The 70779-nt window shown below is 37.0% G+C and overlaps 7 protein-coding genes across 13 annotated transcripts; 3 read left to right on the forward strand and 4 right to left on the reverse strand.

Annotated features, from left to right (window-relative positions):
- Nucleotides 1-8273: 8273 nt before the first annotated feature.
- LOC121787448 lies at nt 8274-10760 on the reverse strand. 4 transcript variants are annotated; one of them, XM_042186174.1, is made up of 3 exons: nt 10438-10578; nt 10205-10321; nt 8274-10106 (listed from the first exon to the last, which is right to left on the reverse strand). In XM_042186174.1, the coding sequence occupies exon 3, from the start codon at nt 9830-9832 to the stop codon at nt 8549-8551; it is 1284 nt and encodes a 427-aa protein (XP_042042108.1). In that variant the 5' UTR covers nt 9833-10106; nt 10205-10321; nt 10438-10578; the 3' UTR covers nt 8274-8548. The 4 variants fall into 4 exon arrangements, with proteins under 4 accessions (XP_042042108.1, XP_042042111.1, XP_042042110.1 ...); XM_042186177.1 differs by having other exon boundaries at nt 9972-10137; nt 10438-10760; XM_042186176.1 differs by having other exon boundaries at nt 9972-10106; nt 10387-10759.
- A 523-nt stretch (nt 10761-11283) lies between these two features.
- Nucleotides 11284-15356, reverse strand: LOC121786145 (subtilisin-like serine-protease S). Of its 2 annotated transcripts, XM_042184689.1 has the most exons (12): nt 15163-15356; nt 14911-14999; nt 14737-14831; nt 14540-14637; nt 14218-14376; nt 13827-13938; nt 13209-13737; nt 13038-13132; nt 12701-12943; nt 12507-12621; nt 12218-12404; nt 11284-12072 (listed from the first exon to the last, which is right to left on the reverse strand). In XM_042184689.1, exons 2-12 carry the CDS (start codon nt 14983-14985, stop codon nt 11513-11515), a joined length of 2268 nt encoding a protein of 755 aa, XP_042040623.1. In that variant the 5' UTR covers nt 14986-14999; nt 15163-15356; the 3' UTR covers nt 11284-11512. The 2 variants fall into 2 exon arrangements, with proteins under 2 accessions (XP_042040623.1, XP_042040622.1); XM_042184688.1 differs by having other exon boundaries at nt 14911-15356.
- Nucleotides 15357-21072: 5716 nt separating this feature from the next.
- Nucleotides 21073-21844, reverse strand: LOC121786166 (rubredoxin-like). Its single transcript, XM_042184726.1, has one exon. It carries the CDS (start codon nt 21759-21761, stop codon nt 21186-21188), a length of 576 nt encoding a protein of 191 aa, XP_042040660.1. The 5' UTR covers nt 21762-21844; the 3' UTR covers nt 21073-21185.
- A 10830-nt stretch (nt 21845-32674) lies between these two features.
- LOC121788107 (diacylglycerol O-acyltransferase 2D-like) lies at nt 32675-36862 on the forward strand. Its single transcript, XM_042186982.1, has 9 exons — nt 32675-33048; nt 33121-33195; nt 33295-33380; nt 33918-34024; nt 34107-34262; nt 34716-34802; nt 35669-35766; nt 36282-36369; nt 36598-36862. Exons 1-9 carry the CDS (start codon nt 32834-32836, stop codon nt 36697-36699), a joined length of 1014 nt encoding a protein of 337 aa, XP_042042916.1. The 5' UTR covers nt 32675-32833; the 3' UTR covers nt 36700-36862.
- A 494-nt stretch (nt 36863-37356) lies between these two features.
- LOC121787619 (serine/threonine-protein phosphatase 7-like) lies at nt 37357-41925 on the reverse strand. The gene is made up of 5 exons (XM_042186407.1): nt 41372-41925; nt 40028-40519; nt 38735-38881; nt 37999-38106; nt 37357-37749 (listed from the first exon to the last, which is right to left on the reverse strand). The coding sequence occupies exons 1-5, from the start codon at nt 41876-41878 to the stop codon at nt 37648-37650; spliced, it is 1356 nt and encodes a 451-aa protein (XP_042042341.1). The 5' UTR covers nt 41879-41925; the 3' UTR covers nt 37357-37647.
- An 11442-nt stretch (nt 41926-53367) lies between these two features.
- On the forward strand, nt 53368-58034 carry LOC121786199 (thioredoxin reductase NTRB-like). Of its 2 annotated transcripts, none has more exons than XM_042184775.1 (3): nt 53368-54483; nt 56577-56633; nt 57248-58034. In XM_042184775.1, the coding sequence occupies exons 1-3, from the start codon at nt 53439-53441 to the stop codon at nt 57274-57276; spliced, it is 1131 nt and encodes a 376-aa protein (XP_042040709.1). In that variant the 5' UTR covers nt 53368-53438; the 3' UTR covers nt 57277-58034. The 2 variants fall into 2 exon arrangements, with proteins under 2 accessions (XP_042040709.1, XP_042040710.1); XM_042184776.1 differs by lacking the exon at nt 57248-58034 and adding an exon at nt 57215-57234.
- Nucleotides 58035-61690: 3656 nt separating this feature from the next.
- LOC121786005 (plant intracellular Ras-group-related LRR protein 4-like) lies at nt 61691-64257 on the forward strand. Of its 2 annotated transcripts, none has more exons than XM_042184508.1 (4): nt 61691-61901; nt 61980-62581; nt 62726-63630; nt 63915-64257. In XM_042184508.1, exons 2-4 carry the CDS (start codon nt 61993-61995, stop codon nt 64059-64061), a joined length of 1641 nt encoding a protein of 546 aa, XP_042040442.1. In that variant the 5' UTR covers nt 61691-61901; nt 61980-61992; the 3' UTR covers nt 64062-64257. The 2 variants fall into 2 exon arrangements, with proteins under 2 accessions (XP_042040442.1, XP_042040444.1); XM_042184510.1 differs by having other exon boundaries at nt 61691-61838.
- Nucleotides 64258-70779: the final 6522 nt, after the last annotated feature.

Below are 70779 nucleotides of genomic sequence, written 5' to 3' on the forward strand. Positions count from 1 at the left end.
TATTTATCAGCGGATGGAAGAAAAGTATATAATAATCGAATGGAGGGAATAGAAAAGATTAGCAATTCAATCTACAAGGACGGCTGAAAGATTTATTAGAATTTTTTTTATAAGAAAATTACCGTATTACTAATTATTTGGTTGTTGTGAAGTTACTATTACGGAGTATTTTTTAATCGCGAATAATTGTGAAAGGTGAAAAGTTGAAAATATCATTTATAGAAGAATAATTTCATAAACAATATTTTCTGAGATACTACGAGTATAAATAAGCAAGCACCGATTTTATTTGATTTCGGATTCCGACATTGCCATCAATAACGCATAATTAAGTTTCTTTACTAACAATGCTTATCTAATTTAGCCAATAGAAACTTTTAAAAAGCTTATCTTTACATCTCAGGACCACCAATGGAATATAAAAAAATTCTTGAAAACTAGTGAAGACTAGGCACAGATACTGATATTATTTATTCTTGCACATGAAATCACAAAAATAATTTATACGTGTACATCATATATTATGTATTATGTAGGGGTTGTTTCGTTTGATGCTTGTCTAAAGACAACGAAAAATCATTGTCTTTAAAAAAAATAGTAAGTTATTTTATCAGTCAATGACTAATTCAATTTTTAAACTGATGATAATACATTCCGTAGTGTAACAGTGTTCAACCACTCTTTTCCTCCTAAATTGAAATCTCAATTATATCTTTTACCTCTTAATCAAACTATTTTACAAGAGGAAGAAGGTAGTAATAAAATATGTTTCATTATTATAAGTAAAAATTTGTTCTTACATTACATACATATTCACCAACATGACATGTCATAATCACCATGTCTATCAAGCATGAAAATAAAGGGAAAAGAAAAGGAAAGTCGAAATATCCACTCATCTAGATGGAAAATCCGAGTCCATATTACTATTCAATTAATTTGTAATTACTAATTAGACTATTCTATTGAAAATATATTGCTCCATTATAATTTCCCAACGCGTTAAAAAATAATCTCTGAGTTGAGACAAAGTGTAGACATGTAATTACGCAACCCTTATTAATAGAGGGGTACTGTTTAAGCGTTGATTTAATCTATGATCGATTAAAAGGTAGAGTAGTACGATTCTTTTACGAAATTAATCTAGCATAAGAATTTTCTCCCTAATTAAGATAAGAGTAAAGGGCTAGTTTTTATTTCTAGACAATTGAATAGAATTATTAAACTATATATATTGGATATATTGATGATATTTACACACCATTCAAACATAATAACATTGGTGAGACTGAGACACATACATATGAACATAACCTTGTGTTAATTTGCCATGATTTTATGCACATTTTAAGAAATATTTTTAAAGTTTTGTAGAAATGTTTCTGGAAGTTTTTAACTTTTTATTAGAAAAAAGTGGCATTTAGGATAAAATCATAAAAGGACAGAGAGTTGGTTTTTTTGTAAGACTAATTGTGTCAATTATGCATTAGAAAAAATGTCACTCATGAAAGTGATATATTCACTCCAACATTAGTGTGTTTGAGATATGCTTGAACCTGAGCATCTAAACTAAACTTCGAAGAGAAGAAAAAGAAAGTATAGTTAGTCTTGAGTATCAGAATTTGCGTGGAATTAATAAACAAAATTTATAGCCACTTAAAATAAATAATCTTGATTATAATATTTTACAAAATTTATGTGGTAAACTTATAAGTACTATTTAATTAAACTATAAAGGAGGAGTATAATGAATGAAATAGAAAGAGAGAAAAAGGCACCAAGGATAACACTTTTCTTTACTCGGTGAATTATTGGAAGCTTTGGTAGTGGATGCTATTATTATTATTATAGATTAGATATTAAATAGTTACTTTTATAAAACATGCAACTTTATTCGATCCAGCCACAAGCCAGTGTTCACATGTCATTTATTATCATTTTTTGCTGCAATTCCTATCTTTTGAATTATTCCTATCTTTTGAATTTGTCTTCTTTTTTTTTTTAAGAGGATCGACGGTGGTTCCCCACCTACCCTCGAAGTGACTCGGACCCCCGGCCTAACGGTCGGAGGTGAAGCGTCTTACCAAGCTGCGCTTCGTTGTCAAGGTGGGACCCAATGGGTCCACCAGCCCCGCAGGAACGAGTCCAGGATTTTTCACCTCCCCCAGCTCCTGGGTCCAGGCATGGGTACAGGCTTAATCACCTCCCGAAGCTCTGGAGTCAGGCCAGTGAATCCACTTGGGAATTTTTTCACCTCCCCCAGCTCCTGGGTCCAGGCACGGGTACAAGCTTAATCACCTCCCGAAGCTCTGGAGTCAGGTCAGTGAATCCACTTGGATTCACAGGGAAATTAATCCCCAAGATGGGCCTCCCAGGGGTCGAACACGCGACCTCTAGGATGAGGCGGTATCCTTGCCTCCCTTCTCAACCAGTTGAGCTAGGAGGCTTGATTTTTGAATTTGTCTTCTTATTGATTGAAAATGACAACTTTAATTTCATTTTATTTAATTTTCTTTCAATAATGTCGGATAAAGCAAGGGTTTGAAAATATATCGCAAATTCGTAGTAACCGAAAATTCAATGGGAAATATTTTCTCTATATGGACAGTTTTGTTTTTATCACTTGATTGTTGGAATTTGATATTAATATATTATTAACGAAATGACTTCTCTTTAATTTCTGTTAGGTTGGCCCCTCGTAAATATAATTGACATTAGATGACATAGGTTAAAGACAAACAATTGATGCTAAAATAGTCCACTTCCCAGTGAAATACAGTATTAATTTAATTGTTCGAAACTAATAGTGAATCCGCCTTATAAATTAAATATTGTAAGGAGTTCTAGCTAGAATGTAATTTGTCTCCGAATTGTGTTAAATATTTATGCATTTTTAGTTTGTGAAAGGTTCCATGCGTATGTTATTATACATAGTAATAGATTTAATGGAGAACGACTCATTTTATTAAAAAGAGCACGAGGATTATAATTTAATACATGCATGCACGATCAAGTTATTAATAACATAAAATTTGTGACACGACACATCTTTAAGTCAATTAATTCAGACGTAAATTATTTTGTGGATTTTGACAATGTTGGTGCATTGTCTCGCGATCCTTCAAAAGTTTAGCTTCGATTAATTGCATTTTATATTTAATTAGTACTCCATACATAATATTATATTCGTCTATACAAATAGTTTTGGTAATCGACGATACGAATTCTAATATTAATTTGTAAAATATGAGAGAGAAATGTTGTTAGTGAAAAATGAGACTGGCCACATTATTAAAAAGAAAAAATTACTATAAATATATATGTATATTTTAGTGGACGATACAAAATTGAAAAACAAAAATATTTTTCATTAACTAGTGTAGTATGTTATAATAATGCGATAATCGTTGAAATAGTATCTATTGGATGAATATATTACTACCTCTGTTTTTAAAAATAGAAACATTTGAAACGACACGGGTTTTAATGCACAATTTGATAAAATAAGAGAGAGAAAAAAAATTGGTAAAGTAAGAGTGATGGAGAAAAAAAAGTGATAAAGTAAGAGAGAGAGAAAAATTAATGTTAGTGGATTATGGGGTCCACTTTATTAGTGGTATAAGTGGTAAATAAATTGAGGTATAGAGGTGAAAAGATTTTCTAAAATAGAAAGTTTGAAAGCTGCTATTTTAAGAAACAGACTAAAATTGAAAGAGTTGTTATTTTTAAAATACAGAGAGTATTAAATTAAAAGGGATTTGGTTGACTAGAGAAGGAATTCTAGAAGGATAGTACTCCCTCCGTTCCATAGTAATGGAGGCGTTTCTTTTCGACATGAAAGATTAAGAAAAATTGTGTTAGGTGAGTTAAGTAAGAGAGAATAAAGTGAAAAATGAAAAAGGTAGAGAGATGAAGAGAGAAAAAAGTAAGAGAAATTAAAGTAAGTGTGGAAAAATGTGTTGACTTTTACTAAAAAGGGAAATGACTCTAGTACTATGGAACGTATCAAAATGACTCTATTATTATGGAACTGAGGGAATAGTATTGAATAATGTGAAGTTGTAAGAAGAGTTGTTAGGGGTCCGATTATAACTAATTATCGTTTGAACTAGTTGATTAAGAAAATTGGTTTTATAATTTTAACCAATCAAGGCAAAATCGACTCGACTAGCTAAAAATAGACTAAACACTGTATTTGTTGTTTGTATGTCATCATTTTCAGAAGAAATTATTTTTTATTCATTCAATTAAATTTTATGGGTAGCAAGAATAAATATCTGGTCTTGAAAGTGAAGTTACTTGACATTAAATGTAGCATCGACAGATCTTTACTTCTAAAGACTTTTGATGTTTGTTTTTTCTTCTTCCCCATAGAGAAATTATTGATATGAAACTAGTACTACTTTTTTGTGCCTTTTGTTAATTAGGTAAACATGTCCACATTCAAATAGTTAAATATTTTGTGTAGTGGAGGACTAAAAAGAACATCTTCACATAAGGCATAAAACATGTGACTCATAAATTAAACGTCACACGCATTTACACTACAATTTTACTTCCCTTAAATAATCATGTAGCTAAGTTAAATCTAGGGAGTACTTCTTTTTCTCGAAAATGTTAGCATAGTGCATGTGGCATTTGAGCGATCTTTGCACAAATTTCATGCAAAATTAAACTGATGCAAATTATCTAAAAATTATTTTTATCACACGGGAGATAAGATTTATAGAGTAATATTAATTCTTCGAGGCATTGTCCAAAATTAAGTACTTAAGTTGAGTTCAACCAATCAAATTAGGGCATCCGCAGTGGTGCGGATGTCCCGGCGGACATCCCAAAAACACCTCCTGCCACGTCATACAGACTTCCCACTGCGGATGCCACGTCATACGGACATCCCACTGCACAGTGACGGACATCCCCAAGAACATCCCGAGGACTTCCCACATTAATAAAAATTCACAAATTCACAAATTAAACAATTTACGGATTTAAACAATTTATGGAATTAAAAATTCGACGCAAATACGAAGATCTTACAACTACTTTATTAAAAAAAAAGATACAAAATTATAAAAAAACATACATAGTAATTAAAAAAAATTACATAGATAAAAAAAATCGTCGGCTCACTCCTCGGATTCCCGGCCCCCAGTACCCTCGTCGTCGCCGCCGCCGCCACCCCCCCTCATCGTCACTCCCCGACATGTCTCCGAACCCCAAATCGCGCCGCATACTGTTGATGAGGGGTTTAAGCGACCGCTTGTAATGGGGGTCGGTCGACGCCATTCAACCATCGCACGTAACAAGGTTTCATGTGCTGCGATGCGGGCGAAGGAGGGGTTCTCAGGATTGTTTTGGGTGGGCGCTGCCGATTGGGCCTCGGCGGATCCGCTGGCGCTTCCCCTCGCAGTCCCCGCCGCCGCCTTTTGCCCAACCGAGCGACGGCAGCGGTTCGACGATATGGGTGTCGAGAATTCTGCCTCGGCGGGGGGAGTTCGTGGGAACCAGCACTGCTACTGTACTCCCCGGAGGCGCTGGTCTTCGTCCGCTTCGGCCAGCCAGATTCAACGCCCGCAGTGAACTTGGGCGAAGACTGCACCACAAGATAGACCTCCCAATATTTGAATTCCCCGAACCCCTTTTCACTGTCGGGGAACTGCTGGTGCGCCAGAAGCTTCACATCCTCGGAAGACATGCCGCTGGTTGCCGAGCGGAGGTTGTTTGTGTAAATGCCGGCAAATCGGCTGAACTGCCTCCTCAGCCGCTCCCACTGTTTCCGGCATTGCTCTCCGCTGTGAGGCTTCCCCCCTCGCGGTTTGAACTGGAGGTAGCTTTGGCTAATGCGCCACCACATCCTGTCGATGTGCTGGTTCGCCCCGACGTAGGGATCCTCCACTACACTGATCCACACCTTCGACAGCGCAATGCACTCCTCCATACTCCAGACGGTCCTCTTCTTCCCGCTGGACCCCTCCCCCGCCTCACCACCGTACATCGGGAAGGGCGAGGTATTGCCCCGTCCCCTGCCCCTCACTCTCCCTGTCCCCCCTCCTCCCTATCGCCATTGGTGCGTCTGTGGGAGAATCCCGGATCGGAGATAGCCCCAACTCCTCCATGGAGAACGTGTCGATGCCAGTGAGCTGAGTCTCGAGAGGAGTACTCAGGGGGGTTGTCCGTCGACAGTAAATCCATATAGGACCGGTAGACGTTGTCCATCGGTGATTGGGGGACCCCCTGCCTACTCCCCCCCTCAGCCGCCGGCGACCCCGGCATCATCATCCCCGACATTCCAGGCATTTCGGGCATCATCCCTGGCATTTGGGGCATTCCGGCACTCGCCCCGGGCATTTGGGGCATCATACTATACCACTGCGGGTACATGTTGTAGTACCCGGGCATCATCCCCGCCGCCATTTGAGGTCGGGGCATCATCCCCGGCATATGGGGCATTGCGGCTTACACCTCCGTACTCCCGCCGCCAGGAAAATAAGGCGAATGTGACTCGCTCGTAGCGGGGGAATCGCTATCGTGATGCTCCATTGTTCTTCGAAAGAAAAGTATTTTAGAGAGAGATACTCGTTAATACAAGTGGTGCGAATGAAATGAAGTACAACGAGACGTATTTATAGAATTAAAAAAAAGAATTTAATGCAATAATCGGGACATCCGTGCTGACGTCCGTGAGAGTCAACGCAATGGCGGACGTTCGCACGGACGTCGCGACGGACGTCAACAGAAGGTCGCGGAACTACGGTGTCCGCAGCGGATGTCCGTATCTGCGTCACATGCACACAATGGCGAACGTCCCGCGCGGACGTTTGGCACGCCAGTCTGACGTCAGCAGGCGGATGGTCTTAATGGGACCTAATTAGTCATATCGAATTCATCAAAACGAACACACCATAATAATACCAATTGAATAATACTACTATTATGAAGTAATATTTAAATACAAAAAATCATCACAATCTTTATATATTATTAAATGTTAATAGAAATTACTAAATCTAAATAAAAGATTACTACTATTACTTACTAAATTCTTTCTTCACTAGTAATCACTTCATTTTTTAAGAGGAAACCCAACAAAAGAAGGTATGGTCAAAGAAAACTGTTGGCCGAATTTCAAAGGCTCCACTCACTCTCACTCATGTCAACTGGCTGCACCATATATCTTCATTTACCCACGAGTTTAATACTTACTACAATTTTTTATATTAAATATAACAAGTAGATTCGCGGAAAATGCGTCGAATTTATATATTCGATTCCACCAAAAACAAAACCATTTCGATGTATCCAAAAGGGAGAGAAAGACTCATAAATCTAAAAAAAATCAAATCCTCAGAATTCCATTAGAATATCTAAAAGAAAAGAAAATGAAAGTGGATTTTTTTAAACAATACTATTAACTAGATATGATTTGATACTTTGCAAGGTTTTTGAGCATGACTCTGCAATTTGTAACCCTAACTAGAATTTGTGCTTGATCAACGCTTATTTAATTGGAAATCTTAGTTTTGTTGCTAGTATAAAGCTGGATCATAATTCATGTTCTTCACAATTTACATCTAAGAATTCATTAGTAAATAAAATTAATCTATAAAAATTGAAGCGTAAGTTAAAGTCAAAACTAGAAAACGAGGATTCAGAGTCAGGAGAGATAAGATGGGACAATGAGTCATAAATTCGTTAAATAATAAATTAGGTAAAAAACCAATCGAATCTATAGGAGATTTCATGTTTTAAAATTTTAATCAGAACATTATTAATCTTTGTGGAGTTGGCTCTACACATAGTAGTAGCTCCTAAATAGTAGGTATAATGCTCAGTATGTTTCTTGGTTCTAATTTTTGGTTGGAGTGGCTATTGTGATTGTAATTTGGTGTTATATTCCTTGTTTCTTGTTTACCTCTTTGTACTTCTACATGACTACATGTTATGGCTTTGTTGATTTAGGATGTAATCTGTTTTTTTTTTAATTTCATTTGCTCTATTTCTGATGTACGTATTTTTTGTTTGTTTTATAATTTGGGATTTATATGTGTCTGGCAATAGTATTTTTTGCTTTTATACTTTCCTCTGGATATGGTAGGAAATTTTGTTTTACTGAAAGTCTTTTTTTTTTAATGAATCAATGAATGGAATATAACGACATAAAGTAAAGTACAAGCAAGACACGGGCATACCCGAGGGATACATGCCTAAAAGCCGAAGCTAAGTAGGCCGATGGGGGGGGGGGGGGGGAAGTAACTCAAGGGAAAAACGTACCCTTAGAGTCGGTAATACAATCCATAAAACGTACAATGAAAATACATGGGTAAGATCAAACAAAGAGACTTCACATCGGTAGAAGTCTTCACGATGGGATCCTCACGACATGCTCCGGTAATTCCCTCAATCAATGTGTGCTTGTACTCGTTGCTACCGTCCACGTTACCCCAAAGGATGTAGGGTAGGGCCTCGTTAAAACCTCCTAAAGATAAAACCCAGTGGGAAAAAATCTCTAGGAGGAAAAAGAGTACCCCCATGGCCGAGAGCAACGCTAAACTCCCAAGTGCTCGGTTACCTGATCATGCGGATACAGGGAGTATAAGACTGCATATGTTACCTTCTTCACTTCAAACACCAGGTGCTTGGGTTCAAAAGCTGATCCGTCGAATATCAAGGCATTCCTGCCTCGCCAAATCAGGCTGACCATTGCAATGAGGGCTAGTCTTCTAGCCTTGCGCATAACAGCTGCTCCACTTCTTTCCTTGAGCATCCACTTGATGGCGCTCGGGATAGTAGTGATGTTCCTCCTCAGTCCCTGCCAGGATTTGATCTCCTTCCAAACTGCCCAAGTCTTGTGGCATTTGAAGAAAAGGTGGTCCGCGGACTCCATATGCGCCATGCACAACGGGCAGCATTGGTCGATGTTCTTGTAGCCCAGTCTGTCCCTCGTTGGGAGTCGTCCTCTAAGGGCTTGCCAAGTAGTGAAGGAGTACTTTGGCGGGACAAAGTCCTTCCAAACGAATCGGTGCCACAGTCGTCGTTCACCTTTTGGTCTAAACCACTCGTACGCCTCGACCGCTCCCTTGCTCCCGTACCACTGTCCCAGCATCCTCTCCACTTCTCTTCTCGGCCGGTCGGTCAGTAACTCGTCTCGGATTTCAAGCAGCCTCTTGAAGAGTGGTGAGTCCCTCGATCTCGCCGTCCATTCCCACAACGTCCGATCCTTGAGAAACTCACTATGGATCCATTTGATCCACAGTGAATCCTTCTTCGCGTGAATGTTCCACAAGTTCCTCGCAAGTAGAGCCTTGTTCCACGCCCCAAGGTCCCAAAAGCCGAGTCCCCCTTCATCCTTCGGTAGGCAGAGATCCTTCCAAGCCACGGGGGGATATTTCGTACCCCACAGGAACTCTCGGCAGATGGAAATGACCCGATCCCTCACATTTGCCGGCAGGGGAAACACTTGTAGCCAGTAGCACTCAACTCCCTGCAAAACAGAGCGCACAAGTTCAGTTTTACCGGCATATGAAAGATTCTTACCTGTCCACTTTTTGGTGAGGGATGCAATCTTGTCAATCAGCGGCGTGTAGTGCATGATGTTGAGCTTGCTCGACGCAAGAGGCACTCCCAAGTACTTCACCGGCAAAGAACCCAACGGGAAGCCGAAAATACTCTTGATCTCCTCCAAGTCCCGTGATGGCAGCTTGCCTCCTGAAAAAAAGGTTAGACTTGTCCTTGTTGATCTCCAAGCCCGAACAGCCCGAGAATTCCTCCATAGCATTCTCCAAGATCTCCATGGACATGTAGTCACCCCTAATAAAAAGCATAAGATCATCTGCAAAAGCCAAGTGAGTAATCTTTTCCTTCGCACATTGTTACTGAAAGTCTTGTTAATGTGTAAGGGGTTCTCTTTTTTTGTTGCTGCAAATTTGAAACATAAAATAAAACCATCAATCTCTACGAATTCGCAAACATATTGTAAAAATGATATATTGTGGTATAAAATGGAATCCAGGCAGAAATGGGGAGTACAATTATAATGGAAAACACAAGTAAGTAATTTCACATAAATCCATCCCTCCGATCTTGTTCCTCCGCCTCTTTATTAGCTGCTTCAACCGATTTGTACCAAAGAAAAGCCTGCATTTGTAATTTGTATCATCGCCCAGTTCTCATAATTTATGTTGAAAATTGAAACCAAAGTTACCGAAGTGGGGATGCCAGTGAATACAAAGAATCCCAGCACAGGCGCATACAATACACTGTCCGAACTCAACACTCCAAACACCGGCTTCTCATTCACGTACTCAAAAATAGATCCAATCTGCAAAATTCACAATTACTACTACTAATTTCTAATCTTGATTCAATTCCACAGAATGTAAGTACCGCAGCGATGGCGGTGATGCTGGATGCGATCAGGTAAGCGTAGAAGGGAACCTCCACGCCCGCTGAGCTCTCTTTCTGGGCTTCTTCTCGGCCCCACGGTGGGGGAATTGAAGGCTCTTCCACACTGCCATTGTCTTTCCCTTTTGAGTTGCCCTCGCTCGCCGCCCTCACTCGAACCCCAACCTTCAATTTCTGTTTCTTTCGATAAGCTTTCGCATTTTTGGATGATAATAAAGGTGATGAGTTCAGTAGCCGAGCTGCTGATAAGTGGAGAGGAGAAGAAGAAGAAGAAGAAGAAGAGGCTAATGCAGCCATTGCGGGGGGGAGCTTTCAGATATTTGAACCTGTGGTGGTGTGAAAAAGCCTATGGATAAATTTGGATATCAGATATAAATACAAAATTATTTCCATTTAATATTATTCCAGTTATGGATTTATTTACTCCTATTTTGGAGATATAATAATATCCTTCTTCACTTCATTATTTTATTCATTTTACGCAATACTCCCCCGTCACCTAATCAGAGTTCTATTTGATTTTAGTACAGATTTTAAGAAATAAATAATAATGTAAAGGAAAATAGATTTTAAAAATTAGGAGAATATGAATTTCACTTATATTAGTATTATAATAAAATATAAGTTATTGAAATGTAAGACTTATTTACCATTTATAGTAAAAATAAAGTATGACTTTTAACGTGGTACATATGAGAATGACAAAATAGGACTTGACTCATAATGAGAGTGAGGGAGTATTTTACTATTTGTTGCTTCCAATAATTTGTTAAGAATATCCTTAGATTATTGAGTTTAATAAACATCTCTAACGGTGAATTACTCTATCCTTTATATTTTAGACTACAGTGACATTTGATTCAAAAGGTAGTGTATCTCTTTTATAACAATAAAAATATCACTTTAATTATAAAATCATGTCAAAGACATAAATAAACATCAACACTTCATACTCACTACTAAAAATGAGATAACTACTTCGACCAGCGTTTGTAATAGTAGAAGAAATGGCTGCAATGAATATCCTACTCTTTTCCTAGTTCTAAACAACTCTATCCACGAATCAAATGTTGCAAACCAAAACTTTAATCTTCAACTCCATTTGGCTCTACATCTGTAAACCCGACCTCGAACTCAGGGCACGGACGACCAACGGCGTGGTCACCCACGACCTCCTGCTCCTCCATGATAACGACCCGAACACATAGTCTCTGGTCGGAGCAGTCGCCTCAAAATTAACGGTGAAGCTGATCTTCTGCCCGTACCTGTAAAACACTAGCCTCTTAGGCACCACGGTGACATTGATGCCGGCTGGGGGATACACCACTGCTTTGTAGACGCTCAGCGGCCTCCCAACATTTGTCACTGTCCGGATCACTGAAAATGAGCTTTTCAAATTTGGGACCGTGATGGATGGATAGTTGAGGGCAGATGTCGATACTTTACTACTACAAGTGCTGTTGTCTCTCGTGATCAGCTGCAGTTTCCTGTCGCTGTATCCGATCGAGCAGAGGAAAGCTTCGTAGTCAGAGGGTGTTGCATCATATACCAGACCAGGATCGAGGACTTGCTTTGGCCTCACAAAGCCCGACCCCAGGTCAAATGGATTCGCCTTCCGGCCATCAGGGCCTGCCCTAATAGGTTTCTGGTGCTTGTTCCATGTCGTAGCTGCACCAAACATTGTAAAGTTACGTTCTTTAATCCAAGAACGTGCTTATAGTGCAGGCACTAAGCGACGCCATACTAAATATCAGCAAAATGCATATACCGATTAGAAACCAACTTTAAAATTTGAAACTCTAGTGTTTTTTACCAGTTGTCATAATAGCAGACTTGATGGCAGACGGGGACCAAGACGGGTGCACGGACTTTATCAAGGCTACGATTCCTGTTACATGAGGGCAAGCCATGGAAGTTCCAGAGAGTATGTTGAAGTTCATATTTGCGGTTGCTGGAGACCAGGCAGCCAGGATATTGAGTCCCGGAGCTAGAACATCAGGCTACAAATTCATCAAATAGGCCAAAAACCCCGTTATGACCAAATACTCGACAAGTAACAAAAAGAGGCAGCCAAAAATGAAGCAAAAAATCCATCATTTCACCTTAAGGATTTCAGGAGTCAACGCGTTCGGACCCTTCGAAGAAAATGGAGCAACTTGAGGTGCAGATCGAGATCCTATAATAGTCTTGGCAGACATAATTATTGATGTAGGCTTCCTGTTACAAAAAATAAGTGAGTTACTACAAAGGCGGTTATAATTAGAGACAGAGAGAGAGAGGGTGAGAGAGAGCAAACCTTGATTTTTTTATGTAAGATAAGATCCTATATCCAACTCTATTACCAACAATGGCTGCCGGGATTGTAAAAGGAATGGCGACATCTTTATCAGCTTCATCAATGAGGATCATTCCGACTCCACCGGCATCTTTCACTACAGTGCCTTTTGCAAGCTTCGACTCTGTGGAGCTCCCAGCATGACGACAAACCAGAACTTTACCTTTCACCTTCGTGATATTCAAGGAACTCTCCAAACAGTAACTGGTATGAACACGAAAGACTAAAGAAACTTGAGAATCTGCATAAAAAATAGATATGCTGAACGTACTCGCAACAAACTACCTTTCTGCTTCACCTGGATTGGTAAGGAGTGAAGTATCCTCCGTAAGCTTCAGCAGCGGATATGATACTAGCTGAGGCGTGCATCTTTGAAATACTTAGACTCTCACCCTGTTAAACAAAAGGACTTGTTTAGGATTGAATGAATTACTTGACAGCACTTGGAATTCAGGAGATTGTGATTTACCGAAAAATGAGCTCCGTTTCCAAGAACAATATCAGATATGAAGTCTCTGTCTGTGGAACTAGCTCCCACAGTGATGATCCAAGGAGCAAGATTCGTTACAGACCCTGGAGTCCCTTCATTTCCGGCTGAAGCAACCACCACCACTCCACGGCTGACAGCATGAAAGGCCCCGATGGAAATGGCATCACTGAAATAATCTCCCTGTGGAGAATCACCGCCCAAAGATAGGGATATGATATTCACCCCATCCCTAATGGCATCATCAAATGCAGCCAACAAGTCGACGTCATAGCAAGCAGACCTCCAACAGGTCTTGTATACAGCAACCCTAGCCATCGGAACTCCCCCTCTGGCCCCACCCGCTGCCAACCCACTGTAGTTCATGTTATCAACAAATCGACCTGCAGCAATTGACGAGGTATGACTCCCGTGTCCAACACTGTCCCTTGCAGATCTATACGATACTATCTTCTCCTGCTCTTCTTCCGCTTGATAGCCGTTCAGGTAGTATCTTGCACCAATCACTTTCCTACAAGGAAGGCATATTATCACATACACTTCAGTACAATGAACAGTGAAAATAAATAATGATTGGTGAAGAAGAATCATGTATTCAACCTGTTGCACGTGGAAGAGTTGAATTCTTCCCCTGGCTGGCAACGTCCCCTCCATCCAGCCGGCACAGGGGGCATGCCAGCATCACTAAAACTAGGGGACTCCGGCCAAATACCTGTAATAAGCCTCTTTACATGAATGCCAAGTTCTATTATTCGAGTGGAAAGGTGGGACAAGGAATCAACAATTCAATCATGTATAGCGCCTCCATTTTCTAAAATGAACTATATATCCAGTTTTTTGGTGCCAACATCAGAAGAAAAGCAAGTAAAGGCCACAATAACATAACCAAAATCAGCAAAATGTAGACATAAAAAATAGTCTTGAAGTGTATAAACATGTGCAAAAGGCCATAAGAAGATAAATTTGTGGATGAAGTGAATGATAATGTTACCTGTATCAATGAAACCAATGATGACATTAACTTGGTTCTTGGTGGAATAACCAGGAACCTCCATAGTTTCTTCACCAAGGAGGCCCATGAAATCCCAAGAATGAGTAGTGTGGAGGCTCCTCCTAGTGTTGGGGAAGACCGACACAACTCCAGGCATTTCTGAGTTTCATTAATTAATCCCAACCACACCAACACTATTAGTAGGACATATGCTTTAAATTTGAGAAAACAGAAAAGAGTACAATTTCAATAAATCAGTCACTCTATTAGGTTGATCTTAATCATGAGTACTACTAGCATTTAAGCAGAATCAAGTACTTGCCTGCAACTTGAGAAGCTTGCTCCTCAGTCAACCTGGCTGCAAAGCCTCTGAAAGCATGCCTATAACTATACACATGAGAATCCTTGGCCTCTTCCACACTGCATTAACACACACACATACAAAGCAATCAATTGATGAGGACAAACACAGTGAGGCACTAAATGCAGAAGTAATGAGAGGGTGAAGCAGTAACCAACCTCCCCCTATGAAGATCATTAAGAATTTGGTGGTGCTGCCTCAAAATCTCATCTGGGTCATCACCACTTCTGCTGCCCATGTACACCACATACAACTAAACAACAAAAGACACCATTTTTATTCATCAAAATCAGAAACAATTCCATAACTACACAAAAAAAAGGTATCATTACCTTGGAAGAAAATGATGGCGCAAGAAAAACACAGAGGGAAAGAAACAAAATCTGGACTTTTGCGAGAGAAGCCATATGAAATCTCGTGGCTGGAAGACAAATGGGTTTTGATTAGAAATAAAAGCAGAAGGGAGTGGAGAGTTGAAGATGGAAGCCCCACTGAGACATGAAACGTGAAGAGTAGATCGATGGATTTTGGGAGTTGCTTTAATCTTAAAGTTAAAACTGAAACAAGCAGAGCCCACGACGCACCCCACTTCACTTTTTCCAACGCAGTAATTCTTTCATATTCGAAATAACTCAATCATGTCATCTGCTTTCCACCAACAACTTAGTCGATGTTTCGTGCATAGTATTTTATTAGTTTTTGGTGCAGAAACATGGCATCGGTTTTGGTGGAATTGCGGCAGAGGAATGTGGGGGTTCTTGTTCTTGTCTTGGGTTTTGATGAGAGGAATGTGGTGGTCGCATTATCATTCTACTAATAAATAAATAAAAATATTTCCCATTAGAATTTTGTTTATTATTTTTTGGAAAACCATTGCAAGTTTGTTCGTGCATTATAAAAACATAATTATAATATTAATACTATGCTAGATAGATCTAGATCTGTTACTATATTAATGTTTTGATTGGAAGATAGTCTATCAGACTCTATCTGTTTCAAAGTATATGTAACATTTTCCATGTCACTTTATTCCATAAAAAAGTTATATTTTCTTTTTTGAGAAATATTTTCTCCCATACTTTCCTCCTCGGTCTCAAGATAGTTGATGTATTTATATTAGGTATGAAAATTAAGATAATGATCTGTTAAAAGTTAAAATAAAGAGAGTAAAGAAGAGAGAAAATAAATTGAGAAAGAAAAAAAAGAGAAAATATAAGAGAATATAAAGTTTTTGTAAAAAAAAGAAAAATGACTCAATCATCCTAGGACAATCTACAAAGATAGTATGACTCAAGTATCTACGAATAGAGCGAATATTAATAATTTGTAAAACAATACATCTTTTAAAATCTCGTGTTATTATTAAGGTGACATCTATTATAAAACGAATCATATACACATTTTGAAATGAGTTATTTGCCTCTAAATACATGACTTTCATAATTTTCTATTATTTCTCCAAAACTATATTTTTTGAATATTAATACATGAACTTTAGAGTTTTCTAGTTCTTCCCAGAATTGAAAAATCAAAACTGACGTGGCAATTGTAATTTAAATTTAAAAAATTACAATTATCACGTCGGTTTTTATTTTTTAATTTTGAAAAAAATAAAAAAAACTCTATAGTTCATGTATTAATATTTAAAAAATAAAATTTTTAAAAAATAACAAATAATTATAAAAGTTCATGCAAATAACCTTTTGAAATGATAGTTCAATTGGAAAAATCTTTCTTTTTTAAAGTCGGGGAGGTTTGCGGATTGTAAACATTAAGGAGGTGCTATCATCTAACTCACATCACACGGTCCAAGGTTTTAATAATTTTTTAGTTACTTACATATTGTCACACTTCATTTAAACGTTTTTCTATTGGTGTTAAATTTAAATTTGACAATGTTTTGTAGTTGTTGTTACCATGGGCATGGAAACACTTGGCGCATGAGATACCTTCAATTGAAAAAAATAAATTCATTAATGTCACAACCGGTGGCTTATAGTAAAATAATTCTTTTACTAACAAAATGAATTTTGAGAGACATGTATGGGACTAAAACAATAAATTGTAAAAGAAGCGTCTCTTCATCCTCTTTAGGCAAAAACGTGTTAACTATAATTAGCAAAACATAAACATAGGGAAAATGGAGAAATATCCGTTATACATTTATTTACCGTTGGGAGCAATTGGAATAATGATTAAGGGAGATGCTAATGCAAGTAATGATTGAGTAAAGGATAATCGTTAATTACATTTGGAAATCAAGTACAATCATCATTGTTGTTTATAAATTGGGTCACAACATAGCTTCATTCAAATGTAGACAGCATTCATTAATTGGGGTCATGTGAAATATAATATTTCTTCCTCACTTATTGCTTTCTTTACCAACCTTTTTTAACTTTCCAACGGTAGGGATTAACCTCATTTATCCATCCAAATACTTTACTCATTTTGATTATTGGTATTTCATTTGTGTCACAAGCACCAAAAAGGAAAATAATGAACTTATGTATGTCACTGTCTTAGCATTTTTTTCATATGTACCTTTAAAGACGTATATACAAGGGGGGTTGAATTCAAACATCATAGTCAAAAATAGAAAAAAAAAATCCAATTATTTCTCGATAGATCTAGTTTTTCTAAAATAAATAAAAATCTAACCAAATCCAACTCAATATAGTTTTACGAAATGATTTGATTCCGGTACTAATTTCTTGAATCTGAATCACGTGACATGTAATGTATGTGTGGTTGAATAATGAATGACTTATCACTTTAAATGCATCCACCCTATATAGTAAATTCTATAATAATTATACCGTCAACAAATTTGACCTCAAAACATAAGTAATCACAAATGTCAACGGAACCCATCTGCGGTTTATAATGCCATCTTTATTCGTGATGAGGTATTTTTTAATCTTAATATCAAAAACAAAAAATACATAATGTCAAACACAAAAAAGTACAAGTAATTGAAATGAAATTGGATTATGAGTGTGTTTATAGTAGCTATTAAAAACGGTACATAATTGTTGCAGGATGGGTTTTGTTGAGCCAACCTTTTTTTGCTATTCTCATGTTAGGTCGATCGCCACATGATTCAAATCACAAAACGTAATTGTAAGTGATAAGAAAATTTACACCATTCCTTTGTAACTGTGGAAAATTAATACTTCTGGTTAATAGAAATTTATATTAAAATTTTCAATATGCAAATCAATATCTTTCAATGTTGTCAGTCACCGTGTGTATCTCTAGTTTTACTCCTCACCCTCTAATGATTCTGTTTCTTTACCCATCTCTAAGGATGTCAATCTGGCCGGCCCGTCGGGCCAACCCTACTCGGGTTGGGGGTCAATCGGGTGAGGGCTAATCGGGTTGTGATTTCTTTCGAGTTATAAAAGTTCAGCCCTAACCCTAAAAGCTCGGGTTTCGGGCTAGCCCAACGGGTTAATCGGGTTGCTTCCGATAATATTAACTTGCGATCAATCCAATAAATAATGATTAAAATTAGTTATATTCATTGTAAAACATTTAATTATGATATATTTTAGATATATGCTTAAACTCAATCATAAACATGATCAAATACTAAGATTTGAGATATTTCACGGAATTTTAATGCATGTTTTAGAAATTTAAATATTTTTTTAATAAATTTGAAGTTTTTAATTTATTAATCAATTATTATATTAATAAAAATTTAATATATAGTTTGTATATTTAATATAAATTCGAAAGTTATTTTTTTAGTTATCTATATTATAAAATTAATCTATTAAGTGTCGAATTAGGAGTAAAAAAATAGAATAATAGAAATTTTATCGGGTTTTCGGGCCAGCCCATCGGGTTTTCGGGTCTGGCCCTAACGAGTTGCGAGTTAATCGGGTGCGGGCTAATCGGGTTTTGATTTTATCGGGCTAGAAATTTTCAGCACTAACCCTATAAATTTGGCCGATTATTCGGGCCAACCCACGAGTTACGGGTTACATTGACATCCCTACCCATCTCTCACAAGTCACAACCCCTAGTGCTCACATGTCACAACAACTTCTTACAATGGAATCACTGAAAAATATCGTCAAACTGTTTACAATGATTTGAGCCTCAACATAAAATTCTTGTTTTCGCTTCTAGTGGAATGAAGAAAGAAGAATATAAGTTAGTCAACAAGTTTATTGTTATACTATGACACTGTCCACTTGCAATTATAGTTTTAGTGCTAATAAAAAGAGAATCACTCAGGTTAAATTTTTAGTTGTTACCATTGGGAGAGCTTATTTAAAATTATTAGATATTATGCTAAAATATAATTAAGTCTATTAAAATTTGAAACTTATAGTAATCTCTGATTATACATAAAAATAACTGTACATGGATTATAGTTCACCAATCAAAAGTAGTTCCTTGATTTGGCCAAATTATAATTGATTTTGGTAATAATAAATAGTCATCTAAATGTTGGAATATTTTTAAAATTTGTATTCACAAAGTTAATTAAAATTGCATGCTTGTCAAATAATGATGAATTACATAATAATATCCGAAATAGTTGAATCACTTAACACCATAAAATCTGGATTACTAATCGAGATTGAGATGAACACGAGAGTTAAAATTATAAATGAGTCCAGATACTTGAAATTTGTAAATAGTGGTATTATTGTTGGATCGAGATTGCAGGATAAAGTATTATTTTATTTTATTTTAATTCTGTTTGGCTAGGACCAATGAATACATAAGTTCTAAACGAATTTAATAGATTGTATGATTTCCAAATTTATACTTTTAATTTAGTTCTTAATCGTTTGTAAGTGTTTTATTTTATTGTAGTTAGATTTATAATTTATTTGGTAATATAGATTTTACGAATAGTTAATTATAATGACAGGCAGCCTAAGAAATTGGGCCTATTCTTAAAGATTTTCAAATAGTGAAACATTGATCGCACCAAATTGGGCCGAAATAGATTATTTAATGACTTTTCGATGTGTGGGAATATAAAAAATTTAATATAGGAATCATGTGAAATTGTGAACGTTTTTATTTATCTAAAATCTCCAATTATAATTCCAATTTCAATTTATTTTGTCCACACCAATTGAAGGACAATTATTAAAGTAACAGATATAAATTAGGGTCAGGCAAGTATACCGAAATACCGAAATACCGGACTTACCATACCGAAAAAATACCAAAAATACCGATTTTCGGTATACAATAGTTTTCGGTAACCGTATTAGATTTTCTATACCGTGTTATACTGAATCTTCGGTATACCGGTATATACCGGCATACCGATTACCGAATCTTCAATACATAACTACGCTTCGGTATACCGGTATACCGATTGATTATTATATATATAAACACATATATATAATATTTATGTTATATTCATACTAAAATTTAAAAATAGAATTCTCTATTATAAAAAAATAAAAAATAGAATTTTTTTTGCATATTTAGGGTATAATAGATTTTTTCCGGTATACACGGTATGGTAACGGTATTAAAAACTACTGTAAAATTCGGTACGGTATCGGTATGGTGTTTTGTTATACCGTAATTTTCGGTACGGTATACGGTATGACACTCAAGGTACGGTATACCGTACCGAACCACCCCTAGATATAATATTGACTAATAATTAGAGCATAATATTACTAGAGGGTATCACCATTAAGAAAGAAGTATATGAGCCCTATAAAAAAGCATGACTTCCCCAAAATATGAGCTTGGAAGGAAGAAAGTGGAGCAGCAAGTAGCAACTACGATTCCCATTGAGACGGATGTTTCCATAGAAGCAAGGAGACAGAGCTTAATTGAAACCACACAAGTTTGGAAAGAGAGCCTAAATGCAGAAGACAACTCCTCTCGAAATTCCTGAGTTTGTTACTACACACTACCTCAGAGATCAATTCTCATCTGCACTTAGTTTTGCTCTCCTACAAATCAGGCTAAACTCATTACAAACTTCTCATTCACAGTTAATTTAATCAGGATCCTATAGAAACAGCAATAAATCTCCTCAGCAACAAATGCAGCTACAGCTGAACTAAGCTTCTCCCAGAGCTCCAAACTACAGCAGTCAAGCTATCGGTCACTTAACACGAAAGCTGCCACATGAATATGCAGCATTCCCATGTCCAAAACTCCGTTTTCGCCAAAAACTACTCTCTTAACATATTCATCACCTAACAACATATCTACCTTAATTATAGTTAGCAAAAATCTAACTTAGCCTCAATTGGACTACAATTTAAACACTCCCAAAAATAAGTACTTCAAAAACAAATACTATCTCTAGCAGCATAATAGTCACAAAAACTGGAGTATGAATCGTCACAACAGTAGCACATTTCCTAAGACTCCACTTTTCACCTAAAATCACTCTCTCAAAATCCTCATTATCAAATACCACCTCTAGCATTATAACAGTATGAAAAAATCGAACTTGATCTCAGCAGCATTAATGCAAACACAAAACAGGCATTCCCAAATTCCAATTGATATACATTACTCATGACTTCAAAAATTAAATTCGATATACAGATTACACTTTCATACAAAAAAACAAGCATACACCAAAAACAGGCGATGATCATTGGAGAAAGTATCCCGATAAGAACAGAGCAAACCCTAAAAGCAAACCACCATAGATGAGCAGAAGTTTCTGACCAGACGTGAGCGTGTTGGCGCCTAATCCATACTGCTGATTCTGCTCGAATCCCGCAATCTCCATTCTCTTACTCTCGAAGAAGCTCTGCGACGCGCCGCAGGTCGGGCACCTCCAATCGTCGGGAAGCTTATCGAAGGGCAAGCCCGGCGGAATAGGGTACGACGGGTCTCCGGTGGTCTCGTTGTATTTATACCCGCAGGATCTGCATTCGTAGACTCCGGTGTTCACGACGGCGAATTTCTCCTCCAATCGCCGAGAATCGAGATTTGACTCCGGCTCCGGCTCCTCGTCCTCCGACGGAATCGGCAGGTCTTGGTCTTGCTTGTCTTCTTTGGAGACGTCGATGGAATTGATGGAGATGGGGGTTTTGGCGCGGTGGTGGAGGGGCGTGAAGAATGCGGTGGGGGTTTTGAAGAGCAGCCGCGGCGGTGGCTGCGGTGGAAAAGGGGCGGAGATGGTGAAGAGTGTGAAGGGAGGTCTGGTGGAAGAGGAAGACATTATCTTGAATCTCTTTTTTTTTTGTGTTATTTTTCGTGGCTATTTTTTCATTTAATTAAACCAAAATAATTCCTTTTGCGGATCCAAAACATCCAGGATATTGTATAAAATAAAAGTATATACCATTAAATATATGCGAATTTTGAGCTTGAATATATGCGAATTTTGAGCTTGAATATATGCGAATTTTGATTAATGAAGTTTATCTATTTTCCGAACATGGAGAGTGAACTTCATTTCAACTGTCAAAGGTATGACGTCAATAATAATAATATACTGTCATTGTCACTCTCTTCAATAATAATAATATACTCCCATAATAATTATCGCTCTCCTCAATAATAATAAAATACTCCCATAATAATTGTCACTCTCTTTTTGTAGGCACGAATTTTAAGAAAAATAAAAAAAATTGATTGAAAAATTAGTGGAATGACAGACTCACTTTTTTATATTAGTTTTATAATAAAATGTGAGTAAAGTGAATTAGTGGAATGTAAAACCTACTTACCATTTATGGTAAAAAGAGGTATGACAATTATTGTGAGACAGACCGAAATGGAAAAGAGTGATAATTATTGTGGGATAGAGGGAGTGTATATATATGAGTGTGATCCGTTGCTAACTTTTCTTAAGTTACTAACTTGCTGACTCATCAATGCAATGTATTAAAAATGTCAACACGATGATACTGAAATCTCAACATAAACTTAAGTTGATATTTTAATACATTATGTTGACATTGATATTTAAATATCAACACAATTTATTAAAATGTCAACACAAATATGTGTTGACATTTAATGTGATCGCGTCGACATTTTTAATACACTACGTTAATAAGCTAGCAAGTTAACAATTTAAAGAAAGTTATCATTTTAAGGCACTCATGTACAGATATATATAGCCATGGCATTAAGAGACATTCAAATGTAAGATTATGAACATATGTCCATATTACGATTTTGGTCATAGACATTATATTCTGAATTTTCGCATCCCAAACATTTCAACTCAGATCACAATCAGTCCAAAACTAACGTTTCAGTCAAATTGTAACAGTCAGTTTTAACCCCGATTTTGACCAAATTAAACCGTTCAATATGATTACTAACTCCCTAATTATATTATTAATTATTTTGAAATTGAAATCATTTAAAATACAAAACAAATAAATATTAAAAAAGAAAATGAAATGGAAATGCCCCATCTCTGCAACTGCTACCGGCGAACCGACTAGTGGTCGCAGCTACCGGCGAACCATCTCTGCTCTCTCTCTTGAGCACCCCTCTCTTTCTATCTCGTCCATTTCACTTCTCTCTGCCATCGACCTCTATGCCATGGCCGCTGCGACCCGACGGTAGTAGCACAGACCGGAGCATCTACAAAAGCCAACAATCATGATTTCTTGTTGAGGAGATATGAGCCGATTCGCTTCATGGTCGCCTTCGTTCGTGCCATAGCTGCCGTCTCTGAGCTTTTCCAATTTGGTTGGATCTAGATCTGAATTCGTGTTAATTTCTAGAATTTAGCCTTTTTATTTTGAAATTTTTTATTTGATTGGAGTGGATTTTGGCAAAAAAAATTTGTATGTTTTTGGATGAATCTCTCGGTTTGGTGTCCATGTAGATAGATTTCTATTGATTCAACATCATGAAACTCTTAGTTCGAGAATTTGATTCTTGCTTTTCTTTTCTAATATTTATTTGTGGTGTATTTTAAATGATTCCAATTTCAAAATAATAAATGATATAATTAGGGAGTTAGTAATCATACTTAATGACTTAATTTGGTTAAAATCAGGATTAAATACGTTGACTGGTATTTTGACGGAAAAGTTAGTTTTGGACCGATTGTGATCCGGGTTGAAATGTTTAGGATGCGAAATTTATAAAGATAATGTCTAAGACCAAAATCGTAAAATGAATATATGTTCGTGACCAATTTTAGCATTTACTCTAATCTATTTGTAAGGAATGCGATAACACCTTTGCCAGCCCGAAACTCGTCAAAATAGCTCGGTTTAGCTTGATACTCCATCGGAGGAAAATATCTGCGGTTGAGTGGTAAAAACGGGTTTGAGCGACAACACGACTTTAGAAACGGGTTACATATGCGCGGTTTTGGAAATGCGTTACATCTGCGCTGCTTTAAAGTCGCGTTTCGTATGCGTGACTTTATTGAACTTATAACTTCAACCGAACCCCTTTCCCCTTTCTGTCAACGTGAGTTGGAGGTAATTTCTGGCGACTTGCTCATTTAACAATTAATCTGTTGTCCGTTGATAATTTTGTGTCCACTTATTAGTATTATCAATATTGTATTGTTATTTATTCATGAAATTTGGTGTCTTTATAGAAAAACTAAGGTTCGAAAATTTGTATAGTATATACATTCTTGCAAAAATAAGGCTAATTTGATCTATCTCAATGATCTGGCCTTATTATATTTGCAGAGTGAACTTATATCTCATACTGTTTGAGTCGGGATACCACGTCCAAAGTTAAATTGCAAAAAACATGAGAGTAAGATGTGGATTGCGGAATTTGTTCACCCCGTTGCGATTGAATACATTAAGAGCATGAGATTTGGTGGTCTATTGGATTGTCAAATACCTCATAATATAGAACCCCCACATCTATACATATCTAATGGAGCAGTTGTAAAACTGCCCCACAAATTACTATAACGCTCTTTTTGGCGGGAAAAAGAAGAGAATGAAAGCAAATGAACACATAAGAGATTCACGTAATGTTTGGAAAGTTAATGAGATTTTTCACGAATTGAGGTATGAATTTTTACGTTTCAAATTATTTTCATCTTTGCTAAGTGAAGTTTTTGAAAATATTCCAAATTTATGGCTTGTAGCAAATAGTCACTCATGAAGTTAGAAAGTTTGTGATAGAGCAATACCGGAGTTCACAAGTAGATATTGGATGTATGAATTCGGGGGACATCACTGAAGCCGATATGGATGATGTTGGTGTTGAGGAAGATGATGTTCCATGTGGTGATGAAAATTATGCAGTCCATTGTCTGAAGATGAATCTGAATAAGAGGAAAATTTAGGACTTTCTAATAATGAGGTTTTTGATCCACCAAGGTAATATTCTCATTTAATTGATATAAAACCATCGCTTCAACAGTATGCACATTGTGTTTTAGAATATTTTCATTCTCTCTTCTTATTGATAGCCACACCAACACAACCCAAGTTACTTTGATGGCAATGAAGAGCAACTCATGGTATAGGGATGAAAGCAACCCCACACATATCGGTTTGAGAATAATTTGATGGAAAACTGCATTCGAAGATTATTAGTAATTTGTAACATTTGGAAGTTGTTTGACAATACAGGGTTGTAGAAAGCAAAGGGGAAAGACAGATGTAGTATGCAAGTATCCTTAATAGTAGGTACAATTGCTGACACTCATTCTTTAATAGACACTAGTGTTATCCTTGTGCTATGCACGAGACAAAAGATTTTTAAACAATAAAAATATATTAACAGCTAAATATATTAAAATAAAAATTGAGTGGAGAATGAATATAATAAGACAAAGAATAAAGTGGAAATAACGATGTTTCCATTTCAGAAAATGTATTAGAATAAGACATTAAAAAAATGTGTTAATGTTAGCGATTTTATGAGACAGACAAAAAGAAAGTCGTCCTTATTTTTATGATACAGATGAAGTATTACATATATTTAAGCTGAATAAATATAGGATGAAAATTGAAAAGATTACATATTTGTGTTGTCATTTGGCTTATACAGAGTAGATTAATTCAGAGAAGAAGTATTGTCATTTAGCTTAATGATGAATAAAACTTCAATTTTGATCCAAATAGAAGGGAAATTAAACTCTTTATCACAATTTCAATTTTGACTAAAATAAAAGACAAAATAATAATATATAAATTTAATTACAAATTTTTTTAAAATAAATATACCAAATCCAATAAATTAATAGTCCCAATTAAAACCTAGTAGTATAACTTTTAAAACATAAATATAATGATATAGCCATAACACCCAATTTAGAACTCTATATTTTATAAGCAAAAAAATCTATTTAGGAATCTAAATTCTATTTTTTTTTTTGCCTAATGGTCTAAAGATGCACGAGATCTATTGACTGATAAACGATTCGCCAAGAGGTGTTGCCCATCTACTTCAATTAGATAAGTCATGTAAGACTATTTCACGATATGTTGCTGCCTAAGCCTTTGTGTTCTTAGAGTGTCGGCTCTCTTCATTTGATCAAAATTCATATACTAGCTGGCCTCTTTATTAGTATCGGCCGTATACGCATAAGGTTTAAAATAAATTTGCATTCATGTCTAAGAAAGTTCTAACCGCTCATTAAATTTTGAATTTTTCAATAAACTAATTCACGCTACTAGAGTTCATTGGATAAAAGAATACCTAACAATAATAGATATGTGCATTACTATCAACTTCTAACATTTTCATAAATTTTGCCAAGCTATGATACACTCTGCCGCTACCACCAATAAATATACCTTTGCGTTTAATAAAGTTCCACTTTTTTCCAATTGAAATTTGCATTTTTCTAATACTCTTTTATTAATACTTTAGAGTTAGTTATTATTTTATTCATACTATAAGTTCATTTGGCCAAATGTAATAACTCCAACATCCCGCAAAATAGAAAAGATATGTAGCCTCTAAGTTTCATAAATTATTAACTAACCTCTTCATATATTTTCACACCTATGCTATTATGATGGTTCGGTCCAAGCTTAAGAGCATCCACAACGGTGATACCACGCCGTCCGTCCGTTCGTCTGTGCCGGCGCGGCGCACTGCTGCTCTTGCTGCTGGCGCGGCGCTGCTCGATGCATCGAGCACGTCCGTGCCAGCGAGCAGAACACACGTCAACGCCCGATTGGCCAACGGCAATGCCGTTGGAATTTCTTTTTTTTAAAAAAATTGGATTTTAATTAAAAAATCCGATTAAAATAAAAAAAATATTTTCCCACTTCCCAAAAAATTATATCCGTTTTCTCCACACTTTTAATTTATTTTCAATTTTTTCCCAAAAAATTCACATTTTCATCTATAAATACCCCCCACTTCCACACAAAAAATTTCACACCACACTACACAATTCTCATCTAAATTCTCTCATTTCCATTCTTACAATTCTCAATCTTTTTTTCACTCTTACAACAAAAAAATGTCCGGCTCTGGCGATCACCCCTCCGACTCCCGCGGTAGGAACCACGAATGGTTCGGCTCGCAACCATTTCCTAGTCCGGAAACATAATTTTTGGCCCCTCCTCAAACCCAAAGTTCGCAAGCTCCGGGTGGCTATCGACCTTACCCGATGGACGACCAAGATGCCCCCGATGGGCAATACGGGTGGGCACCCGAACGATCCGTACCTAGAGCGGGAGGGAGTGGCAGCTCTCAAACTCCTCATCTTCCTACTCGTGGTGTCCGCACCACATACACTCCGGGGGAGATGGATCAATTATTCAAAGCGTTTTTGTCTATCTCCGAAGATTTGGAGATTGACACGAACCAATCCGGGGACCATTTTTGGTGGCGCGTCTGTCGCCGGTACAATCAAAACCGGCCGGCTGGAACAATCGAGCGCAACGAGAGTATGGTGCGCAATGCCATATACAGAGCCAACGAAGAAGTCGACGGCCAACCGTCGTCGCACCGCGACTTCATCCGCCCCCGACCCCGCTCCCGCTCCCTTTGTGCCACCTCAACCCCCCACCAACTCGTTGTGGGGGGTTTTGGCCCAACTCAATTTGGCCGATAGGTCAACTATGACCCCCGAGCAACTTCGATCGCATGTGACAATGATACGGGGTCTCCAAAGAACATTGGGGATAGAGTCGGATGAATAGTCTTCCACCGGAGTATTTTTAGCCTTTAATTATTTGATTTTTTAGGAGTTTAGTTATGTAATTTTTTTAGGAGTTTAATTATGTAGGATTTTAATTATGTAATTTTTATTTTTTTGGTAATTTGTAATAGTATTCCGGATATTTTTAATGCATTTTAATTTTGTGGAAATGTTTTTATTTAAATTGAATAATAGAATGGTAGGATCCTTGAGCTTGTCCTCGCGGAAGAGCACAGATGTGGGTGTTGTGCTCTTGCCTAAGAGCAGAGAGTAAAAGTGGGTCCGTGCCCACATCTATGTTCGTTGGCAAGAGCACGGATGGGGATGCTCTAAAGTATAATATAAATGTTAAAATTCCATAATAAAAACATTTGCTGCCCAACAAAATGACATAAAATATTACTCCATTAATTATCTATTTTCACTTTTTACTGTAAATGATATGTTGGCCCAACATTCCATTCGTTCATTCCACACACATTTTATTATAAAATTAATATATAAAAGTGAGACTCATATTTCACTAACTTTTTCAACTTACTTTCTTTTACATTTTTTAAAAACTTTGTGTCGAAATCAAAGTGGATAATTATTAGGGAACAGAGGGAAGGCTAAATTCCAAGAAACTACCTCCGGGGAGGTAGTATCCGCCATTTGTTCCCGCAAAAAAAAAGTTTCCAGAGAGGGGAAAGACGCGAGAGCTTGTCGCGTGTTTACTTATAGACGCGTCTTCCTCTCGCGTCTCTAAAATGAAACACGCATGACGCATTAGCGTCTCTAAACATACACTCAACAAGATCAAGGCAAGCATTATTTTCTCCATTCAAGGATGTATGTGAAGCTGGCGGCTGTGCAACTTCCAAGCGAGAGAGAGGGCCGGTTCCAATAAATGTGTTATTTCCGAAGAAATTGGAATTATCTTCATCCATTAATTCGGCTGAGCATTTTATGAAGCCCACCGCCTCATTCCCATGCGCATTCACTACATGACTGTCATTCCCACAATTTTCAAACCTTTCCAAAGCATTGGAATCAGCATGATCATTAAATTCCAGCCCACAATTCATAGAACAAGACTTGATATTCTCGGCGTCATCATTAAATTCCAGCATGATCATTAAATTCCACCCCCTTCATCTGTATCAACCTCTTCAATCTCCTCCATCATTCTCTGCAAAAAAGCTTTCTTCATCTCCTCTTTCATCTTCATCGAACATAACAGTATCTTCATCACCCTGTCTACACTCGGCGGCCAGAGGCTTTGCCGTAGGATCTGGCAGACGTCTTCGCGACGGGTCCGCCATTGACGGAAGAGGGCAGAAGCTTCGAAATTTCATTCATTCAAACACGCATGAGCAAATCGCGTGGTTAATTGAAACACGCATGAGCAAATCGCGTGGTTAATATGGATACACGCGTGAGCTTCTCGCGTCTTTCCCCTCTCTGGAAACTTATTTTTTGCGGGAACAAATGGCGGATACTACCTCCCCGGAGGTAGTTTCTTGGAATTTAGCCAACAGAGGGAGTAGTACAAACAATAAAAAATACTAATAAACAATAAATTTAAAGTAATACTACAATTAAAAAGAAACTTAGCATCCCTGCCTATTGGAATGTGACAGTGTTTTTAGTTTTTACTGCGATATTCCAATTTACTGTTAACATGGGAAAAATGAATATATCGTTTTTCTTATGGAAAAAAAGACAAAACTAATAGACAAAGACAAGAAGCTGGGTCGGAAACTTTTATGAATTGTTCGGGTCCAAAAATCAAAATTTGGACACGTGATTACAAAAATCAAATATAGGACAATGTTTAAAAAATGTCAGAATATTGCCAATTTCGAATATTTTCTACCCAAAAATGAAAATTTAGTATCTTCATGAAAATCGATACATAGTAGAAATTTTTTTTGGACCGAACTGTTGCAACTTTCAAGATGTTTATAGAACATTGTAGAGAATAGTAATTAGATCAGCCATTCAATTGGAAAAAAAATACTCCTACAAATTTGTTGGGAATTAATGTTTAAAAAAATCGCATAAGATTACAAAATTATCAGAATTTAATTTTTCCATTGGTGACAAAATTCTGAGCGGTACTCCTCTTATTTCTAGTACGAATTTTGCCACAAAAAAGTACTTTATTAGTATAATTTGTTCTGATCGTTAATTCAGCATAATTGATTCAACAAATGTGACCAAATTTTGTACAATCAAAAATTAATTTATTTAAAAAAAATAGGTTTATTTATGTATTTAATTATGGTCATATACTTATGATTTGTGTATAATTTTTTTACTTTTTTGGAACCATAAATATAATTAGTGCATACTTTAATTCAAATTTTAAAAATAATAGAAAAGAAATTCAAATATAAAAATAAAAAATGTGGTTAAAGGCTAATAAGTCTTTTTAACTTATCCACCTACTACATTTATTATTTAAATATATAATTAATACATCAAATTATTAATCTAACCTTATTTTGATTGTATAAAATTTAGTTGTTATCATCTCTCTAAGAGCATCCACAATGGCGCCTAGCGCACCGCCTAGCTGAGCCCCGACGCTAGACGGTACGCTCGGCGAACCATTGCAACCGCCTAGCGCTAGGTGATATACGGCCACTCGACGATGTGCTGGGCGACCCGCTCGGCGCCATTGTAGGGTTGGGATAGCCGAGCTCATCGCCCAGCGGATTTTTTTTAAAATTTTTGAAACACTATATATATGCGCTTTGCACGTCATTTTCATTCGCACCACTTGTTTTAACGAGTTTTCTCTCTATCTTAATTTCTGTACAAGAGCAACAACGCGAAATGGAGAACAACAACGAAGGTACTCCAGTGACAAGTGGGTCTCAAACTCCCCTGATACCCGTGGGAGGTGGATGGGGTCCGATGTCAGGGTACTACAACATGTACCCGTGGCAGGAGATGATGCCCGGGATGGCAGCCGGGGGGAATATGCCCGGGATGGCAGCTGGGGGGGAGTATGCCGGTGTGGCAGGGGGTACCGGGGATGCAACCCGGTATGCAGATGATGCCGTGGGGGGGGGGGACGGCGATGCAGCCCCCGACAGGAAGGGTACCGGCGACGCAGGGGACGCCGGGGGAGGAAAACGTCTATCGCCCCAGTTTTGATTTTTCGACTGCTTATTCGCACACATCGACCCCAACGGAGGCGCAGTTCACGCAATTTGAGACTTTTTCCTTAGAGGAGTTGGGGATAGATCTCGGGGATGCGGACACTCCCGTTCAAACGGGGGGAGTAGGGCGGGGTCGGGGCGCGCCAAAGAAGAAGAAGGGCAAGGACAAGAGGGTGGTCGGCGAGTCGTCGCAGCCGGCTGATGACAAGAGCTCAGCACGCAGAAAGTGGACGGATGCGGAGAACGTCGCGCTGTCCAAGGCGTGGGTGAGTGTTTGCGATGATCCCCTCGCCTCGAACAATCAGAGGATCGTCAACTTGTGGGCTAAAATAGCAGCAGCCTATAAGGCATTTTTCCCGGAGGGGAGGCCACGGGGGAGAAGTGCCGGAAGGGGTGGGACCGAATCAGGGCTGCGGTCTCCTGATTTTCGGGCTTGTACACCAACGCCCTCCGCATGCAGAGCAGTGGCCAAACGGAGGATGACTGCAGGAGGATAGCGGAGAAAGCCTTCCCCAGCCCGGGTTGTATAAGGATTTCACCTACTGGAACTACTTTGTGGTGCTGAACGAATCCGAGAAGTTTCGAGCAGGTGTCGACGCTGGCTGGCCGAAGAAGCAACGACTAAACTACATCGGTGATTTCAGCGGCAGCTGTGGTGGTTCCCACGACCTCCCCGAGACGGCCCAGGTGATCCCCACCCCTCGTTCGTTCGCTCGCCGACCTCGCCCGGTTGGGCAAAAGCGGGCACAACGGGAGGCGAGGGGGGTCGCCGGGGGTTCTTAGGAGGTCCAGTCGGCATCCCCCCTTGGCCAGTCCAAAGAGGATCTCAAATTCTTCGCGCGTCAACAAACGCGCGCTCAGATGGTCAAGACGTTAGCCGAATGGCGGGCGGCGACGGACCCCGAGGAGAAGAGTTTTCTTCACACATTGCTCGTGAGCATGCGTGACGATTTGAGTGGAGGCGGCGGCAACGGTGGCGACGGAGGCGACGACGACGGAGACGAGGAGTGAATTTTTTTAATTAATGTACATTTTTGATTTTATTGTAATTTTTTTAAATTAATGTACTTTTTAAATTTTAATAGTATTATTAAATTTTTCTGTATCTATGTCGTAAATTTCATTCCATATGTTGTGTGATTGCTAATTATTTGTTTTATATAATTTTGAGTGATGTGGCTAAGCTATGACTGAGCTATTTGCTTGTCTTGATGATGTGGCAGGAGGATTTTTAGGGATGATGATGTGACACGAGGAGTTTGCGGCTGGGCTATTCCTATTATGGATGCTCTAAGAGCATCCACAATAGCGCCTAGCGCACCGCCTAGCGCGAATTTTTAATTTTTTTTTGTTTCCGAAACACTATATATACTCGACTTGCCCGTCATTTTCATTCGCGTTTGTGGCATGTCGACTGCATTGCAGATATAATACTCCAAAAGGATTTAATTGAAGAGTTATGGGCGCGGAGGACTGCACGGCAGTACTTTTTTTTGTTAATTATGTAATTTTTTTAATTAATGTACTTTTTAAATTTTAATAATATTATTGAATTTTCTCGTATATGTATCGTAAATTAAATTGCGTATTTTGTGTGATTGTTAATTATTTGTTTTATATAATTTTGAGTGATGTGGCTATTGATGTGAATGGACTATTTATGATTTGGCTAGACTATGGCTGGACTATTTATGATGGGGCAGGAGGATTTTTAGTGTTGATGATGTGGCAGGAGGAGTTTGTGGCTGGGCTATTGGTGGGCCATTCCTATTGTGGATAGCCTAATTGATTTTGTTGATTAAAGATTAATGACGTGGACAGTAACAAATTATGTAAATTGAATGGCACGTGTTCGTGTCTGCAGTGACATGTGATAACTTTTAGGTAGAATCCAGAAAGTGTTCGACGAAAAGTCGCTGAGATAAATTGATTCCGAGATGGCGTTGTTTCCCACATGATATATATTTCCAGCTCTCCCATTCCTCTGCTGTCATCAATCTCCTTCACTCCTTCTTCTCTCCCCTTACTTCAATGTCGTCTGAATCCAACGGCGACGTCAGGCGGCGTAGATCGCCGTCGTCCGAAGCAGAGTCGGAGGCTCCCCCGACCGCGGCAGAGTTCAAGGGCACTCGGGGATCGCTTTTTAATTCGATCCTCGCAATCGTTCTGTGGCTGGGGTCGGTCCATCTCATCGTCTCGATCATCCTCGCCTCGTTTTTCTTCTTCCCCTTTCCCAAATCACTCGGGTTCGTAATCCCTGCTATGGTTTGTGTGTTTCTCATCTCAATGCGTGGGGATTAATAACGAATTTGTTGCAGCGGAATTGTGTTGCTCTTCGTGTTTATGGTGATTCCGATTAATGAGCGCAGCAGATGGGGCCTGAATTTGGCCAGGTTTATTATGGTGTTTGCACATACGAATTCAATTTTTGATTTTTTTTTGTTTGCATTATGCGTTTGTGAGGTTGAATGTGTTGGTGAATGATTTATCAGGTATATATGTAAGCATGCAGTTGGTTATTTTCCGGTGACGTTGCACGTGGAGAACATCAAAGCCTTTGATCCTAATGAAGCATATGGTAAAGCTACTTCTTTTGAGTTACTATGATTTCCCCCTTTTTACTTTCCACACTTTATATATTTGAAGTAAATTTTTTAGTATTTCTGAGTGTTAATAGCTCCATTAACTGTAGTGAAGATGTGTATGGGGCTGCTTCATTTGTGAGATGATGAAGTTTTAACTAATTTGTAGCAATAGCATGGTAAGTCACGAGGGAGTTAATTGTGCTGCTGTATTTGAGTATTTCCACCAACCCTCTGGCGGTTGATATTTTTGGTGACCTGAACAGTTTTGATCCTAAGTGGAAGTAAAGGGTAGGAACCACTTTCTTAAGATGTATGAATCAGTATAGCCAACTCCAAAACCTTTGAGTGGAATAGTATAACTCAACTTAGAGGTAAATGTTACAGTATTATTTGCATTAGTGGAATGTTACTAGGGAAGTAGGGAACTATTAATTCAGCTCGTTTGTTCATTTTCTTGCTAAACTTTCATAGCACAACGATTAGATGACAGAATCCCTCGCTTCCTGAAATTCGACCTCTATCTCTTGCAGTTTTTGGTTATGAACCACATTCGGTTTGGCCTATTGGAGTAATTGCGATAGCAGATCTTACTGGTTTCATGCCTCTGCCGAAGATCAAGGTTCTTGCAAGTTCTGCTGTAAGTATCACATGCATTTGTATATCCTGAAGTCATAATAATGATTTGCCTTTTCCAAATTTGACTATGGATAACTTTTCAGGTGTTCTACACTCCATTCATGCGACATTTATGGACGTGGTTGGGACTTTCATCTGCTACAAGGAAAAATTTTACTTCACTTTTGTCATCTGGTTATAGCTGCATTATAATTCCAGGAGGAGTTCAGGAGGCCTGCTATATGGAGCATGGCTCTGAGGTGATTGTTAGCAACTTGGATACTTTCTTCTATTGCTTGTCTTTTAATTAATCACATAATTTTTTGTCCTTCTACCACCTCATTTCCTTTTGCCTTTTATGATGCTTGCTGTAAACAAATTTTACCTACTTTGTCTTCATGACATTCTCATCTCATAAGCATACATGTTTTCTAGCATTGATGAAGATTTAGTTACACAGAACACCAGGAAAACCATATATATATTGATTATATTGTATTGTAGAAGAAAGATGTGAAAAACCCAGAACCTACCATTTGTGGGTTTGTCACAAAATTTGCAAGTGAGACTTTTATACTTGACTAGTTTTATGTAGTCTCTATGCATGTCTGCACATTTTTGCTCAGATTGTACTGACAAATGGAAGACAATAAAAAGAATTTGACTGTAGTGCATAATTCATGTTACCCTGTTTTCTTTTCTATCATGCGCAGGTTGCGTTTCTTCAAAGCAGAAAAGGATTTGTACGAATTGCTATAGAGACTGGCAAACCTCTGGTTCCTGTTTTCAGCTTTGGTCAGGTGAGTCAGTTTTCATTATTTCTCTCGTCATTTGGAATTCTGATAATATTATAAATTTGGACGCATATATATCAATATATGTGACATGCATCAATATGAATACACACTCTCTGCATGGGAGACTGCTAGCAAGCTACCTTTTGCGCTTTATCTGGATTTGTTATGAGTTTCCTCACATATTTGTTTCGATTCAGGTTATATCTGACCATAATTTTTAGTAGTTTAGATATAAATACGGTCGGAGTTGTGGTGAGTCATGACCAATTTATAAATTTGGGATAGTTTGGTCGCCGTGCTGGAGGGTTATGACCTTTGGAAGTGTGCCCCCTCCAATTCTGTTAGAGTAAGACTGGAATCATATGGAAACACTGAATGAAATTCCCAACACCAAGCCTATATGAGATGTTACACGCTATCATTGCTGCCACCTGTTCATGTAAAAAATTTGTTGTACAATGTTTGGATGCAAGTAGAGTAGTTTACCAGCACATAGAGGAGCATGTTGAACAAATTTAAGCATCAAATTTAAACATGGTGCATCATTATCTTAACTAATGAAATCTAGGGAATGTAAAAACTCACCAGCAACCCATTTCATGCTATGAAAAGAAATAAAGAAAGAAATAGACAGGAAATGTGATGAAGCCAATTAATAACCAGAATCTGGAGGGAAATTTCCTTGAATGTTTATGTAAGTGGTTTTACTATTCCTCTGCAGTTAATGTTTGCGCGAACACTTATTCTAAATTACACCTTGAACCTTTTACATGTTTTCTCATTGTGTAATGGTTTATACGCTATAAATTATAGCCCTTTCCTGGAATTTAAAACATTACTTACTCTTTGATTGTTTAATTGTTCTACAGACTGATGTGTACAAGTGGTGGAGACCGGGTGGGAAACTCTTTAGGGAGTTCTCTAGAGCCATAAAGTTCACACCCATTGTGTTCTGGGGCGTACTAGGGTATGTTCTAATTTGAAAATTTGTGTTACTGAGTTTTATACGTTGCTGATCTTCCTTCTTCTTAAAGCATGATCTAATTCGAAATTAATGGGTCATTATAGGTTAAAAAAAAAGCTTAATATGTGGAATAGAACAGGTGTCTTTTTTCTTCATAATTAATTGTATCTTACTGAGTCCTTTCTCTTCCATCATGCTCAGTGCTCACTATTGTACAAGATGTGGTGAAATTTCAATGGCCACAGGTTCCATCTTGATCGTTTATATGATGAGCAATCATGACACTTAGGCTCTTAAGAATAAAAAGTCTCTTCAATAGTTGAGCTTAGGTCAAGAGGTTCTAAAGCCCATTATAAACCTTCTACAAGATGTTTTCTCAGCTCTTTTTTCTTGGTTTATTTCAAACTGAGGAAAACTAAGTGCCATCTGCAAGTTCCGTTCTACAACTGAATTTCCATTTTGATGTTAAAAAAGTTATCATCTGTGCTGAATTTCAAACTATGACAATTCTTTTGCAGTTCACCTCTACCTTTTAGACAGCCGATCCATGTGGTGGTTGGTGAACCAATTCTGGTGAAGAAAAATTCTCAACCTACGAAAGAAGAGGTATACCCTACACCTTCTATGATATGTAGTACTTATAACGAACAAATACAGTATATGTTGTGAAGTTGGTCATCCTCAATTACCCGAGTCTTAATTCGTTAACGAGTCTGTACTGGTGATGGGAAACAGTGGAAGCATTTCAATAAACGTTATGTGCATTAGGAAAGGCTTTATGTATGATTCTACAGTTCCTGGTAATTTTGTAATTTGATTTGTGTACCATACAAGGTTACGGAGGTCCATGCCCGGTTTGTGGAAGCGCTTCAAGATCTTTTCCAAAGACACAAAGTAAGGGTCGGCCACCCAGACTTGCAGCTTAGGATTCTATAACAATCTTTTTATCAACAATTTTTTGTTGTTGTACATTATTCCTAGCTGATTTGTTATTTTTAGTCCACTTGCATCTGCCCTAACAATCCATTTTTAATAATAATAATAATAATAATAATGCTTAGATCACATCATCACTGAATACTGATGGTGTTTATAATAATTCTATCTTAGTCGTGTTCATAATAATTCCGATCTTAGTGCTTTATTTGAATGAGGAAAATTAAGTTTACAAGAATTATTACTTGGGATCATTTTATTAGAAAGAAATACTACATATCTTAACTTTTGCTACATATTGTCCACGACACTATACCTAATAAGAATTGCCTTGTTTTTATCCTAGACTCGCATCAATATTTTCTAAATCATCGATAGCCTTATTGAATTTATCCAATTGATCGTTAATTCCTTTCTCATCTTGGAATTTATACCCCGGATGTGTTCTCCTTCGCCACATCCCTCAAGAATTTATTGAATAAAATGATACTATCTTCTTCTAGCGCATATATAATTAAAAAAAAACCCAAGTGGTTTAAATCAGCTTGCAAAATGTTCGATAACTGATTTAACCAACTCCAAAGTATGGATCAAGCCGATGTTAAACATAGCCATTCAAACATATATAAAATTGAACACACACACTTCCCCTCTAAACGCTCAAATACAATGAATTTGAAACTGAGGTGTTAGTTTCTTTACACTGAATCAGTTACAATCTAAACAAATCCACTACACAATAATTTGGAGGAAAATGAAAATTGCGATGTCGTTAGACCCTCATATACAGCAGGGCAATGATAACATAATGTACAGGATTATGATATTCACCATTAGGGAATCTATATTTGCCTTTTCACAAATACATAAATACACACTTTAATAAAGACGGGCAAAAGAGCGTACACAAAAATTCATTCGGTATTTTGCAGTCGTAATATTCCCTTTTCAGGCAGCAGGTTGCTGCAGTTCAGAATCCGTCACCATTGATACCAGGTCCAATTCTTCATCAGAATCGATAACATCTTCGAAATCATAATAAGGATTTACCTACCAATATCATTAAACCAACAATCAGAACAGTGAAAATCATTCATTTTTCTGTATGAAATATCTATCTACACCATAACATGCATGTACAAAGAGTTGAACGCTGCAGACATCCTCCAAATTATATTATATGCATACTATATATATAGAACTGTAATCAATGATAACCGCTTCTTAAAAAGATAACATAATAACGATGATATAAGAATAGTACCTATTTTCATAATATTGACAAATAGGAAACTTTACCTTTGGTCTTGGGGTTACAGCTTCAAAGCTGTGAAACATTGGTGTGTCGAAGTTTGGAGGTTCCAAGACAATATAGGCTCCTTTGTTTTTATAACGCTCTTCGGTTGCCTGTGAATAAGACAAAACATTGAGATGAAAATCGTAAAATGCATTTTAGAACTTCTGAGTTCTAGACTCCTGGTCAAATTTGTCGTATAACTTTCCAAACATGATTTGACAACTACCGAAATTGTGTGCCATGGTTCCAAAAATAATACTAATGGTCTAACTCAGAGATAGTTCATGCAACATTTTTCCAAACATAATTTGGCATATATATGATCAAACTTGAACCCCTGATTCAACGGACATTATTTTTCAGTTTTACAATTTAATTCCAAAAACCAATTTTTCCCGGTATCAGAAAGTCTCCTAAATTCTCAATCAAACACCCCAAGTTTCTCAATTCTCATTCAATTATTAGTGTAAATGATAGTACAAGACTTGGCATTTGGCATGACTCAATCATTAAGTTTCTATGTTCTTTACCCCATAAGGTGCATGGTCCAACCAACTTTAATACCATAGTACCTAAGGTAAATAGAAATAGAACATGCATATATGTTTGGTCTACTTGCTTAGTAGATACTGAATCCATGCAGTGGCAGAACTCCTATGTTGAATTTGTTAATTTTTAGGGTTACATCAAAAACTCGGAGCCATTTCTAGGCTCTAAATTCAGAGATCATGAAGCTACCTGAAATTGTGGATAATCTGGGGCGCTGAATAATGTGATGAGCTTGCCAGACTCAACAATATGATCTATAGTATATCCAACATCCATTCCTCCAAGATCAGGCCGCTTATCCCGTGCATCAGGGCCTTCATGTGACCTGATGATTAACTGAAATGTAGGAAATGAATGGCACATGAGCACATCAATTTCAAAATTGAATCATTGATAAGCTCACACAGATGAAGAGTGAGATGAATAAGTAAAAAACAAAATCAACACAAAGGAGGCATGCACTTCATGCAACCAACTTGATTGCAGTAATATAACTCCAGAAAAAGGTAAGTGCAAGGATATGTTTTTTTACCTAAAAGTAAAACTTTAAACACAAAAATGAACTCTACGGCATAATGTCTAAGAGTTTGGGTTCAAATGCAAACCGACACATAACGATTCTTGTTAAGAGAAGGTAAGCGGGGATAATCACATTCCCAGATATCCATATCATGGTAATTAATGTGGCTAACATTATAGTAAAATGTAATGTAGGCATGTAGCCATCAAGGATAGTCTCGTTCTACTCCAATAAAAAACCATGGTACATAAGTTCTTGTTTGACAGAAAATAAATTGTTCTGAAACCTATATATATCATATGACAAAATAACTGCAGCAAGGAGATATTTTCAATATTCTCCACAAATGAAAAACAGGCTGTTGAGACTCTGCGTATAGGAATAGTTTGCATTGAGCAAACAATGTCACAGATCAAGAATCTGATATTGGTTAGAAGATCTATATTTTATCATACCTGAGTTGCTGACCAGGTTTTATGGTGTTGTAAATGCATGGGGCAAATGAGATATAAAGGGTGATTAGATTTATTTCCTATTCTCATGTCATACTTTGGCCACAAGAAATAGTCCATTCTACTATAAAACATATTTTTTATATCCCAGCAATCAAATTCAGCAAGTTCGTATCACAGTCCAAGTCCTCCTAATTCTCAGATATTCCATTATAATGGTCCCAGCGATTGCACTAGTGAGAAATTATATTAAGTTCATTAATTATCTGTTACAAGTAAAGCTTCAATTCAATTGCATTAGGACATTCCAACAAAGTCAGTCTAATGAAGGGATTAGGGGTCAGCATGCTTTCCATTTCACCAACATGTATGATTTATGCAGTTATATATCTCTCTGTATGGTAACGATTCATATGTCAGATACATGTTTAAAAAGTACAAGTTGCCCAATTTGATATAGACCAACCAATAAAAATTAATTCTCATATGAACAGTGGTAAAGTTGACTACCTTTAAATTAAACTTCTTCAAAAATTCTTCAGTACAATCCGGACCATACAAGAGGCCAATTCCTCTCTCAGTATTTGGGGAAAGACCAGGAGTCATTGATGGATCTGACCATAGGATGTCGCCAGGAATCAAGTTCTGACCTTCCCAGGGAGGATCAAGGACAGATCTTCTAGCTTTTGCTAACTCCTCAAAGGAACCGAGAATTAAAGAATCCACCTTAGGGTTGTGAACAACCTTGCGATTCTTCTTTTTAGACCTTTTTGATGGAGTGACAATTGTACCACGGAAAAGCCCTCCATGTGCAGTGTAAACTTTCCCAGCTATGATAGAAGCAAGGGGGAGTCCTTCGAAACATCCCAAACACTTTCTGTAGACATGCTTTCCATTATCACCATATTTAGCTAACACTTCCTTTTCAAATCCATAAACGGAAGTGCAATACTTAGATTCATGATTTCCACGAAGTAAAAATACCCTGTGAGGCATAAAAACCTACAAAGTATGTGAACCCCATTATGATCTCAAATTACAGTACTATCTTTAAGCCTTTAACTTATTATTATTGAGCAATCAAGCTTTTTCTATGACAAGAATCCTCTTTTGTGAAAGCTATAGTAAATACAAGTGACAAGTAAGCAAAACAAAGTCCAGAATTTCATCAGCCTTTCACACACCGATTCTCTCTTAACAGAAACAAAAAAAGGCTGAACGTGATGTAGCCAAAATATATGCATTGGATCACATTCCAATAACCAAATTATCATCTTCTTAATCGTCCTATTCATTATTTTCCTTTTGCATCCAGTCGAGTGACATCTAAATTGGATACTAGAATCTAGTGTGCCTTATTTACAAATTGTAAAAGCTTATCAAAAAAGGTATATGCATAAAATTCAATACTGATTCAATCTCAGACAAAGCTCATACTAGCTCATTTCATACTCTTCATCTTGTACAACGAACTGATCGCCACCTCGGGAGACTAACTAGTCAAATCCCTAATAGTCTAAACATAGCAGACACATATGCTACAAATGGTTCCAGGCAAAACTACCATTTAAAGTGATATATTTCTGGACGAGCAGCAATATCAATCTTACCACAGGAGTGAACTCTTCAGTCTCAGTTAAGAAGATCCAAGTAATTAAGTGCTGAACAAGGCATGAAAGACTAAATGATAATTCAAGCTGCAACTTTTTCACCCAAACACATACCAAAGCGAACAAGATTAAACTCTAGAACAAATAGGCACTAGAAAGACCAATCACCACTTAAACACTTAATTTCCTCACGCATCACAGAAAATCACAGAAAACAAAGCAGAAAACAAAACGCAACCCTAACCTTCCAGGCCAGCAGAAGCAGGAAAACTTCGAGCCCCCAAGCACCTCTGTCCACATAATCCCCATTGAACACGAAAAAGCGATCATCGGCAGGAAATCCGGCTTCTCTGAGCAGAAAAAGCACATCATGCAGCTGACCGTGAACGTCCCCCACGACGACGACGCTGCAGTCCGAATTGAGATCGGAATTCTCGTCGATCCTGACGCAATTGGGCTCCTTGTGCAAAATCTTAGATGCGGTGAGCACGAGCTTGTCGAAGGCGGCGACGGGTAGCACGGAGGGGAGCTCCGAGGGCGGAAGAGCTTCGGAAGCCCATTCGAAGGCGTGTACGAGGTCGGCGACCCAGGAGGCGGTGAGAGCGCCGCCTTCGGGCCATACGATGGGGATCTGAGGGAGGGTTGGGGGTGGGGACCGTGGCTTGGAATCGGAGAAGAAGTCCTCGTCGGAGGATTGCGGCGGTAGAGGAGGAGGAGCCGCCGCCGCCGCCGCCGGTGGTGATGGGAGCATAGCTGGCTCTGATGCTGTGTTGACGTGGCTTTGATTGCCTATCAATTCTACGTATACTATATTTAATTAGTAATTAAACCAATTCAAATATTTCAGGTATTAATATTTTACTAACATGCTTCTTTAGCAAAAAGAAAAACAATTTTACTACCTTAAATTTTTTATTCCAAACGGCCTAACCAGCTACCCATATACACGCCATTTTTTGAGTTGATAAAAGCAAGAAAATCTCTTGTGATTCGTGGAGATTTTATAGAGTTTAATTCTTTTATTAAGTTTACATTATTGGATATTGATAAGTGAAAATAATAAACACACAAGCATTGAATCTCATAATCACATGTCTAGTTCGAACATGAATGTCCTAGAAATTATTTTAAGCTTAATTATTTAATTTCCTGTATGAAACTTAATCGATCTTTTAACTAGTTGATATATATTTCGTCTTAGCTACTTATTTGATCATTGCCACTGATTAGGGTGCTAGATAATTATGATTATTGATCGAGTTTAATCATGATTGATGGTATGCTGCAATGTTTAATAATATCTCAGTTCGAAAAAGAGTTATAAATAAATAAAATATTGAAAATTCGTATTTAAAAAAGGGCAATCAATTAAAAAAGGTCATGACCTAAAAGAAAAGAAAAAATTGTTGCAATAACGTAGAACTTTGATTTGTGTACGTATTCGCATGAGTAGATACATCACTAAGATTACGGTATAGTTACATAAACTGGTAAACCAAACATGCCCTATGTGACTATATATAAGTTCAGATAGAGTTATGGAAGAGGCCTATCACGATGTGGCATTTAGTTATCTAACGTTTGATTTCAAAGTTTATTTACTAGAGGTAGCTTAATTGTTATTTGGCTTGTTGGATTGAGATGTAAACTAGTTAAGGATTCCCAAATATATTCTCGAGTTTTTATTGTCATTTCCAGTTTGTCCACTATTTTGGAAGCAACTTTGAAGAAAGAGAATTAATGCGTTTTCCAGCAACCATTCAGAGCGTCCACAATAGGGAGCAGCGGCCCAGCCATGTCCTCGGGCGGGAGCCGCAACTCCCTATAGGGGTGGACAAGGTAGGGCGCGCCGGGAGGGAGGGTGTGGACATGGGCGGGCTACGGAGTTTGCACGGACACGACCCATGGGGGAGTGGCGGCGCACTATTACAGGGCGCCGGAAATCGTTTTTTTTCTTATTTTTTTCCTATAAACACTCTTTTAAATTTTTCTCTATTCCACTTTCTAAAAATGAACAACGACGATGAGTATCAACAATTGATCGATGGGGCATTTCATGCACTGGTTGAGGATTTGAATTATTTTTTTTTAATTAAATTATGCATTTTTTCTAATTAATATAGTCTGATAATTTTTATTCTAATTGAATTAAAATATACCAACAATTGAAAAAATAATGTGATTTATGGTTACGGCTTGTCCACTATTAGGTTGGACAAGTTTTTTTGTGGTTGTGGATAAGAATTTGTGGTTTGGCCAAACTATTGTGGACACTCTCATATTTCCTGCAATTTCTCAACCGTAAGGGCGTCCACAATAGGGAGCCGCGGCTCCCGCCCAACGACTTGGCTTGGCCGCGGCTCCCTATGGTGAGGAAACAAAAGGCTGGGGCGGAGGGGGACGGACATGGGCCCGCCGACTACTTGGCGCGGACACGGCTGAGAGAGAAGGGCTTGGGCGCGGGGCGCGGCAAGGACATGGCTATGGGAGAAGGGGGTGGCGGTGGGAGGCGGCTTGTCCTCACACTGTGGACACTCTAACTCTTTCATTCTTCCTCAGCTCCTAGGCTTTGCAACTCCAATTTAACTCCCATTTTTTTCTCTCAATATGTGCACGAAGTAGCTTAGCCACCGGCCACCGCTACTTTCTTAATAAAAATTAACAAATGAATACTAAAAATCTAAAAATCATCCTAAATCAGTAATAAACCGAGCATTCAAGCAATCATAACGACAACGAATAAGCTAATTGCAACAGCAAATCCTCCTCCATTGAATACCGCATCGTTTGCTGAAAGAAACGAGCGTCACCGGCGGTTGGGGACGTGGAGACCGATGACGAGGGAGAGGTAGTTGATGGTGGAGGATCTGACGGCGAGAGTAAGCCGGCGGGAGAAGGAGCAAGCGCTGAGGACGGTGGTAGATATTAGAAATGGACCACTCACCCCTTAAAAGGCCTTATAAGGAGAGGGTTATCCACACTTATATAGATTAGATGAGATCTTCACCAAGTCAATGTGGGACAGAATTAAGATCTCGTCGACTTGGTGAAGATCTCATATAATCTATATAAGTGTGGATAACCCTCCCCTTATAAGGCCTTTTAAGGGTGAGTGACCCATTTCTAATATGGTATCAGAGCGGACCCAGGTCGATGATGGTTTTCTCTTTATCTCTTATCTACCTCACGAGTGGAAGATCAATGTCCTTTCCGGCCCACATCGATGATGGTTCTCTTATCTTGCCTACCTACGTGATGGAAGTCCGATGTGTCATTCCGGCTCACACGTGCAGGGGCGTGTTAAAAACTCTAAATTCTGTCCCAAATTGACTTGATGAAGATCTCATCTAATCCATATAAGTATGGATAACCCTCCGCTTATAAGGCCTTTTAAGGGGTAAGTATCTCATTTCTAATATGCATGTACTCCCTCCGTCCCATTAAAGATGACTCACTTTCCTTTTTGGTTTGTCTCATACAAGATGACCCATTACTATAAATGAAAACACATTTATATCTACTTTATTCTCTCTCTCTTACTTTACTCTCTCCTCTTAACACACAAAATAAAACTGCATAAAACTCCGTGCCACCCAAGGAAGGGGTCATCTTCCTTGGGACGGAGGGAGTATCGGTTTTGTTTCCGATTTGTGAGTCGGTTTGTATTCTGCCCGATAATATCGGTTGATTTTATTTGTATTCTGCCCGATTATATCGGTTGATTCCGTTGAATTCGTTTTTTTGTTGTTGAATTTCTGAATATGTTTTTAGATCTATCTCTCTTACGATTAATTCGGATGTTTGTTTGATATCTCTCTCCGTTCAAAATCGGATGATTCTCAATTTTTTTCGATTATCCTCTCCATCTCTTTTTCAATTTGTTTTTCTATCTCTAGCTGATTCAATCAGCTTGTCTTCTCTATCTCTCGTCTCTGATCCAAGCCTGGTTGTGCTGTTGTGGTTGTTTGAAATGTGATTTTGTTCTTCCTTGAGAAGTCTGTTTCATGGCCAGATCTGTGTTGGGACTACCGCAGCGGAAGACACGGAAAACAAACAGGTCCTTACAGATCTATTTAGGTGATTATGCATTCGATTCCAATTTCATGCAATTATTCTAGATCTATAGATGAAACACATCAAAACGCGTACAACATGCAATTTTCACGTACATATGATTGTTACCTCTTGATCCATCATAGGATTGACGTTGCTAGCTGCACCTCCCAGTGATCCTTGATTTATCGACCACAAATCTTCCACTCTATTCCCATGTCCTTAATTATTCATCCGTGTGGGCGGATCTCGAAGAATCAATAATAGTTTGATGAGATCTAGGAAGAACACTACACAAAACAATCTACCTCAATTCAATTCTATGGATTAGAATGAACAAGATAAGACAAGAATCAAAACCCTAGCTCTCCCTCCGGCGAGGCTCGAAAATCGAGGTGAGAGAGAGAGAGAGAAACCACACGAGTGGCTGCTAGGGTTTGGAGTAGGAGAATTGTGTTATGTCTTGTGTGTTAGGGTTTCCACATCTCATCACTATTTACAAGCTTGGACTAGGTTTGGGCTAGAGTGGGGATCCATGGAATGATTTAGATGTTGGGCTCACCCATTAGATAAATATCTAATTAAATCAATTGACCCATGATTTAATATATTATCAATGGAATATTATTTTATTCCACTAAAGAATAATATTGCACTCCCATCTAAATCACCAAATTACAAATAACTTGGGTCCATTTTATTTTATAACGTTTCTCGTGTTTAAGATTATCTTAATCCGTCAATTTAATTCTTTGTCTGCTATATGACTTGGAATTAAATTAATTCTCCAAAGAGTTTTTCTAGTTCGAAACTTTATTTATTATTCATGGAATAAAATTCCAATTGCGCAGATTTCTGAATAATAAATTCATTTTCAAACACCTCTTGGGGATTTAATCATACCACACTAGGCACGGTAATTCTATGAAATAATATTCGAATACCTTCATGTTATTCAATTACTACCACACAAGATATCATGTTTGAGTTACGTACAAACTCTCTCATATTGATAAGTCAAAGTGGCGTTTGATTAAATAAACAATATTGATATTAATTTCATAGACTAGAAAATACTAAAATTTCTGAAATATATTCTTTCAGTAGATAACAATAAAGAATACATTTCGTATTAGATCCTTTCAATGCTTTACCACATCGGTGTTACTAATCTCTTCTTAGGTAAGAGAGGATTATCACAAACACCGCAACCATACCAATAGGTAGCCAAAGTCTATCTAGGTTGTGAATATGTTTTTCTTCTTACTAGATCTGACCAAGTCCCCTACTGGAAAACTCATGAGGATTCATCGAATTTCCCTACTTTGACCTTCTTAGTAAGAAGCCTTAGACTTGTTTATTATATTTCAATAAATAAACCATTATATTACATTATTTATTCTCATAATTAGGTAAACAAGTGGACGTTGCGTTTCTCATATACATGCACAAGCTGACTGTACAAAGGCATGTACGCTCGAAGTATCTTTTGGTATACAAACCCCAATAACATGTTGTTTGTTTTGGTGAGGAGAAATGACTATCCTATGCTTCGATGTGGTGTTGTGATTGTTCTTAGTCTTGATGCTCAAGGATTTGAGGGAGAAAGCTAGCTTTGCAACAAGTTTTTTGCGCAAGGAACTTGGTTAGGGGTAGAAGATGCTGCCAAGTTGGAAGCTTATGTTTTTTGTGGAGTTACATAATTGCTAATGTGATGATGAATGGCCTACATTGTGATGGTTTGCAAATGATGAAGATGGTTTTTCTTTGGACTTGGAGTTAGAATAAATCTTAGTTGTTTGTAGTTCTCTTCTTAGTTTGATGCTTCCTTTACAAGATGGTAGCATTTGTTTTAGCTTCCATCTTGAGGGGGACTGTTGAAATTAAAAATAAAATATAGTAATTAGTAAGGTTGATTAGTATAATTAGTTAGGTTGATTAGTTAGTTTTTTGTTATTTTACCGAGCCTATATATAAGGATTCTCATTGTAATTCGCAGTTAACTTCTTTCAAAATGTAGTCAATAATGAATTTTTCCCTTTTTCTTCTCCACCCTCTCCATTGAAAGTTTTCCCCAATTTTAGCAGTTACTTCATCCTCTTTCATTGGAGGTTTCTCAATCCAAATGAATTCACCATTTTCAACAAAGAAAGATTTGGAAACCGCCATTGCTGTTATGGAACGAAGGTAGAGAGAGAAAGGGTAAATGCGTGGAGAGCAAAAATAACGAAACAGTGTATTAAAGAAGAGGGTACGCTGGTAATTTTGGGTATATAACTGGGTTACTGTTCAAAATGCCGATACTTATCGGTAGCAATTTGACCGATACACTAACTGCATCTAAGCGCCTTCATTCAGCGAGCCTTTGTCTTATCTGTGGGCCATCCAATTACCCTAAGGCATAGTTTGTTAGCTTTATCAAATTATCCTAAGTTAAATTATATCAATTTAAATTATCTTAATAAATGTGATTATTAATCTATTCTACACGTTTGGTAGGCATTAAGTGTTGGGGTTACCACAGCGGAAGACACAGAAAATAAACAGGTCCTTACCGATCTATTTAGGTGATTACATATTCGATTCCAATTTCATGCAATTAATCTAGATCTATAGATGAAACACATCAAAACACATACAACATGCAATTTGATGTAGATTTGATTGTTACCTCTCGATCCATTGAAGGATTGATGTTGCTAGCTCACCTCCCGGTGATCCTTGATTTATCGACCATGAATCTTCCACTATATTCCCATGTCCTTGATTATTCATCCGTGTGGGCGGATCTTGAAGAATCAATAATAGTTTGATGAGATCTAGGAAGAACACAACACAAAACAATCTATCTCAATTCAATTCTCTGGATTAGAATGAACAAGATAAGAAAACTATCAAAACTCTAGCTCTCCCTTTGGCGAGGCTCGAAAATCGAGGTGAGGGAGAGAGAGAAACCACACGAGTGGCGGCTAGGGTTTAGAGTAGGAGAATTGTGTTATGTCTTATGTTCTAGGGTTTCCACATCTCATCACTATTTATAAGCTTGGACTTGTTGGGCTAGAATCGGGATCCATGGAGTGAATTAGATGTTGGGCTCACCCATTAGATAAATATCTAATTAAATCAATTAACCCATTATTTAATATATTATTGATAAGGCATGTTTCATGCATGTGTTCTGTGATTAAACTACACACATTTCTGTAATCTAACGTGCAATTGTAAGCCAGATGTGTGAAAGTCCGCCACATTTAGAGATTTAATGGATCAACTGGGCGGACGAGCGAATCAAGGAGAATGAGTTACTTTGCTGCGCAAACGGCTCAAGTCAAACTATATGGCATGCAGCAGGAGCACCTGATTAGCAGATGGAGCGTAACACAAGAAAGATCCTCAAAGACGCAAGGGCAAGAAAGACTTTTAGAAGGGTAGTTGCCCTAGGGATCAAGACCTCACGCCTTCCTATAAATGGAAATAGAGAAGGGGGAAGGAAGCAGCACTCATTAGACTTCAGCTCTCTCTTAGGGTTGAAATGGGGGCTCCCAATACTCCACACTCCTAAATTCCGTTACAACACACACTTGGTTCCTTAGTTTAGTTTTAGTTTTAGCAGCAGTTAGGTGTTGGTTCTTGCACTTTCATCATTTTTGGTTCTGTAATTCCGTTCCGAGAAGGGACGAAGATACAATCTGCTACTTTTGCATTTTGCTACGTTTGGTTTATGTTTTTCTCTGCTGTTATAAACTTTAGTGTTTTTGTGAAGTAAATTTGATGAATGATTTCAGTTTACCTTGGACTATTCTGTTCCCATGCATGAATTCTTTGATTTATCTTTGATTTCTGATTTATGATGCATCTGTCAACTAAGTTTCTTGCTATTGTTTAAACTTTGGAATCTGCGTTGTTAACTTACAAATTATGCTTGGTTGCGAAGAAATCTTGAATGTAATGAGCTAGGATGTTTAGATCTGGTACATTGGAGTATAGTAGAGTAGATCTGAGTATGTTTACGTCGATTGAAGATGTGATCGTGTCTGATTTAGCTTCGGTAGTTGTAGATCTGATTGTCGATTTATGATTTCTGCATGATTATGAGTCGGTCAGTTTATCTATGTGTGTAGTCGTCTTCTTTCTGCTTTAGTTTGGAGTCATGTGTTAGTTTTGTAAGTTTGTTTCTTTTATGCAAGTTCGTTATGAAGGAAATCTCTGCAGATCTGATTTACTCTGTTTTCAATTTAGTTGTATGAGGAAGATGAGTTTGTTAGAAAAGTTTCACTTTATCGTACGTTTTGCAGAGCCCTGACACCGACTCACTTTTATTCTGTTTGACTATTTCAGGAAACCATCATACAAGTTCCTCAGCTCGAATGAGTTGATCAGTTCAGTTTAGTTAGTCCCTCAGTTTATTTAGACCCGTAGTAATCTCAACTTGACCCACTTTTTAAGCGTGGCAGCAGCCACCCCAACTTGTCCTTAACAAATGTAGACCACACCCTCTCTGTGGGATTCGATCTTTACTTCCCTTTACTAAGTAATAGTATTATGGGTTAAGGTTTTGAAAGCCTTCGAGTTCCTCCGTTCACACACTCAACAAGGCCCGAGTAGGTGGAACTTTGTCAAGTTGTTCAGCCAGGTTATCCATTGAATCTGTCCATAGGACACGTGCAGGTGACAAAAGACATTGTTCGACTAGATCCATTTGGTATTCCGACATGATCAATCTGCAACTACCAGCTCATGTTTCAGTTGGAGCGAAGGATAAATAGCGACAAAATATCTAAAAGGGGAACAACAAAGGAAGAGAACAAAAAAATAAAGAGCTTTCAATTATCCAATGGAATATTATTTTGTTCCACTAAAGAATAATATTGCACTCCCATCTAAATCACCAAATTACGAATAACTTGGGTTTCATTTTATTTTACAATATTTCCCGCGTTTAAGATTATCTTAATCCATCAATTTAATTCTTTGTCTGCTATGTGACTTGAATTAAATTAATTCTCCAAAGAGTTTTCTAGTTTGAAACTTTATTTATTATTCATGGAATAAAATTCCAACTGTGTAGATTTCTGAATAATAAATTCCTTTTTCAAATACCTCTTGGGGATTTAATCATACCACACTGGGCACGCGAATTCTATGAAATAATATTCCAATATTTTCATGTTATTCAATTACTACCACCTAAGATACCATGTTTGAGTTGCGAAAAACTCTCTCATATTGATAAGTCAAAGTAGCGTTTGATTAAATAAACAATATTAATATTATTTTCATAGACTAGAAAATACTAAAATTTCTGAAATATATTTTTTCAGTAGATAGCAATAAAGAATACATTTCGTATTAGATCGTTTCAATGTTTTACCACACCAGTGTTACTAATCTCTTCTTAGGTAAGAGAGAATTATCAAACACTGCAATCATACCAATAGGTAGCCAATGCCTATCTAGGTTGTGAACTCATTTTTCTTCTTACTAGATCTGGTCAAGTCCCCTACTGGAAAACCCATGAGGAATCATCAGATTTCCCTGCTTTAACATTCTTAGTAAGAAGCCTTAGACTTGTTTATTATATTTCATTAAATAAACTATTATATTATATTATTTATTCTCATAATTAGGTAAAAAAGTGGACGTGGCGTTTCTCGTATGCATGCACAAGCTGACTGTACAAAGGCATGTACGCTCGAAGCATCTTTAATATACAAACCCCAGCATTAAGAAATATCCGTTCTATTTTTTATGTTGTTTGATAGAGTTTCTAAAATAATAGATTAAAATAGATAATGACAATATTATCATTTAATTAATTTTCATAATAATTAGGGTTATATTTAAAATTAGAGAAAAAGGTAGCCTCCATCTCCTCGGAGCCTTCTTCTCCATTACTTCACTTTCTCAACTCTAACTATCCATTACTCATTCCATCACTCCACTTCTCAACCATTTTAATCCCACTCTCTCCACTCATGAAGTAGGTCTCCATCTCCAAGTTTTCTATAAATAAGACTCATCTCATTTGCCTAATTTACAGTCCAACAAAGTAGCAACGGAGGTATACAAAATTTGTAGTATTTGTTTCATGTATTAATTTTGTTCCTCTTTTCCGATCGTAATTTGTATTGTTTGTTTTGTGCATTAATCGGTTCTTCTCGTCGTTGGTTATGCATGGCTGAACATCAAGGTTCAAAAATGGTTGTCGATGATAGTCAAATGACACTTTGACACAAAGTATGAGATTATGTGTGTGATTACACAAGAAAGCATATCTCTGTTATTCAATTTGATTGAAGTAGGTAGTTCAGCGAAAGCATTGTTATTCCAAGAAAAGGCTATAAATATGAATAGGCTGTACACCTACACCACATATCTGAATAAATGGTATATGTCAATATTCTCATTGTAAATTTCAGCATTATCCAAGAAAGCATTTCTCTATTATTCCAAGAAAGAAATGATATTTGTGTAAAAAAAATTGAATGAATGGACGTAGAGAAACAAAAAAAATGATATTTGTGTAAAAAAAGGTTAATATGAGGGTACTTGTATAAAAACATAGATGTGTCAAGTTTTATAATTGATGCAGATAAATAATCAGATCATGGAGACTAAATAGTTTTATCTATAATATGAGAGTCTATTATATCGGACCGTTCTTAATCATAGGCTTTAAACACAAATAATATATGCTACTAAATGATGAATAATGTAGATTAAATAATCTAATCTACCATTAACAGCTACCAAACTATGCCCCAGCTAACTCTGCTTAACTGCGCCCAATACAAGAAAGAGAAATTTTGGAATATGGGTTTAAATTCGATGACCTTTCGAGATAAGGGATTCAATTCGCTTACCTTTCAAAATATGGGTCCGAGACATGCGAATTTTTCGGAATAAGGGTTTTACACCTTTTTATATTTATTCTCTTAATTTTTCTTATTATTTCCCTTCCAATAATTATAGATTTACTAAACTATCCTTTAACCCATCTCTAAAAAATTTCATTTTACCTCCCTCCAAACGATTTACGCACGCCGCCTCCGCCTCCACCCTCCACTTCGCTGCCGCCTCTTCACCGTCCCTGCCTCCACCCTTCGCCACCTTTGCTTGCACTCTTCGCCGCTCTTCATTATTTATGTGTGGGAGTGGAAACGGAGGTGGAGAATCACCAGCCGGAGAGGCATCCGAAGACTGAATTCGAGAGCATCTCGCATCTAGCTCCTCATCCGCCGCAAGACGGCCGCGATCGCCGCCCTCGACGCAGGACTCTACTCCGAAGCCGTTAGACACTTCACGAAAATCCTTGACGGGCGTCGGGGCGCGCCGCATGGGTTTCTGTCAGAGTGCTACGTCCACCGCGCCTCGGCCTTCCGATCGACCGGATGAATCGCAGAGGCCATCGTCGATTGCAACAGAGCCCTAGCGCTGGACACGTCTTGCATCGAGGCGCTGGCCATTAGAGCAGCATTGTCGAATCGATAAGGTGCTTGCCGGATAGCCTCCACGATCTGGAGCATTTGAAATTATTGTATAATTCGAGTTTGCGTGACCGGAAATTGCTAGGGCCTGCTTGGAAGCGGCAGAAGGTTCAATACAGAGAAATTTCGGGGAAATTGTGCTCGTTGGCGGCTAACATCCAGCAGCTAAGCAGAGGCTAGCCGGAGGAGAGAGCGGAAACGTGGATTATTACGCGTTGATGGGATTGAGGAGAGGTTGCTCGAGATCGGAATTGGAAAGAGCGGCGAAGAGTGGAGGCGGAGGTGGTGAAGGGTGGAGGCAGAGACAGTGAAGAGGCGCCAGGAAGAGGTGGCGGCGAAGTGGAGGGTGGAGGTGGAGGCGGCGTGAACGTGAGAATTTGAGAGAGAAGATTGACTTTTAAGAGTGGAGCGCAAATCGTTTGGAGGGAGGTAAAATGAAAATTTTGAGAGATGAGTTAAATGATAGTTTAGTAAATCTATAATTATTGGAAGAGAAATAATAAGAGAAATAATAAGAGAAATGAAGAGAATAAATATAAAAAAAGTGTAAACCCTTATTCTGAAAAATTCGCATGTCTCGGACCCATATTTCGAAAGGTAAGCGTCTCTTATCTCGAAAGGTCAGCGAATTTAAACTCATATTCTGAAATTTCTCATAAAAGAATCATTTAAATATGAAAAAGCGGTCACAATAAAAAAAGCAGAACCCTAAATCGAAAACCTTCATCAACCCGCTCAATTTCAATTGAAATCCCAATTCTCAAAAGCTTAATGACCTACAACTGTTTCTCCAAATTCCTCAGCACTCTCAAGAAAGCCCGCAGCCTTATCGGCGTCGCCGCCCTCTCCACCACCACCACAGCCGCCGCCTCCGCAGCACCGGCTTCCCCCAAGCTCACAGCCATGGAAACCGACCTCCAGACCCTCAAAACCCGCGTTTGCATCATCGGCAGCGGCCCCGCCGCCCACACCGCCGCGATCTACGCCGCTCGCGCCGAGCTCAAGCCCATCCTCTTCGAGGGCTGGATGGCCAACGACATCGCCCCTGGCGGCCAGCTCACCACCACCTCCGAGGTCGAGAATTTCCCCGGCTTTCCCGAAGGAATTGGCGGGATAGATCTGATGGACAAGTGCCGCGCGCAGTCTGTCAAATTCGGCACGCAGATTTTCACCGAGACTGTCTCCAAGGTTGACTTCTCCGGCTTTCCGTTTAAGATTTTTAGCGATTCGAGGACTGTTGTTGCCGATTCTGTGATTGTAGCAACTGGCGCTGTTGCGAAACGCCTCAATTTCCCCGGCTCCGAAACCTTTTGGAATCGGGGGATTTCCGCTTGTGCCGTGTGCGACGGCGCAGCGCCTATTTTCCGCAATAAGCCACTTGCAGTTATTGGTGGTGGTGATTCTGCCATGGAGGAAGCTAACTTTTTAACCAAGTATGGCTCCAAAGTGTACATTATTCATCGGAGGAATGAGTTTCGTGCTTCGAAGATTATGCAGAACAGAGCACAGACGAATCCGAAGATTGAAGTGCTGTGGAATTCGACGGTGACTGAGGCGTATGGGGAGAGAACTTTGGGGGGATTGAAGGTTAAGAACGTGCAGAGCGGGGAGGTTTCGGATTTGCCAGTTTCTGGTTTGTTTTTCGCAATTGGGCATGAACCTGCAACCAAGTTTCTGGATGGGCAGCTGGAATTGGATTCGGACGGGTATGTGGTCACGAATCCCGGCACCACATATACAAGTGTGAAGGGTGTCTTTGCTTCTGGTGATGTTCAGGATAAGAAATACCGGCAAGCTATTACTGCAGCTGGAAGCGGTATATTCTATAAGAAAACTATTCTCTGCTGAATTTAATTTACTCTTTACTGTCTTTTGTATTGATTTTGGTATATTCTATAAGAAAACTGTTCTCTGCTGAATTTAATTTACTCTTTACTGTCTTTTGTATTGATTTTGATACTTGAAACTTATACTTTTATACTTTTTTTGGTGTTTGCTGACTTTCACATTGTGTAAACCAGAAATCACCTTAATAACTATTGCAGAATAAAAAACATACTATTACGATTCTACATAGAAAAAGTTGATGCCTTTTGGTTGATGGATCACTATTTTGGTGAAACTCATTAAGAAAAGAATTCAGCTCATGTTTTAGCTGCCATGATGTTTCACCAGTATGTGCTTTTATTTTGGTATATGGAAGTTAAGAAATGTATAGTATTCGGTGTTATTGTGAAACAAAGATTAGGACAATTAGGTTCTTTAATTGCTGATATGAAAGGATCAAATTGAAGTTAAACATAGTGATTTCTCTTCTTTACATAGTATCCTCTTACAGCCCTCCTACTGTTAGTATCAAAACATGATTAGTTTAGGTTTGTAAGAAAACATGGATGATCTTGAATATTTAGGATGCGAGATAGGTCTATGTGTTGATTCCGCACCTACAATTATGCCTTGCCAATGATGTGGAATTGCAATGAAAAGAAAAGAATAGTTTTGAGCTCATGACTTTTAGAATCCATTAGGCATCATTGCTTGAGTGTATTCAGTTTCTTAATTCCCAAGTAAGGTTGAGGTTGATGAAAAGATATTTTAGAGAACAAGGTTGCTCGATATCTATTGTTTGGTGTAGAGGACAAGTAATTTGGATCATACTAGCACAGGTTACTAATTTTCATGACTCATCTCTCTTTATATGACTTGAAAAGGTTTTACTAAGTTACTAACTAAAACATAGATCATTGATGTATCCATAACTTACTCACCTAAAGTTAAGCTTGCACTATAAGTAATACTTCATTATACTGTAGAGTAGGATATTGATGGGGTTTATACCTCAGATATCATCATGTTGCTATGTTATTAATTCTTATATCTGTACATTGGAAATTTGGAACACTTTGTTACCTATATTATTAACTTATTTCACATTGGTGACTGGTAACTCTAAGATTACTCCAATGTCAGAGTTCTATAATGTCGAATAGGCAAAGAACTAACATAGAATTTAGTGAAAAGATTTAGAAGCTTGTCAAAACAACATTAGTAGACGTGACTTTATTTCAAGACATAGGTATGTGCAGTTAGGACCAATCTTAGATTCTGTGTAAATTTTGTTTATCGTATTTGTATCCTTTTAATTTTGCAAGACATAGTACAGGATATTTCACTTATATCCTCAAATATCCCTATGAAGTCTGAATTCTTTCCTTAATATTATGCTTCTTAAACCCACACTTTCCGTTGATATCCCTAAATCTGAATCTGCACTTCACTTGATTGAACTAATTTCTTTTGTGTGCAAGTTATCAACCATTCAACCTTCCCTATAGAAATGAATAATCTGCATTTATCCAGGGAAAATAGTTGATCATCCTCAAAAGATTGTCCTGAATACAAAGTGATCCTTACTAAGCTCTAGATGTCCTGAACTCATTACTTTATCAGATCAGTCAAACAAAGACACTGCCAACTGTCAAGAAAAGCATATCATATGTCATTTGTCATAAGGATTAAGGAAATGCAATATGTTTCTTGGTCTTTGTAGTTCACTTGTCAGGTTACTTTAGTGTTCTAGCGATCTCCTTGTCCAAGCTAAGCTCTAGGGAATACTAGCAAGTGGGAAGTTATCCCCAGGAACAAACTTTCACCACGTATTCATTTGCAACTTTTCTGTAAGAGCCATTAACAATGTTTTAAGATTTCGCAATCTAATATATTATGCATCTATCCTATCTGATAATTCAGGAATTGCATTCACTGCTTTCTTTGCTGCCAACACTGTTATAGTCCTTTTTTATTCAATATTTCATTATCATCTGTAGTGGCTCCTACTCTGATGAACATATGCTAGAGCTAATATTTTCTCAACGAATCTAAACTGATACCATTATCTACGTTATGCAGGGTGTATGGCAGCCTTGGATGCAGAACATTACCTTCAAGAGATCGGTTCTCAGGAGGGTAAGAGTGATTGAGCATTAAAGCTTATTGGAATTAGTCTCAATGAATGTTACAGACATTTCAAATGAAGAACTGAAATACTAGCTATGGTGCTACCCTTATTTTAGTATTGTTACGATTGAAGAACAAATAATTGTTTATGAAATTACTATAATTTATTTCTATCATCCTTATCTTGATTATTACTGCTGTTCTATTACTTTTGTTAGTCACTTCCTTATTCTTCTTATTGGGAATTTAGGACCATAATAGGGCTGTGATGTTCACTCTGCCAAGGCCCAATTAGAAGTCAAATATAAACACAGACCTAGACTTGCTTAATATATGTTGGATTAGATTAATGTACTGTTGCACAAGGAAATGAATTTGACTTCTATCACCTTGTTATGAACATCAGATGATGATGTCAGGGTAATGTTATAAATTCAATCCTTTTGCTAGATCTGTTAGTTCTCGTCTCTGCTCTGTCTATAGACATGGAGTTCATAGGCGCCTGCATTACTGTCTGCTTCTGCACCGCATCCACACTGTTGCAATCTTTGTACATCTGCTCTTCTTGCTGTTTGCTTTGATGTTTGTAGTGTGATGAAGATCCTGGAATCTTGGTTTGACAGATCACGGTGGGCACATTTCCAAAATCTGAGGAACATAAGAGGGTGGTAGTGTCTCTCCGAGGTTTGGTCAATCCCCTCAATTGGTTAAGCATCTCTATTTACAACCCTTTTACTACTAGGCATGCTATTATGTCCCTTGCTTTAAATTATAAAGATTTAATTCAGATTTCTTTGGTGGATACTAGGTATAGTAGTTTAACAGAACTAATAATAAAAGTAGAGTATATACTAGTATTTCTTTTCCGTTTTCAAAAACAAAAAACATAAAAGAATGGTAGTAATAATAATATTCTATTTTATCAATATGTCTACTTTTTAAACTACCATTTACTTCTCTCATTTTGATAAGTTGGCCTATTTCACTAAATTATTTTGCTCATGTTTCATTATAAAAAATCCATTTGGATAAGTGTATCCTTTTCACTAAATAATTATATTCCATTATAAAAATATTTTATTATCAATATTTTCCACATACTTCACATTTTTTTAATAAATTTTGTGTCGATTCAAAATTGGTCTTGAAATTATGGATGAAGAAAGTAAAACCGATGTCTACAATTATAATTTTCTTAAGAAATATTCGAATATAAAGATATAAGTAGGAAGCAAGTACCCCATGTAAAGGAATGATATACGTGTATATTTGCATCTTACATAGGGATGTCAATGTAACACGAACTCGCGGGCCGGCCAGAATAACCCGATAAAAATACAGGGTTAGGGTTGTAATTTCGCAGCCCGAATTTAAAATCGGGCCATTCGGGCTGACCCGTTCGGGTTGTCGGGTTAGGCGGGCTGACCCGTTCGGGTTATGGGTCGGACAGTCGGGTTGAAGGCTTCTGCACAGCGAGCAGTTTTTGTAACGGTCATAACTTTCTCTACAAAGCTCCGATTGAGGCGTGCAATATATCCACGCGAAGCTCTTTCGAAGATGAAGAGAATGATATGTATTAGAGGTTTATCAGACTTCAAAATCGTGAGAAACATTGACTCAAACAAGGCTGCTGCACATCCACATATTTTGTGTACATTTTCTAATCAATTTTCTATCATTTCTCAACAAACATGTAAACATAGCAAAATATAGAAATATAATCAAAATCATCCAAGACAACCCTCTAAAACCATGCAAAATCCAAATACGCCAACCCATTATATAAGATTACGAAAAAAATCACCATGTGATTCATGGATTCATAAATACTCGTATATAAAAGCTTTCTTTTAGTATATTTCTAATATAATAGTGCAAAGTGTTTTGACGCCGCTTCGTCATTGAATTATGCGTACTTTGATGATTCTTAAAACAAAGATAAATTATTATTTGACTTATTTACAGTTGGAATAAATTAAATTTGACCAATCATAATTCAAGAAAACTTAGAGTTACTCCAGTTAGCTAGCATCTTGATAATTCACTCTTTAACAATTCAAAATATTTTTGTTACATCTACGATGCACCTCTCACATTATGAAAATTTTGTTTAATTTTCTACGAATTGATTTATGTTTGAATTTTGAAACAAAGTGTTGATTTATGTTTTAAATACATAAGCATAAACATACTATTGATAGATATTTTGTAAATAATTATGTAATGAATAAGTTATTTAAATTTAAATAACTTAATCTTTTTTAAAAATATTAAAGAAAATTAAAAATATGTATTTCATTGTTGAATGATTAATTAAAAATATGTATATAAATAAAGAAAATTTAAAATACGTATTATTTTTTAAAAATATTAAAAGAATTAAAAATACGCATTGGCCCGAATAACCCGGTGGGTTAGCCCGAAACCCAAAGGGTTAGGGTTAGGGTCGAACTTTTATAACCCGAAAAAATCATAACCCGAATAGCCCGTACCCGATGGCCCGACAACCCGAACGGGTTGGCCCGATTGACATCCCTAATCTTACATACATAAATCTCAATTTAGTATCTACAATAACGGATCATTCAAAATATAAAGAGATTTTTTATAGGTATCTTTCTTCGTTTAGGTCTCCCAAGAAGTTATAAATTTAATTTTCTTTCAGAATCTACTACTGCAAGAATATCCTCTAATACCAAGAATTTTCATTTTAAATTAGTTATAGCAACATACCAAACGAATAAGGTTATACACCAGTATAATATTTTAATATTATAGTAATAATTATTTTAAAAATAATTTTCAGTGACTGTTTTCAGTGTTGTAGTTACTACTAGTGTACTATTCCCTCCGTTCAAAAAAAGTTGAGATAAAACTTTTAGATATGAAGATTAAGAATTTATATTAAATAAATAGGAGAGATGAAAAAAATAGGAAAGATGAGAGAAATTAAAGTAAATGATGGAATAAAATAAGAATGATTAGATGTTTTGCCTTTTGTTAAAAAAAGAAATGACTCAACTCTATTGGGATGAACTAAAAAGGAATACGACTCAACTTGTTTGCGACGGAGGGAGGACATGAAATGTAATATTCCTATGCGGAGAAGAGATTTGATGAAAGATGGCCACGTGGAACCCTAGAAGTCATTAAAACAAAAAGAAAAAATAATAAGACAGCCCATTCCAATTTCCAACTGCCGGAAACGGATTTGCCGTGAGGCCCAACTGCCACCACGTTACAGTTGTACACGTGTTATTTTCTCCAACATTTACACGTGCTACCATTTATCAGTATCACTGCATTTATCCTATTTCTTTAGATGTAAAATCTGTTTTTTGTTTTTTCCCCTCAAATTATAAAATATTAATATGCTATTTTTTCACAATCATTTTTCTTGTGAATGATTAAATAATTTTCAAGATCAAAATAATAATATTAATTGTATATTTTCTTTAATTTGGGGTATAAGTATCAATGTATTTATTAATGATCAATATGCATACACGTGAACTTATAAATTATTTATAGGTAAAGTGAAGAAACGCCAGCTTGATATTCAATTGAAACAATGCCACGTGAGATGTTGGTTGATATAATCCTTTACACCTGCCTAATTTTTGTTTGTGGAAAAGGACCTTCGTTTCCATAGTAAATCAAATTACCATGCTTTATTTTTTTATTTTTTGCCATATGTTACATGTAAAATATATCATAATATGAACCTCTCGATATATCAATTCCATCTAGTATGATTTTTTTTCTTTTCAATTTTTACAAGCACTGCATAAATAATCAAACACAATCAATTAAATCAATTTTTAGTCATATTGGCTATAACTCACATATTAACTAATGTGTATTTGCTCGATTTATCAGGATAGCTAAGTTGGTCATTGATTTGCCAACATGAGATGACCAGTCAAGGATGCCATTCCTTCTAACAAAATGATATATATATATATATATATATATATATATATATATATATGTGTGTGTGTGTGTGTGTGTGTGTGTGACTATTGACAAATGTACAAGCTAGTTATGTATGCAATAAGATAAAATTATATGGAGTACCAAAACAAAATATAAATCGTAGTATCATAATTTGAAGAATTTTGAATAATAAAAAATTCTTATCTTATGCAAAAATATATAAAATATACATTAAAATTTAAATCACTAACATAGTACTATAATTTTTATAAAAATAGCACCATTGTATTATATTACTACCGGGAGACATTTGAACACTAAACTAAGAATTGACGTGGAACTATTATTAATCCTCTTAAAAAAGAAAATATAGATTTTAATTTTTTTTCATCTTCTTTATCCAACAGATTGGATAATGCAGACTTGATTCGAAATAAATTAACTTTGATTTGCTTTCCTTCTACTTAGGAATCTTTCCTTCTGATATACAGTTTTCTTTTAATTTATTTCCTTTCTAGTTTATTACCTTAAAAAATGTTCTTATCTCTTAGAATTAATGCCTATATAAAAGCTTCAATATGATGAAAGATTCAGACCTTTATCAATAATATTTTTGTGAGTTTATCTCTTTCGATTTTTTGATTCTTCGAAACTTTTATCCGACTTATCAGACGAACTTTCATACTCATTTGTGGCATCACTAATTAATCCTATCAAGTCTTCCACCGGGTTCTTAAAATATCCATCTATCATTCTACAACATGCAATGAAGAATCATATCATGGGAGAGTCATCAGAGAGGTAGATGAGAAACCATTATTGATTTTTTATTTAAAAGAATAAATAAATAAACTCACAAACTACATATAGCTTGTGTACGAATGTAATAATACATATTTCACGTTACAGGGAAAGCAATATATTAGGAGTACTATGTAACTTTAAAAATTGATGATCATGTTTGTAATTTATGGCCAATAGAAAAAAAATACGAATGTGGACGGACCATATGTCAACTGTGCTCACGAGATGTTGATAATGCTCACAAATAGCGTTCAAAATATTATATATTTTTATACTCCATAAATGTTAAAAGACTGAATAGATTGACTACTTTTAAATGGAGAAAATGCAATTTACAAATTTCTACAATTGTTCATCATAAAAGTAGCATAGAGTAGAGCTTCTTCACGTTTCACAGATTGAGACTAGAAACAAACAGCTGCAGTTGAGATTTCAAGTCGAAACAATCTCAAGGTGTTGCACTTACCAAATCAAGTAAATAAATAACCCAAACATCTCAACATCACTGTATAAATTTCCTAGGATTTTTGTACCTCTGTAAGTAAACATTTTCAAGCCTCTTGCATTAATTCATATACATATTCTTAGACGTTTGCATGATTTTGTATGTTACAGTGGAGAAAAAGAAATGATGATGGATGCCTCTAACATGACTGTGGAAAAGGCCGTGCAAGAGGTGATGAGAATGCACAAGTCTTTGCCGGCCCGGCCCGGGATCGAGGAGGTCGAAGAGGCCCGCAGCTTGATCCAGAGCGTGGAGAGGGAAGATGAAATGAAACTGGAGAGAATTGTTCAGCCAAACATGGCAAAACAGATCCCAGAAGAGTTGGTGAGGATTCTGCAGGAAATGCAGAGGACTATGATTCATTTGCAGAGCAATGAGCAGAAGAAGGAGGCGCAGAAGCTGCTGGATCTGGAGAGCACCCACTCACTGTTTGATGAATTGATTCAGAGAGCTTCTGTGTGCCTCAAGTCCAATGCATCTTCTTCTTCTTCTAAGCTGAAGACGACGACGACGACAACCAATGAGAGGCCACTGAGACAATCCTTTGTTTATGAGGAGCCCATGAAGGCCAAGGATGACTCTTACTTGAACAAGCCATTCAAGGCGTCCGCTCTTCGTTTGGACCGTGTTGGTGCCAAGCCTCGATCAAGGGATGTTATGACGTCTCCACCGGTCGTAGATTCCACTCCCGGACCAGAGGCTTCTGTTCATGGTTAGTATTTTGTGATGGTAACATTGTTTATGTGTGTGTCTATTTTATCCCACGTTTGAGAATGAGGGAAGTTGAAAGCAGTATATAAGTGTTGTCCAACCCCAATTAGTTTGAGGCACTGACAGTAGTTGGTGATTGTTGCAGGTGAGAAAATGGATCTAATAAAAGTGGCTAGCTGCATCGAGGTGTCTGCGAAGAAAGGAGACCGGGAGCTGATTCTACAAGGCAAGCTATCGGATCAAGTTGAATGGATACCTGATTCATTAGGAAAACTCTCAGCTCTGATGAAGCTCGACTTATCCGAGAACGCCATCATGATGGTGCCCGGTGCCATAGGCGGTCTCTCGTCTCTCAAAACACTCGATTTGCACGGAAACAAACTCCAAGAATTGCCAGAGTCAATAGGGGATTTGCTCCGGTTGCTCCTTCTTGATCTCAGAGGGAATCAGTTGACAGCACTGCCTGCATCCATCGACAGGCTAGCTCGTCTCCAGGAGCTCGACTTGAGCTCCAACGGGATCACATCACTCCCAGAAACAATAGGCTCCCTCTCCAGCCTCCAGAAGCTCAACATTGAAACCAATGATTTAGAAGAAATCCCTCATGCCATAGGCAGATGCACTTGTCTGAAGGAGCTCCGGGCCGACTACAACCACCTCAAGGCGCTCCCGGAGGCAGTGGGGAGGATCGAGTCGCTGGAGATCCTAACGCTGCGGTACAACAACATCAGGCAGCTGCCCACCACCATGGCCTCCCTGCTGAGGCTGAGGCAGCTGGATGTGAGCTTCAACGAGCTGGAGGCCATCCCGGAGAGCCTGTGCTTCGCCACGACGCTCGTGAAGATGGATGTGAGCAACAACTTTGCTGATCTGCAGGCTCTGCCGAGGTCCATAGGCAACCTGGAGATGCTGGAGGAGCTGATGAGTAACAACAACCAGATCAGGGCGCTGCCCAACTCCTTCGGGATGCTGACTAGGCTGCGCGTGCTGAACGTCGATGGCAACCCCCTCGTGGTGCCACCGAGGGATGTGGTCGAGAAAGGAGCTCAGGTGGCCACTGCTGATGATAATAATACATTACTGACGCAGTTTGAGCTGTATTAGAATGACTTAAAATTCGCACGGTGCTAGCGAATCGAGTTGATGAATCAAAGCCAATGATACATGGTTCGATCCGATTCTTCAGCTCGATTTGCAAGTACCGTGTGAATTTAAGTCATTCTGATACAGAACGTTTACGACGTTGCGTGCGTCTACTGCTGGAACTGCATCAATTACTATTGTTAGTGTTTACCTTTTCCATTATTCTAAATTTGTTTGGTTATTATTGTTAGGCTGTGGTTGGTTACATGGCAGAAGTAGCTGGAAAGAGGGAGGTGAAGCCACAGGCAAGCAAACAGAAGAAATCATGGGCTCACAATTGGTTGTTTTCAATATCTAACAAACGCAAGCGCAATCTTGTGGAGTATGCAAAAGCCTAATTTGCTACTGTTTTTGCTTTTTTCCTAGCAGATTACTTCTTATCATGTGTTTGAAATTTAGATTATTTGATTCCTGCTTGCATTGTATTTTAACCCTTTACTCACATTCATCTCTCTCCACAATTGTGATTTCTTGCTAGGTCAATACTTTTTTCTGTTTAAATACTTGAACCAAGAAGCACATAAGTTCTTGCTAGTTCAATGAGTATTTTACTAATATTATCATTATTGGACCTATTAAGTACTCCCTCCGTCCCACATAATTTGGGACACTTTGACCGGGCACGAGTTTTAAGAAATGTAATGAAAAGTGAGTTGAAAAAGTTAGTGGAATATGAGTCCTACTTTTATATATTAGTTTTATAATTAAATATGAGTAGGAATGAGTTAGTGGAATGTGGGTCCACTACCAAAAATGGTAAAAGTGAAATGGGTCAAATTATGTGGGACGTCCCGAAATGGAAAACTGTGTCAAATTATGTGGGACGGAGGGAGTAACAAATATTGTAAAATTCGTTGGATTTTATTTAATGCACAGTCATAAACCAAAATTTAAATGAGAGAATAACATAGGCTGATATAATAACTAAAATAAAGTGTAAAATAAAGTGTAAAACCAAACTTTAATATTAATATAGTGTAATACATGTACTATGCACAAATATTATAAGAATTCATATTTCTGAAAGTTGTAGTTTGTATATTTGATATTGATAATAATTTGATAAATAATATAGAAATATAAGTATAATAATAATATATCTGCAACATTTTTGTTACAAATAATCGGGTGGGCCTCTGCATAGCCCAAACATAAAAGACATGCATGCTTTAATATCATATAGTATGTTCCAAGGACAACCCAATTAATTAAAGCCCCACTTTAATTTTGTTGCTCTTATTCTATACTCACTTGTTCTTTTTATTAAAATTGCCAAGATACTACAAAATAGTTGTTTATATTTTATTTTGTATTGTCTGCAATAAGAATAAAACAAAAAACACAGTAAAAAAAAAAGATAAGTAATTGAAAAATAAGTATGAATACAGTAGCCGATACCGCTTGCACACAAAATACTAGAACACATTTAATATTTTTACTTATAAAATTGCAAACCGTCTAAGTCAATAAGATATGGAGTATTACATTAATTTAGGTAAAAAGAAATGCTTATAATTAATTTAGGGAGAAAATATTATCCTAAAAAAACATAAAATTAATTGGTGAGCAACGATTTAACTATTCTTTGTTTATATTTATGAGCTTGGAACCTAATATAATGATATTATTTCTCAGCGTGACGATAATTATAATCAAAGTGGAGCGTAATGTTAATTCCACTGAAAATACATGATACTTTGTTGGTGATTTTGCCTAAATGGTATAACTTTTCGTTCACTATGCATCCCTATGAGTAAAAAAAAGGATTACCACAGTCAACATATAGGTTCAACCCAAATCCGATGGGATGATCCGATTAGTCTGTTGGAATTTGAGGGTTAGGGTTGAAAAATTGCAGCCCGATTGCAGACGGGTTAAGTGGGTCATCTTGATAGGTTGGCCCGTTGTTCTGCAAAAAATAAGGTTTTTTTACTTAGTTTTTCATTTGTAATGTGTCACACATTTTCATTTGAACTATTATTCATTATTTTTTTCTTTGTTCCTTTTGAAAAATATTATGTCCTTATATAAAAAATGGACGAGAGTTTATAAATGTTTCCAACTAATAAGAAAAAGGACAAATACAAATTTTCTATATGAATAAATGTTTAAGAATTAATTACAATTCCTTGTTTTCTTACGAATTTGATACTTTCTCTTATATTCACCTTAATTTTTTTATTTTCCTTTTTAATTCATGCTAAATATATTTTTATTTATAATGTTGATTTTGTCAATGATGTAAATGTGAATAATATTCTTTACAATACATATAGAATCTTTACTAATAATAAATATTAAGATAATTTTAATTGAAAGTTAGTTGGGCTAACCCAAAACAAAAACGTTTAAGGTTCGGGTTGAAATTTTTTAACCCGGTAAAAGTGTAGTTCGATTAGCCCGAAATCCTAGTAAAGCTGGCCCAAAAATTCACTAGACTGACCCGATTGATATCCCTAACCTCACATGTATAGATAGGTAAGTTTCAATACACACTACAAAAAAACCGCTAGATAGTGACAGAAAGCAGTGACGGCGGCTGCTAGCTCAACAAATAGTGACGGAAAAAGCGTCAGTCATGAAATAGTGACCGATTATTCCGTCACTAAAGCGAAGGAGCCATCTATATTTTCCATCATTTTGTGGGATTAATAACTTTAGTGACAGACAAATCCGTCACTAATATTTTTTCTTGACAAGTTTTTTAGTGACATAGTAAGTTTGGCGGATCCGTCATTAAAAAATTTGTCAATAAAAAATATTAGTGACAGATTTGTCCGTCACTATATCTATTAATCCCACCAAATGACCGAAAATATAGACGTTTGCTTCGCTTTAGTGACGGAATAGTCTGTCACAATTAAGCGACTCTCACTATCCAACGCTTTTTTGTAGTGACAATTAAAATTTATTCTTTCCCTCTGCAAAAATCTGGACATTTGTACTAAAAATACTGGGGTTGAGAAGACCTATTATTGTGATGTTAGTAAAGAAGGAATATACTTTATGCGAGTAGAAGAAGAAAAGAGCCTTTGCTCTCTCGAGGAATCCATTTAACAGGGCTAAAAGCCTTGCAAAGAAACCAACACTTAGAAGTTTAGGCATCATATATATATATTTGCAACTATTTCAGCAATGAGAAACACGGAAAACCCTAATAAAATTTAATCTTGCCCAATTTCATTCATATTGGATCCACACAATTTGCTCAAAATCCCAATCAAATATCAATCCTTGGGTCTCCAGTCGTGAATAATTGTTGTAATATCCTTGCTTATAAAAAGGCAAACCCTCATCAATGCTGGTAATCATATTAATTTGCTCTCCCTAATACTATTTCAGATCTTCTAACCCAACTTTAATTTGTGTTAGTACATTAATTTTTTCATTTTCCTTTTTTCAATTTTAAAACTCCTAGTATATTTTAGCTAAGGTTCACTAATTCATTATAAATTGTAATAATTATTTATATTTAATTTTCATTTTTGAAGTAACAAAAATTTATTCGGGTTACATATGATGGGATTTTCAGTCCGAACTCTACGTCTCATCAACTGTTTTCCACTATTATTATTATTATAAAATATATATTCAAAGAGTATTAATAGCACATATGTAATGAACAACCATTGACCTGAATTTTAAAATAAAAATCATATTTGGAAATAAATGCCAACATAGAGATGTTAAAAATACTATGTAGTATAATTGAAAAATGTATATAATCTGTAAAATAAATAATGAAAATTAAGATGGGTGGGGTACAAGAAGGGATGCCATGCCCCATGTGACTTTGCCATTGATTGCAAAACGACATTAATTAACTTTATAGCACCAAATTTGATATGCAAGAGAGAAATCGACTGGGCCCTATATTAATCATTTTTATAGATTTTGATGTTAGGGAATTTAAAAGGTTTCTTTTACTTTGATCATAAGTACAGGAAGTGAAAGGTTAGTGGGAAAGAGTTTCATAATTTTTTTTTTCTTTTGAAAAATATATGACATTTAGTAATTTATAACCCACATATTCTTACCTTTTTTTCATCACACTATCTGCTGAACTTTCTGCAGAATTTAGACCCACTTATAGGTATTGTTATGATTCTTCATCAATATTGTTGTAACATAAAGTCAATTTTATATTTTATGAATGTTTGTGTTGTAACATAAAGTCAATTTTATATTTTATGAATGTTTGTTTTGCATTTTTGATTCGTTCTTACCATACTTAATCATAAAGAGTTGTGATTAATTCCACAATTAATAAAGTACTACTATAAGTTTATACACCTTTAATATATTTTTTAAAATGTGAAAAAAATACTAAAATTCTTGAAATCAGATTATAAGTTTATATAACCCAAAATTGATATAATGAAATTCACTATTTTTCTCAAATTTGTTTTGAAATTTTAAAAAGTCGAAATATAGTGAATCACATTTGTATTTATTAAACGTAAAAAGTTATATATCTTAAATATAGAATTATCTCTAATACTAATAAATTTATTAAATAGATAAAAACATGCAATTTAGGATATTCTAACTTGAATTTGTACATGTCAATCATGTTCCAAGTCATATATCAATATTTTATCCCTTTTCCTTTCATAAAACATCACATTGTAATTTAGAGATAGAAAAGTATTCTAATTGACTTGTGTTTTGTATGCAATTTTTAGTTTGAGATTATATAATTATATGAGTTTTTATTGATATAATAAATTGTTATTGTATATATTTGTGAGCTTAGAACTTAATATAATGATATTGTTTTCATTTCATAAATGTGAATTCACAGTTTTGAATTAGTGCAAATAGAATTACAATCGGGCCGTACATCGCGCACGTACGGATGTGACGCTAGTTATATAAAAGTGGAATGTTGACTCCACTCACAATACATGTTCCTTTGTTGGTGATTTGCCTAAATGGAATAACTTTGATTCACTCTAATTATTAATTCCCAATTAGAAGTGTTCAGTACATATAAACCTATTCCTTTCCCTCTACTTGTATTATCTACTCTTTATTTTACAATCCTATTATAGTATGTACTTCTTTAAATCTAGTTGTTTATAAAAAAAATTTACTTTTTACCAAAATCTGGATATTTATACTAAAATATTGGATTTGAGAAGACCTAATATTGTGATGTTAGGGAAGAAAGAATATACACTTTATGCGAGTAGAAGAAGAAGACGATGCTAAGAAGAATAATGGCCTTTGCTCGCACGAGAAGAATAAAAGCCAGAAAATATAAAAACCACATTCTTACAAAGCAAAAACCAGTTTTGCTATATATCAAATAACTGATTATTGGAAATTTCTTTTGCTTAAAAAATTTGGAGAATGAGTCTGCAACTTCCATTTTTGGGTCTTGAGAATTTTTTCATAAAAAAACTATGCCTTGCAAAAAAACCAACAATATGAATCAAATTACTGGGTTTTGGCATCATATATATTTGCAACTATTTCAGCAATGACAACATTGGAATAGCAGAAAACCCTAATTAAATTAATCTTCACAATTTCACTCATATTTTGCTCAAAAATCAAAATCCCAGTCAAATATCAATCCTCATGTTTCTAATCCTGAATATTTGCTGTCAAACTAATGCACATGGATGAAGAGAATAAGGGAAATGAGGACCTACTTAGTTTTATCAAAGTCTATTTAACTGGTTAATAAATAATGGAAAATAAAAGATCATGAAAAGTGAAGAGTCATGAGTTCAAGTTCATGATTTTATATTGTAAAAGATATGGAGAAGGTGGTAGACTATGTTTTGATGAATGATGGTTGGGCGAATTTTTGATGGTAGTGAATGCGGGTAAAAAATATAGATCACGACACAAGGAATTACGTGGTTCGATTTACTGAGGTAAATCTACATCCACGGGAAGAAAGGAGGGCAAGATTGTATTGCTTGATCTGGTTTACAGCTTACAAATACAGACTTGCTATATGATATTTGATGTCTAGAGAGCTCTTTTTTCCTCTTTAGTCTATCTGATCTAAGTTCTATTTATACATTGAACTAAGATCGTGGCTTGCATCACCACTAACTAGGTCGTGGCTTACATCATCACTGATTAGATCGTGGATGTCGTGGAGGTCATGAGATCCTGCATGGGTCCACCACTAAATAGATCGTGTAGTGGAGGTCGTGGAGGTTCTGCATGAGTCCACTATCTCCCAGTTCGGTCGAATACCGAGACCGAACTGCTGAACTATTGCCGAGCAGCTTTTGCCGATCTGAGAGTAGAGCTTGATTGGTCGGCTTTTACCGAGCTGTAGGCTGGGGCCGAACTCTTTGGTAATGCCGAACTGATACTCTTCCTTGGGCTTTGGGCTGATGGGCCGTCACTGCTATTGGGCTTGTTTAGTACGTACCCCATCAATGAATAATATCATTTTGGCTTCCAATTGCCTGATCTCTTGAATTCTTTAGCTTTTGGTTTTCTTCCAACTCAAAATTACTTACGACTATAATTTCCGACAAGGAGAGCTGTCGGTGGAGGAGTACACCAGGGAGTTTGAGTTTCTAAAATTGAAGTGTGGTGTTCGTGAGCCGGAAGAGCAGACGATTGCTCGATATATGGGAATCGAAGTGGAAAAATGAACAACAAATCAAAATCAAAATCAGAATAAATGAAATCTTCATTTCGCTTCTATCACTGCGTATTTACAGCTCAGCGAAAAAATTTCATCGTGCTCGTCCTCGGTCTTATGAAGTAAACTTCTTTGACCGGACTCGTCCTCGGTCTTATGAAGTAAGCTTCTTTGACCGGACTCGTCTTTGGTCTTATGAAGTAAACTTCTTTGACCGGACTCGTCTTTGGTCTTATGAAGTAAACTTCTTTGACCGGACTCGTCTTGGGTCTTATGAAGTAAACTTCTTTGACCGGACTTGGTCCTCGGTCTTAAGAAATAAACTTCTTTGACCGGACTCGTCTTTGGTCTTATGAAGTAAACTTCTTTGACCGGACTCGTCTTTGGTCTTATGAAGTAAACTTCTTTGACCGGACTCGTCTTTGGTCTTATGAAGT

This window comes from Salvia splendens, chromosome 22, assembly GCF_004379255.2.
Source record: "Salvia splendens isolate huo1 chromosome 22, SspV2, whole genome shotgun sequence".
NCBI classification, from domain to species: Eukaryota; Viridiplantae; Streptophyta; class Magnoliopsida; order Lamiales; family Lamiaceae; genus Salvia; species Salvia splendens.

Excerpts from the sequence above, each read along its gene's own strand:
- LOC121787448 (XM_042186174.1), bottom strand. The coding sequence starts at position 9,832 with ATGATCTTATGCTTTTTATTAGGGGTGACTACATGTCCATGGAGATCT.
- LOC121786145 (XM_042184689.1), bottom strand. The coding sequence starts at position 14,985 with ATGGCTTCTCTCGCAAAAGTCCAGATTTTGTTTCTTTCCCTCTGTGTT. Across the intron at positions 14,638-14,736 it reads AATGATCTTCATAGGGGGAG|TGTGGAAGAGGCCAAGGATT; the intron begins GTTGGTTACTGC and ends GTGTTAATGCAG. Across the intron at positions 12,622-12,700 it reads TCTTACATAAAAAAATCAAG|GAAGCCTACATCAATAATTA; the intron begins GTTTGCTCTCTC and ends TTTTTGTAACAG.
- LOC121786166 (XM_042184726.1), bottom strand. The coding sequence starts at position 21,761 with ATGTCTTCCTCTTCCACCAGACCTCCCTTCACACTCTTCACCATCTCC.
- LOC121788107 (XM_042186982.1), top strand. The coding sequence starts at position 32,834 with ATGTCGTCTGAATCCAACGGCGACGTCAGGCGGCGTAGATCGCCGTCG. Across the intron at positions 33,049-33,120 it reads CCCTTTCCCAAATCACTCGG|CGGAATTGTGTTGCTCTTCG; the intron begins GTTCGTAATCCC and ends AATTTGTTGCAG. Across the intron at positions 34,803-35,668 it reads CTGTTTTCAGCTTTGGTCAG|ACTGATGTGTACAAGTGGTG; the intron begins GTGAGTCAGTTT and ends ATTGTTCTACAG.
- LOC121787619 (XM_042186407.1), bottom strand. The coding sequence starts at position 41,878 with ATGCTCCCATCACCACCGGCGGCGGCGGCGGCGGCTCCTCCTCCTCTA. Across the intron at positions 40,520-41,371 it reads TGCTTCTGCTGGCCTGGAAG|GTTTTTATGCCTCACAGGGT; the intron begins GTTAGGGTTGCG and ends CATACTTTGTAG. Across the intron at positions 37,750-37,998 it reads CTGTAACCCCAAGACCAAAG|GTAAATCCTTATTATGATTT; the intron begins GTAAAGTTTCCT and ends TGATATTGGTAG.
- LOC121786199 (XM_042184775.1), top strand. The coding sequence starts at position 53,439 with ATGACCTACAACTGTTTCTCCAAATTCCTCAGCACTCTCAAGAAAGCC. Across the intron at positions 54,484-56,576 it reads TATTACTGCAGCTGGAAGCG|GGTGTATGGCAGCCTTGGAT; the intron begins GTATATTCTATA and ends TACGTTATGCAG. Across the intron at positions 56,634-57,247 it reads AGAGATCGGTTCTCAGGAGG|ATCACGGTGGGCACATTTCC; the intron begins GTAAGAGTGATT and ends TTGGTTTGACAG.
- LOC121786005 (XM_042184508.1), top strand. The coding sequence starts at position 61,993 with ATGATGATGGATGCCTCTAACATGACTGTGGAAAAGGCCGTGCAAGAG. Across the intron at positions 62,582-62,725 it reads ACCAGAGGCTTCTGTTCATG|GTGAGAAAATGGATCTAATA; the intron begins GTTAGTATTTTG and ends TGATTGTTGCAG. Across the intron at positions 63,631-63,914 it reads TGGTCGAGAAAGGAGCTCAG|GCTGTGGTTGGTTACATGGC; the intron begins GTGGCCACTGCT and ends TATTATTGTTAG.